The sequence below is a fragment of the Fundulus heteroclitus genome, chromosome 5 (assembly GCF_011125445.2).
Source record: "Fundulus heteroclitus isolate FHET01 chromosome 5, MU-UCD_Fhet_4.1, whole genome shotgun sequence".
Classification (NCBI taxonomy): domain Eukaryota; kingdom Metazoa; phylum Chordata; class Actinopteri; order Cyprinodontiformes; family Fundulidae; genus Fundulus; species Fundulus heteroclitus.
In genome coordinates, this window is record NC_046365.1 from 4,211,444 (window position 1) to 4,283,190 (window position 71,747).

General features: G+C 41.8%; 2 protein-coding genes and 1 long non-coding RNA gene across 5 annotated transcripts in view; 1 reads left to right on the forward strand and 2 right to left on the reverse strand.

Annotated features, from left to right (window-relative positions):
- Positions 1–7,400: 7,400 nt before the first annotated feature.
- On the reverse strand, positions 7,401–15,893 carry LOC118563028. Its single transcript, XR_004930972.1, has 3 exons — positions 15,699–15,893; positions 9,915–9,998; positions 7,401–8,089 (listed from the first exon to the last, which is right to left on the reverse strand). It is a non-coding gene; the product is annotated as an uncharacterized LOC118563028 (long non-coding RNA).
- A 3,325-nt stretch (positions 15,894–19,218) lies between these two features.
- Positions 19,219–55,676, forward strand: akt3b (v-akt murine thymoma viral oncogene homolog 3b). Of its 2 annotated transcripts, XM_021320166.2 has the most exons (15): positions 19,219–19,542; positions 26,743–26,991; positions 27,084–27,182; positions 39,213–39,338; positions 39,426–39,537; positions 41,747–41,891; positions 42,044–42,175; positions 42,403–42,468; positions 43,585–43,653; positions 44,857–44,979; positions 45,075–45,203; positions 46,055–46,269; positions 46,707–46,794; positions 47,159–47,261; positions 51,114–55,676. In XM_021320166.2, the coding sequence occupies exons 3-15, from the start codon at positions 27,137–27,139 to the stop codon at positions 51,197–51,199; spliced, it is 1,440 nt and encodes a 479-aa protein (XP_021175841.1). In that variant the 5' UTR covers positions 19,219–19,542; positions 26,743–26,991; positions 27,084–27,136; the 3' UTR covers positions 51,200–55,676. The 2 variants fall into 2 exon arrangements, with proteins under 2 accessions (XP_021175841.1, XP_035992638.1); XM_036136745.1 differs by having other exon boundaries at positions 26,743–27,182.
- Positions 55,677–62,548: 6,872 nt separating this feature from the next.
- The window catches only part of pus10 (pseudouridine synthase 10), a 12,930-nt gene continuing 3,731 nt past the window's right edge, over positions 62,549–71,747 (reverse strand). For both annotated transcript variants that reach the window (XM_036136746.1, XM_012869822.3), the window contains exons 7-18: positions 71,429–71,490; positions 71,133–71,178; positions 69,862–69,926; positions 69,686–69,771; positions 69,473–69,598; positions 66,708–66,764; positions 65,735–65,811; positions 65,228–65,283; positions 65,000–65,117; positions 63,673–63,815; positions 63,411–63,510; positions 62,549–63,279 (exon numbers count right to left, since the gene is read on the reverse strand). In XM_036136746.1, coding sequence (XP_035992639.1) covers positions 63,241–63,279; positions 63,411–63,510; positions 63,673–63,815; positions 65,000–65,117; positions 65,228–65,283; positions 65,735–65,811; positions 66,708–66,764; positions 69,473–69,598; positions 69,686–69,771; positions 69,862–69,926; positions 71,133–71,178; positions 71,429–71,490 — 975 coding nt within the window. In that variant the 3' untranslated portion in view covers positions 62,549–63,240. The remainder of the gene's footprint in view (positions 63,280–63,410; positions 63,511–63,672; positions 63,816–64,999; positions 65,118–65,227; positions 65,284–65,734; positions 65,812–66,707; positions 66,765–69,472; positions 69,599–69,685; positions 69,772–69,861; positions 69,927–71,132; positions 71,179–71,428; positions 71,491–71,747) is intronic.

Sequence of the window (71,747 nt, forward strand, 5' to 3'; positions counted from 1 at the left end):
CTGGTTTGTCTTTCAGTGTAGTCCAAAGCACCGTGCAACCGTTCTTTAAAAAGGTGCTCATCATTTCCCCTTTTTAGTTGCTTAGTGTCTTATTAACTCATGCCATGTACCAAAAAGATGTTTAACTGGAACTGAAGCTGTTACAGTAAGGAAAACCAGTTTTCATAGCAGTTCCTGTTATGATTTACTTGAAATGGAATGAATGTGCCAGCACCTTTTTCCTTCATCTGGTTTACACACACAATCACGCTGAATAGAAATGATCTGTGTTTATATGTGACAGTAGCTTTCTTATACTGCATTTTGCAAAGTTATCCTGTACATGTTGGAAGCGTAACTAGAAAAGTGAATATGTGTTAAGTTGCTGTATATCTTAGAGTAACTATTCTCTGCACTACTGGTATGTTAGCCAGCACAAGACATATCCTGGGATAACCTTGATGCAGCTTTCCCAGGTCCAGTCCCTTTCCTTAGGTGATTTAGTGTCAAGGTACTGTTGAATAAAAGCCCGATGTACCACAAAATAAAATGAAACGAGGCAGAAGAGAAATTACCTGGTTCAAACAATTTCTTGGAATTTTCAGGCTGACTGTTTTGAATTATTTACTTTTGAATTGTTTTGTGGGAGATGCTGATTCTCGCCTTATGTAAGCACAATGTGGGGGTACAGATCTGAGTGAATCTGAGGGACACGTCCATTGAGTTTGTTTGCCCTTTTTTTTCTTGTGACACACATTTGCAGCACAGATAAAATAAGAGATAGAATTTGAAAAATGTAAAGGGTCTCGAACCGGCCTTCACCAAATTTTTGAGACCCAACGATACAAGGCTGAGCCCAAGACTGTGACATCACATTCCAAGGCTGAAACCAAGACTGTTCTCGAGACCTCCATCCCTGCTGATGAGGCCGTGTTAATGTCAAAAGTCAATATCAAAGCACCTCCTCAGGGGCAGTCAGCTGTTTTGCTTTGCTCAAAAACGGTCTGATCAGAAAGTTGGTTGTCTTTCTATGTAATTTATATTCTCCAAACAGAGCATACTATCAAGTAAGCAGCCTTACGTATGCAGCAATATAAACTGTCATAGTTTTGGGTTTTGTTTTGGTTTAGTTTTTGGACTTTCCTTCATTTGCCTGTCAATCCTCTGTCGCCAGCCAGTTATCAGTTCAGTTCACCTCTCAATCACCTGCCAGCAATAAGCCAGTTAAGTTCACCTCGCAGCCACCAACCTTCCGTAAATCAGTTCCACCTCTTGCCAGTAATTAATGTTCAAGCCATCTATTTATACCTGCCTCAGTCTACCCTTCGGTGCCAGATCATTGCAAACCTCCGGTGAGTTCAATTTAGCGTTTTTCGGCTTGCCTGCCGGTTTACCAACCTGTTTCTGAGCTCTGACTCTACTCCCGGATTTTGCTCTGGACACTTCCACACTTCTGATCGCCTGGCTTGACCCTGGACTGGTTTTTGGATTGGACTCTGGTTATCCCTTCAGTCTTTTTGTCTGCTTCTGTCGTCCCGGTTTTTGACCGCCTGCCTGTAATGTAATGAACGGTCTCTTAGCATCACCTACGTCATCTGGCTGAATTCTGGGTCCTCCGTTTCAGTTTCATGACAATAAACCACATGAAATGGTTTATACCGTGATGCCATTGCACCTTATTACTCACCTTTAAGAATCAAACTTGTCTAATTTCTTAACATTTCCAACTCATTGGACATGGTATGATTATTTTGAAGCAGCATTATCTTCCTTTGGACCTAGAACCATTTTTTTTATCTGTGCTCCATCTCAACCTCTCTTCAAAGTCGACAAATTAATAATTTTCATGCAGAAGCCCTTTAAAAGTACATAGCCACGTTATTTGACTTTTTCTTAAATGTTTACGTCAGTAGCTCACTCTGGTTGAATACAAAGTTTTATGAAAGATTATCACATCCTGTTGGCATATTAATTGTTATTTTGGTGTTTTATGCTTTGGTTTTGCTCAATTATAAAGCCATTAAATAAAGCCATTGGTGTATATTTGTAATATCAACGGAAGTACGACTCTCCACTTCCAACGGTTTTTGGTATTTTTTGTCAGCATATAACGTGGCTGTATGCCGTTAATCCTGGAAAAAAATCAGAACTTTTTTGACAACAGACATGAAGTACACCACTCATCTCTCCCTGCCAATCTTCAACAATCCTTAAGTGGTCTGCGGGGGCAGGATGCTGTATCTTCCATTCTGGAAAGAAGCAGGTTTTCACACTTTCAGGAAGATACTAGATGATCAGGGTCAGTGGACATTATTAAAGTTCACAATCATTTGAGAACAGCAAACGTTTCAGTCAGTAAAAGCATGATCATAAAAAACTGCCAAAAGATCCAAGCTATTTTGTCGTTCCACTGTTACCTGATCATTGATAGGAGGAGACGACATCAGGAGATGCAGGTGATGCCCTTAATTTCATCCTTTCATTGAGCAACAAGAAAGTACAAATTCAAGAAATCAAAAACAGGATGTGGTACACTCAATTTATCTAATCATACAGGAACCAGTGGGTAGCGCTGTTTCAGCTCGAAGGTCCTGGGTTCAAGTCCAACCCTGTGTCTTTCTGCATGGAGTTTGCATGTTCTCCCTGTGCATGCGTGGGTTCTCTCCGGGTACTCCGGCTTCCTCCCACAGTCCAAAAACATGACTGTTAGGTTATTTGGCCTGTCTAAATTCTCCGTGGGTGTGAGTGTGTGCATGAACGGTTGTTTGTCCTGTTTGTCTCTGTGTTGCCCTGTGATAGACTGGTGACCTGTCCAGGTTGTACCCCAACTCTCGCCCATTGACAGCTGGAGATAGGCACCAGCACCCCTCGTGACCCCAACAGGGATATGCTTGACAGAAAATGGATGGATGGATGCTTCCAAATAAAATAGTTCAACAAATCAGGTCAAATCTACATGCTAAGTTCAATCATCATCAAGTATACTATACAGATTTTTTTATTTAGACAGGAGGATTTTTATGGGCATCATCCTGCACTAAATTAACAACGAAATGTACGGCAGAGATTGCACAATTAGTCTTTCAGACCCCCATACATTAGAACTTGTCTTTTTGCATGTTGTTTTCTCTTTTGTAAAAAGGATGACTGTGTTGCTCTTTTTTTGCTCACTGTATATAGTCGCACATATTTTTTATTGAATTTTCTTAATAAAAGTGTTTTTTAATATATTGGAGGATGTCATTGTGGAGAGGGATGTTTGGGTTTCTCTACTTGACCTGTTGCCACATAACTCGACCTTGGATAAGCGGAAAACAATTGGATGGATGGATTGTATCAGAGTACCGTAAATGCATCTGAATATGTATTTACAATATATTTTTCAGATTAATTTGTCCTGCTCCATCACATAAAATCTCAAATATAATTAAATTATGAGGAATAGTTAAAAGGATGAGAATACCTTGTAAGGCAGTGTGGACCAAATAATATGCCTCAGTCATTGTAATTTAAGTGTTTTTTCACCAATTAGAACCATAATTTCATAATAAAAAGATTATCACTGAACATGTCTGGGTTTTATCCATCTGTTGTGTTCATAAAGAGATTCCATTAAATATTAGCATTATAAAAATCAAATGTAAAGCAAATTATTTGTATTCATAATTAATAGCTTTTTATTCTACAAGTAATAAAGTAAACATTAAAAAGTTGAACACAGGCAGTTGTGCTTTTGCAATACACTAATAATGAAAATTCAATCATTATTTGCTCATTTTGTGCAGACCTGCCATTTTCACCAGCCACTGCAAGTTTTTCACAAATCTGATCAATCACCTTAGTGTTTGCCATATTACTGATAAATTTTCCAATCCCTTTAGCCCCTTACCTTATTTCCGTTCCTGTCGTTTCTCGTCAGCTGGACCTGTGAGATGCAAACATGTGACACTAAACGGTGACACAGGCCATCAAATGTTACTGCTAAAATATTGGCATGTCAGTTTCCCAAAGTATTGCAATAAACTGGTGAAAAGCTGTTCTGCCACACTTTCAACATCATGGTAGAATATTGACAGAAATGTGGTGACAGTGCTGTCACCACATGACAAGCACTTTTCATCCGCAAAACATTCTAGGAGAATGGCTGAAAAGTGAGTACCACAGACATGGCATGTTCTAAAGATGGAGGATGTGGCATACATGCTTGATATAGGTGCTGACAGAAACACAACATGTAACATGTAAACAAGACATGGTAATACATCTATATTTTAAAATTCAGAGAAATATACTTATCTAAGTCCTAAACTATATGCTGTGCAAAGCGGCTTTGCTGTTACGAGAAAGAAAATCTTAAATTTAAACAAGATATAAATGGGTTTAAATCAATTCTGCAAAAGAAAGAGCATACCAGGACATGGTCACATAACTTTATAAGGGCAATATATATCCATTTCTTTTTTAGATTTGTGAACACTGTTTCTACCTGCACTGCAATCAAATAAACCTTAGCTTTTCAAATAAAGCTTGAAGCTACTGGAAATCCCCTTTCCGGTAGCTTTTCATAACTTTACCTCACCCAAAGCCGTCAGACTGGTTTTAGATCACATTTTTCAAACTGATGCTGCTGATCTGCTCTAAACTTAGCCACACATTGTCCAATTCCTTTACACAAGAGCACAGAAACACACATTGATCCAAGAATCTTTTCTTTGTTAGAGAGGGTAATGGCAGATGATCTGCCCCTCTGGATGGCGTCACAGCTAACAGAATGCCAGAGTAGATGTACCTACTATGAAGAGAAAAAAACAGAGAACATAAAGTTAAGAGTTGAATTAACAACAAATAATGCAAAATAGGAGAGTAGTAGGAGAACTCAGTATAGTGTGAGAAAAATATCTTTATGTCCTCCAGCAGTCTAAGCCTGTAGCAGCATAACTAGGAGATTGCTCAGGATAAACTGAGCCATTCTAACTATAAGCTTTATCAAAAAAGAAAGTTTTGAGCCTAGTCTTAAAAGCAAAACTGGGAGTTGTTTCCACAGGAGAGGAGGCTGATAATTAAGGGCAGTAATCAAAGGAAATGCTTCCTTAAATAACTTGGTTGGGGTAGGGTCTAACATGCAGGCTGAAGATCTAGATGAAGCTAAGATTTTAGACAACTCAGAAAGCTCAACTTAGTCTAAACAGTTAAAATACTTTGTGTTCTGATCCTCGGCTGCAGAAGCTGGCTCCTTGGACGTGGAGTAACCTCTCTTTTGGGGAAGGAGCCTGAGCTTGTGCGCGAGGTCGAGAGGTTCCGACTAGAGATAGTCGGACTCACCTCGACGCACCTCCCTGGCTCTGGAACCAGTCTCCTTGAGAGGGGCTGGACATTCTCTGGAGTTGCCCCTGGTGAGAGGCGCCGAGCAGGGGTGGGCATACTTGTTGCCCCTCATCTCGGTGCCTGCACATTGGGGTTCACCCCGGTGAACGAGAGGGTGGCCTCCCTCCGCATTCGTGTGGGGGGACGGGTTCTGACTGTTGTTTGTGCTTATGCACCAAACAGCAGTTCAGATTACCCTCCCTTTTTGGAGTCCTTGGAAGGGGTACTGGAGAGTGCCCCTCCTGGGGACTCCCTCGTTTTGCTGGGGGACTTCAACGCTCACATGGGCAATGACAGTGGGACCTGGAGAGGCGTGGTTGGGAGGAATGGCCCACCTGATCTGAACTCGAGTGATGTTCTGTTGTTGGACTTCTGTGCTCGTCATGGATTGTCCATCACAAACACCATGTTCAAGCATAAGGGTGTCCACATGTGCTCTTGGCACCAGGACACCCTAGGCCGCAGTATGATGATCGACTTTGTTGTCGTTTCATCTGACCTGCGGCCGCATGTCTTGCACACCGATGCACGACGTCCCGTGTCGAGGTCAGCAGCACACCACCCCCACTGTAAACAAACTCCGCCCTTTGTCACCGATTCTGTTCATAACTTTTATGGACAGAATTTCTAGGCGCAGCCAAGGTGTTGAGGGGATCCGTTTTGGAGGGACTATGTTTCTTGGCTGGCCTGGGAACGCCTTGTGTTCCCCTGGAGGTGCTGGCCCAAGTGGCTGGGAAGACTGGACTTCCCCACTAAGGCTGCTACCCCCGCAACATGACCCCAGGTAAGCGGAAGATGGATGGATGGATGGATGGATGGATGGATGGATGGATGGATGGATGGATGGATGGATGGATGGATGGATGGCCACTCCACCAACTCCCTCCTTTGATGTGTAAGCCTGATGATTAACTACAGAAGATATCTTAGAGCTGTTGTTGCAAGTCAATCTAGTGAGATGATGTGAGTATGTGCTTTCAAAGCATGCAGTCAAGATTATAGAAACAAGGGCTTAGCAGTTGCACAGGATACTCAACAAATTTGTGTTGGGTATTTCCCCTTTACCCAGTAACAACCAACAGAACAATGTGTCATATTCCTCGTGCATCCACACATTCTTGTTTAAATGCATTCATTGCTTTAAAATACAAGCAATGTTGTGGTGCACAATTCTCAGCATCTCATGATTAGCTTCTGCCAATCAATGTATTTTGTAGATTAGACAGATGTTGGACAATAATCGCTTGGTGTTGTTCTTTCTTGAAACCCAGTTGTTGTCTTATCTTAACTAACTGACTGAACATATAGGGTTGGTTTGGAAACATTGCCCGGAGAAATCCTCTTGTCTCTTTAAAAAACAAAAAGAAAAGAAATGGCGGCAGGTTTTGGGTTACAGCAGTTGCATCCAAACAAAACACATGGCATCTGGAACAATGCCCTTGAGAGATCAACAGTGACGGTGGTTGGCGACAATGCATATTCGATGAACACCAAATACAGCCCATACACAACTCATACTGTCATCTTGTCTTTTTTTGTCTGTGTGACTCACAAAGCAGAAAGAGAAACTCGTTTGTCAGGATAATTTGCTGTATCACAAAAGAAAGACATCAACACCATAAGTCTTTACTGGAAGTGGAGATTAAAATAGTCAAAACCAGAAATGTCTCTGTTTGGTAAATTAAAAGAAAGTTTTATTACATAATGTTTATCTGATTAGCTTGTAGGTGCAATTTGTACATTGTATGTGGTTTCTTATGGAGATTTTAAACAACATTAAAGAGACAAAAACAATTTTTTGGCCTTTTTACTTTCTAGGCAAATTTCTTGGTCCTACATCCCTAAACAGTTACAGAGTACAAAAAAGGGGACCACAAACTGTGCTTTATACAGAATACAAGTTACACCTTATAATGGTTTTACAAAGTTTGTGGGCCAATGGGTAAATACAAAACTTTACACCTGTCATGCAGTGGGTTACAGTGGCAAAAAAGACCAAGTAAACAATGGACCAATTTGAACATAATTTAATTCAGATGTGAGGATATCTAAAGACAGACATTATTACCAGCAATTAAATGCAAAGCATAAATGTCACATGTGTGTTGAAAAAAAGTCCTGCAACACTGAAACAGCACCTTTTTATTTAGTTGATTGAAACACAGAACAACATTAAAGCATTATCAGCTCTCTTTATTGTGACATACCATTAACTTGCATATATTTGCACAATTAACCCAAATCTATCTCGAATAAATTAAAGCACAGTGATAAGAAAGGATACACTCTATATAATCACATTTTTAAGAGGAAACAACTTCACCTGCAGGCATTATTTCCTTCTGAGATGGACAATACAAAATATTGCTCCCTCTGGTGGTCATACGAGCACACTGCACATGCGCATAAAGGAAAGGAACATTTTGCAGAAATTTCCAGTTAATAGTTATGAGTTATGAACTAAATTTATCACGCTCACATAAAGCAAAAATAATCAAGGTAGGAATATATTCCTAAATTTTGTATTTTCTGAGGGTCCCATTCAGAGGGATAACATTACTATGATTTAGGAAAGAAAAGAGATTGCTATCCAAAGTGCTGCTGGTAAGTCGTCTGAAGGCAGCGGTGGTTCCGTGCTTCAGCATCGTGACGAAGGAGACTCAGAGTTCTCAGGGTTTGAATATCAAAACTTGGCTGAAGGTCTGGAGACTCAGGAGGCTGACGAAGAGAGTTGAATCTTTCGGTGCTTCATTAAAACATTGAAATACAGCAGAAGGAACGTTTTAGTTGGTGAAAGTTGAAATCATAGCAATAAATCCAGAGGGTAAGAAAAGCAGTTTGTAGCACCACTTCTGGTGACTTTAGTTCGTGTTGCCTCTATTCTTTTCATGTGTATCTAGCTTTTCATAGGACTAAGGTGTCTGAGACAGAAACTGATCATTACTTGAAATCCTCAACCTACTCCCTTAATACAGTGCCAACAAACCTTTAAATAGTTTAGCACCTGAAATATTGCAATAGTACATTTATCTCAGGTCATTCTTCATAGACACTAAAAACAGCAATAAAGAAAATCTTCTTCAACGAAACCTGGTCTTGATGCTCAAATGATTAGTAACTACAAGCCAATAACTAGTGTCGTACCTTTGGCTAGATCAAGAGAGAGAGAGATGGCTTTTTTTGGGGGGGGGGGGGGGGGGGGGGGATTTACTGTGTTTCTGAAATAAAAAAATACATCTTATGAGCAAATGGAAAAAAAGCAAACATTTTTGCCATCTGCAGTCGCTGAACTTTAAAGATTTTAAATAAAAGATGTCTAAACATTGATACACAGGATATCTGTCTTTGGACTGTTTGGATTGCAGTGCTGTATTTGATCGATCACGACACACTGATTCACTGAAGTAAAGGGTTGGTGGGAACTTCTGGTATTCCTGCTCAGATGCTATGGGCAGACCTCAACTACTTTGTTAGCTTCACATTTCTCCATCACCACATGGCTACAGTCACTGGTAGTCACCGTTTCAGTGTGTCCACAATATTAAAGCATGGATGGGCCATAATTTGCATCTTAAAACCAGCAGAGAAGTCTCTTGGTGTATACATTGAGTATAAATGATGATTAATTGGTCCCTGAAGCTAAAGCTAGTGGCTAGTCAAAGGGGTGCACACTAAAGCAGACCTCCCCTGCCTTAAAACAACTCCAATCTCAGAAACTTCATTGCGGTTTATGTAAGTCCTTTTTTATGAAAGTTTGCATTAGGCGACTAGTTAGTCGGAAGCCAATTTATTTATTTATTTATTTACGTCTAATTGGAGTTGGTGGTGTGCCATTAATGATCTTCCCTTGTGCAAAAGGTTGTCATCATTCTTTTAACTCAATACCAGTACTAAGAAAATACATTTAGTTTTGATCCTAGGCCAGCTGAGACCATTTCCTCTGCAGAACACGATTATTTTATATGGGCCACCACCAACAGATTTCTGTCACTAGAATGATATTACTGAATACATTTAGAGATATTCTTTCAGAAAGTGAATTCCAGAGCTGGGTCTATTAGATCAGGATAGGAAACATCAGTCTTTACTGTAGCTTTCCAGTAAAGATGTCATTTTAATCAGTTCCTACTTATTTGTCATAACATTCACTTATTGTGCTGCTTTTTACACATGTTCAAAAGAATGGGCATTTCATACATTTGCAGTTTTTACAATTTTTTGCCAATTTATAATGAAATGTGCTGTGCTAACTACATTTGTCTTTAAGTCCTTTCCTATAGTGCTACCATTAGGCAGATATTAACGTTGCACTCAGTTTTTTTATTCTAGCCCTATAAAAGTTACCTGAGATGGTTTTGTTCTGTATGCACTCTGTGCATACAAAATGACAATAAAGTTTGTCTAAGTCTAAGTTCTGTTATCTTGGGTATTTTTAAAACTAAACATTCTGAACTAAACTATATCAGTCCATCATGACTTATTTGGTTCCTTAGTGGTTCCAGTAAGAAAAATTAAAATGATTTTATATAAAGATTATATAATAAAGGAAAGATAAACCTTTATTGCCTTACCCACAGTCTTTAGAGTGTATGCTATAGACTCTTGCCAGCTGGCCTGGATACAGACCCTGTGCGTCTCTTCCCAGACGAGACATCCTTTAGAGAAAGAAAAAAGGTTTCAGCATAAAAAGGAAAGATTTGTTTCAAACAGGCCAGGATTTTTCTAGAGGTCCTCAGAAAATGTTCTTGATATTAGCTGTCGTTTTCAGCCTGGTCCTTTTGCCTCATTGGGTATAAAGACTATCGTCTGTTAAACTGGACAAAAGTGATGACCACGCAGGGCACACATCGGGTTCCTTGTTAGATCCATCTTTAGTTTGTTATGGCCTCATCAGTTTCATGGTCAGTATTTCATTCAGACTGTTGTAAATATGTGTGGATGACCTCCGAAGAGTGGCACAACTGTGTGAGACACATCCTCATGGTTTTGGACTGACATTTGACCAGCAGTATCAGGGATCTTCTGATCATTCTGAACTCCTGTGTGTATTCCACCAGGCAGTACTCTCTGGCAAGTGGCTGATTTCCACCAGTTATAGCCAGTCCTGTTAAAGAACAACTGAAACTAACGATGGGACACTGGCTGCCAGACCTCCAAACCTCATGTGACCTTCAGATTAGATCAAGAAAAGAGCTTAGAGCGTGCCATGGAATGGGTTTCCATGACCACAGCTGCATCCAAGCCTCGCCTCGCCTCGCCTCACCAGGTATAATGTAAAGAGTTGAATGCAGCTGTGCAGAACATGCAAAAACTTCACTATGGAGCAGTTAAAACGTGTTTTCTGGAGTAATGACTCATGCCTTACTGTCTGGCAATCCATGACCTAACCTGGGTTGGACAGTTGCCAGAAGAAGCACACTTGCCTGACTGCATTGTGTCAGGTGTAAAGTTGAGTGGACCTGTTTTTTCCAGGAATTAGCCTTTTAGTTCCAGAGAAATAAATTGTTAATGCTTCAGAGTACTAACTAGACTGTTTCTCACATCCATGTTTTTCAGAACAAGTTAGGAATGGTTCTTTCTTGTTGTGATGTGATGACTTTGCAGATGCATTGCAGTAGGAATGTTAAATATTCCCCAGAAACACCTTTCTAGATTTTGCAGAAAGCCTTCCTAGAAGGTGTGAAGCTGGTTGACATAATTTTAAACTCTATGAATCAAAAAAGGGATGTCACTGAAGTTCTAAACGCAGATGATTAAATACTTTTGGCAAGATAGCGACATTGTTCCAAAAATCGATGCATCCAATGACGTTGAATCAGGCAATTGTTTTCTTTTGTGACAGGGTATGTTTAATAGAAGTTCAAGGCAAATTTCTTATTTGTTGAGAAAAAAGAAAAGAAAATAGTTTCCAATTTTTCGGTCAGTCCTTCCTATGTATCATGCTACAAATCAAATTATAATAAGCATAAAACACAGTCTATGAAATGAAGATTTTTTTTTTATTATTTGTTTAAACTGTGATATAGAACATAATATATCAGAATACTTCAATATAGACATTACTGGAACAATACCAGTTGACTAAAGGTCCAGACAGGAGCTACTTTGCTGTCATCTAGTGCTGAATGTGTGAACTACATTTAGTTGGGATTTTACTGCAGCATTTCTTGCAAACTTTATAACAAAACCAGAGAACACTATTTAAACAAAAATACAATATCCATCCATTTTCTGACCCGCTTTATCCCTCATGGGGTTGCGGGGGTTGCTGGTGTCTATCTCCAGCATTCACTGGGCGAGAGGCGGGGTACACCCTGATAGGTCACCAGTCTGTCACAGGGCAACACAGAGACAAACAGGACAAACAACCATTCACGCACACACTCACACCTAAGGAGAATTTAGAGAGGCCAATTAACCTGACAGTCATGTTTTTGGACTGTGGGAGGAAGCCAGGGTACCCGGAGAGAACCCACGCATGCACAGGGAGAACATGCAAACTCCATGCAGAAAGACCTAGGGTTGGGCTTGAACCGAGGAAAATACAATATCAAATGGTATTAATACAAATTATAAAGGCAAAACTAAAATTGGAGTTTGAGAGTTTTCATATCAGTCCAAAATATTTTTGTACAACAAGATTTTTTATTTTATTTATTTTTTTGCATAAAATACACATGGCCATGTTTTTTTCCATCAAAAATGTTTTAACTGAAAAGTGATTATAAATAATTTCAGGCTCTTACGTTATTTATCTGGTATTTTTTTTTAAAGCAACCAGGTCCATTTCCAGTTAATAGTTTAAAAAATGGACAAAATATCGAGGCTTTCAAGACAACATCACTTAAAGGAATATTTGCTATTGTTTTGTTGGTTGTTTTCTTCATGTAAGGACAGTGATAATCAGTACAAATTATACTTTGATCAAAGTTTGGAGTAGAGTGATTGTGACTTTGAGGCAAGTTTGAAAGAAAACCTGCATCATCAAGACGTTTCAACAAAGAAGAACCCATCCAGAGGGCCTGCTCATTTTGTTCATCTTCAACAGGGATTATTGAGAAACATCTGGGCAAGCAGGACCAGACTTTAACAGGAGTAGCTTGCAGAACCAGACTTGACTTGAAGCCGCAGGAATAATCAGATTTGAAGCCGCCGAGGTGTTCCTAATGTGAGCAGGCAGAACAAATCGCAGTATCCAACAGGAACCCTGTTTCCAGGCGGTGCACACAAACGTTAGCAAGCAGACTAGCCAGGGCAGGGCGAGGACTGGTCCCAGGGAACACATGCAAAACCAAGAGAGGTCGCTGGAGCAAACAACACATGCATGCAGAGAAACAAGCCGAGACATCCTGGCAGGGAGTGGTAGGATGAGGCCGGCATATGTAAACAGTGACAGGTGAGCAGCTGTACTTAGTGGTGGCAGCAGGTGGAACCAATAAAGGCGGCTGGTGGCTGAGATGAGGGGAGCTTAGAGTGGAATACATCAGTCCATCCTGACATCTCCACAGATAATGTTACTGAATTTAAGTTTGATTATACAGATATTTAGTGTCTTTTTTCCAATCTAAAGACTTAACACAAATTCATTTCTCTCTCTTCTAACCATTTCTGTCTCTGTAGAATGTAAGCTCCTTTAGCTTTGGAAATATACTTCCCAGATTTTGTTTTAACTGGTTTAATCTATTTGTTTGCTCTTTAGATACATTTTCTGGTAGGCGGCTGTTTAATTGAATAATGTGTTTTATTACCTTTGATTCCATTATCCTTTTTCTAATCCTATTTCAGACCAAGGTGCCATTAACATTTTCCTAAGTTCATATGTTAATAGCTCCCAATTTTTATTTAATACTTTTTGACTGCAAACCCAATCCTGACCCTTTATTGTTGTTCTTTTAATGCTTTTTTTCCACAGCTAAAAGTGAATTGTTGAGTTTCCAGTAAGCTGTGATTTGATTTCCTGTATCATAATTGGCTTTAATTCTTTCCATGAGAATAAGTTTGTGGTTCAACAGAGGAGCTGGTGGAATATCAGAGTTAATTTAGTCAGTTATTAAACGAGATACCAGCCAGAAATCTATTCTCTATGGGCCTGTTTTGTTTTGCCACGTAAAATCAACTTTGGAACTACTTCTTTGCCTCCATCAGTCAAACCAAAAGTTAATTTGAAATTTTCTAAAAAATTGTAATTCAAGTAGTGAGAACCTTTGGAGGAACCCTGACCATTACATCAATATAAGCAGAATGGAAGACCCCTCCTTTTATGATATTCATATTATGATATATTCCCACTGAAGTTGTTTCCTCCTGATTGAATAGAAACTTGGGCTGGCCACAATTCATCGCCCATGAGATTTCCTGAATTTTTTTATCATTTGAAATTGAGTGTCTTGAATAACTCAAGAATCAGCTTTAAATTGTTTAGCATATAAAAAAAGCTACCTTTGTTTCAATGTTGTCTTTTAACCCTAAATCATAGACTAAAATAACTGCCACTGAAAGCTGTAGCTTTAATCCTTAAAAATCAATCTACAAAAAACAACGAACAATGAACAAGCTCTCAAAAGAAAAATGACATTTATTTATAAATGGAGCTTGATGAATATTCCATTGTCACGGCTTAACTGTTCACTGGGACTCTTTGAAGATATCTAATCAGTAGACAGTACATGTTCTTTCCTCTTTACCGTGTCAAGAAAAAGGCCCTGGGACGATGCAGAGGGCCACTTTGCCTTCTTCACCAGGCCCACAGCATGGTTCTCCTCACTCTGTCCTCTGGGGAGAAGTCCTCGTTGAATCACAACGTGTTTGCTTTCAGAAAGGATGACTATTTGTGTGCCTTCCACATCGAATCCCTGTACTGCCATGTAGAACTGAACGGTTACTCCTCTGGGACGTCCCGTAGCTGTAGCACCACCCGGCTGGTGTGATCTCTCCATGACATCTGGAAGTTTCTCTTTGCTTTCAGGCGCTGTCTTCTGGCAGACAGAAATAACTTTGTCACAAACTTCTCCTTCTTCTTGGCTTCATCAAGAAAACTGCAGATCCCATCCTCTTTAAAAAAAAAAAAAGGTTAAAAAAATAAAACAACTATATCTATTCTGAAGCTGAAGTCCAGTTGTTTTAATTTTATCCTTTTTTTTGGATCGATCATGACCTGGATGACTGAGAATCTCCAACATCCCATCTTCTTTTATAACAGGATAATTAAAACAGCTTGTTTTCCATTTGCAGTATCTTTTCTTCTGTCTTCCTAACTCTTGTGTTGTTTCTCACCATCTTTGCTCGAACTTCTTTCACCTCTTCTTGGAGAAATTCCACAGAATCCTTACAGTCCTCTGTACTGGTTTACAGCCCATCTGCTCTCTCATTATCCGTCATCTTTATTCATAAAGATAAAGATAATATTTTCAGCAAAATCTGCCAAAATCTTCACACACCTGATACCTTCTCAGAGCTTTCAGAACGATGCATTTCAAGTATGGTGATCATTTGTTTTGCCTGCATCTCAGCAGGTGTACTATCAGTGCTGATGGATTTGCGTTCACCACTTGCAGCCATTAGACTGGAGTTTCAGCAGTTTTCCTCCTTTTTCTTCTTTTTTCTGTCCTCTCACCTCGCCGTCTTCCTCGGCTACCTAGTTTTACATTATCAAGCTGTGCCTGAAACACTGTGATGATGAACATACAGAAGCTGACAGGGCATTCAGAACAAATGCCCCAACCACCTCAGCTGGTTCCCCTCAATGTGGAGGAGCAGCGGCTCAACTCTGAGCCCCTCCCAGATGGCCGAGCTCCTCACCCTATCTCTAAAGAGGTTTGGATTGCATATATAAAAAGCAACATAGTGATACTCAATTGAATTAAATTTTTTTCATTAGAAAAAAAATATTTGAAGAAATAATTCTACCAGACCCTGCTGGAAGGTGAGACTGAATCAGAAATATTCCTGGCCTGTTCACTGAGAAGCCGGCAGGAAAGCAGTTTGCTGTTTCTTCTCGTTCACCAGTTCCTGCGCACTTCATGTAGTTCTAAACGTTCTTGTCTTTGAGAGTGCTGAGATATTTTCTCTAGTTGTAGTTTGTATAAATAAGCGCTCCTGTTTGCTCAGAAGAGCTATTTTAAGAGCAGATCAGCCCTTGCATTTAGGTTCAGAATTAGAAAGACACAACATGCAGTTTGCTTATGTTTTACAGAAATAACTGCATAAATCCCTTCAGTTTTTGAAATGGCATGGAAAGCCAACATCCTCCGTCCTCCTTCCTATCCCACAGAAACGGTTGGTATGTCCCATCCTTTCAAAATGTCAATTGACAAGAATGAGGGTGAAAGGGAGAAATCATTTTAAGCAATGCTTACTTTTTTGTTGAAAATACTGTCCAGTCAGGTTCTTTGGGGTCCTGAGACTCTCTGAATTCATGCAGCCTGAGAGCAATGCCAGAGCCAGCCATCTCTGACCAGCTGATGTCAGATCAATGCCAGATCCGAGATTCCAGACCAATACGACTGCAGCTCACTCTAGATATATTTCTGGGGAGCAACAGACAGACTTAGAAAACACTGTGAATCCACCTTTCCACACTCTTTGGCATCACATTCTGTGTGTGTGTGTGTGTGTGTGTGTGTGTGTGTGTGTGTGTGTGCACTTGTACTTGCAGCTGAGTGAGAACATACTGTATGTGTTGTATTTTATTACCAACGTGAGGACAGTGATGTAAGGTGAGGACCGTTTTTCAGTCCTCACTTTTTTGGCACAAGCGATTAGGTTTAGGACTAAGGTGTGAAGGTTTAGGTTGGGGTTAGGCTGAGCTGAACAGTAAATCTGTGTCTAGATGTCTTTATATGAAATATTTCTGGTGCCTCTTGGCAAGGTCTCCCTCAAAAATAGATTTTATCTCGAGGGACTTCCAGGTAAATTAAAGGTTAAATAAAAAAAATAAAAATGTACTAGTAATAGTTAGGTTCAGGGTTAGGTGTTAGTTTTAAAGGAATTGTTGGATTTACGCCTATATGCAATTACTACAATCAACAGGCGTCAATAGAAAGTCCTAATATGGGTTTAAATTAAATGCTAATTTTGCTATATGTATTTCATATTGCTGTAAAGTCTAAAAAAAATTAATAAATGCATATTTTGATTTTTACTTATCTCCTTTGTATTGTGTAAAAAAGACATTCAGGTTTAAAATGTGCCAAACCTTTTTTAAACTCTGTATTAAAGTAAATCGGTTTGTGTATAATTGACGGTTCTGTCTGCTAAAATATCTGATAATACAACATGCATACAGGCAGCCATGTCAGTCTTGATGCTGACAGTTGTGCCCGGTGTCCAGCTTTTCAACACAGACTATGCAGAATCGAGAAGAAGCCAAGTTTATTCACTTGTGCCAATAAATTGAACAATAACTGAATTATTTTAGATTTGCTATTTGGAAACCTACAGAACAGATTTAAGAGCAGGCAAATGTTTTTTAATACAAGTGCGAGTCGGAGTCAAGGGCTCGTAGGAGGCCCCCTGCAAGCTGAAGGGGTTCTAATGGGCAGGTTAGTTCTGTGTATGGGTTGGAAACCGCTCTCTACGTGGGGAACATGTCACTTTTCCCACACAAAATAAATCAAGATGAAGTCTTTCTGTTTTAATAGTGGAGGGCTTACCTGCAAACGTAAACGTCACCTCTTCTCTTCTCTTCTCTTCCCCTCTCGTCTGTTCTCTTCTTCACTGAAGAAACCCTACACTCAGCAGAGCAAGCTGACACTGGTAACAGCACCCTGTCCCTTGCAGACAGGTAGGCTATAATGTGATTCACTGAATGCCTGGTTGGGCTGTGTTTTAACTGGAGGTCACGCTGATACTGTCGTGCAGTGTGGATGCTGCTTAGTTTTCTTATTAAATTTGAGTTATTTAGTTGAAAAGCAAAGCCCAAATTTATATTTAATTAACTATACCAAAAAGGTTTAGTGTAATTACCGATCAAACGTTGACTTTGCTCAGATGGAGACTACACTTCTTCAGTAAGTTCTCCTCATATTGTCTCTTTCGATCGCCGACCTTGGCACTCCTGAGCCCAAAATGTTATTTCACAGACTGTAATTGATTAATGCAAAGCAGCAACAGCATCACTCCCACAGCCAGACTGGGATGAGGACCCTCAAACAAAAACAGCCATTCATAAGGGAGGCTGGGGAGGAAAGGCGGGAGGCGTTGGGTGGGTGCTTTCTGGGGGGGTGGCTATACATTTAGTCAAATCTATACAAGTGATTTTTAAGATGGGAGGTTTGAAGTGCCTTTTGTATGTGAACCAAGCTGATTTGAGACATCAGTAGATCAGTGCAACAATAAAATTATAGGAAAGCATATAACTGAACCAGTTCAAAAAAAAAAAAAAAAAAAAAAAAGAAAACCTGCTGGGACTGGGAGACAGAGAGAGAGAGAGACAACAAAAGCTGGGGACCAACAAAAGCCCCAGATGCCATGAGGAGACAGATGGTGCCTTCACGTGTTCTCTGTAAAATTAGATACCGTGGGATAGCTGTTAGGAACCGTTCAGATGTGGTTGGAGGCTGTCTTTAAGAGATGCAAAGTTTATTTTACTGAACGCTCTAAGGGCTTCCAACCATTTTCATGTAACATATAACAACAATGCCACACCAAGGATCTATTTACCTGCCTATATCATATAAGCAACTGCAGCACAGTAAATAGCAAGAAGCTGCAAACGTTATTAACTACGACCATATTCAATGATTTAAAATATTATTGAAAAGTAAATTTATTTCAGTAACTCAATTCACTTAGTGAAACACATTATATAGAATAATTACACACAGACGGGTGTTTTCAAGCCTTTATTTCTCTTAAGTATGATGATTTTCCGCTTACAACTGATGAAGACAAGACATTGGTGATTAGAATATTACATCAGACCTATTAAAAACCTTCTAAAACAGATAGGCAGGCTTAATGAAAAGCATGTTTAACACCTGTTTAAAGGTTGTTTTTTACATTTTTATTCAGATATTTGATTGTTTTTGCTTTTTTATTTTAAAAAATGTGAATGAATGTATGATGACCCTAATCTGTCACAGCGAAATAAAAGAAGAGAAAATCTAGTTTCACTATCTTAAGCTGCAGATCTACAGTGATTTGCAAGCAAACTCATTTCCTTGGTGCTCTGTGACGTTACAACTACAATCAAAAACAGTACATAATTGTTTAGTGGAAGGAAAATGATACATGCTTTTTAAATTTATTTTAAATGAAATTTGAAAAGTGTGGCGTGCATGTTTTCCTTCCCCGTGGGTCACTAAAACTATCTTCTGTAAATGGCCTACAGTTGCAAAGCTTTTGCGGGTGTGCCTGTACCAGCTTTGCACATCGAGACTCTACTTGCCCATCCTGTTAGGGCAGGTTTATGCTAGTGTCCATCTCTTCTGATTGTGTTTGTTTCTGTATGTTGAATTTCAGAATTACTCCATAAGCCTTTCTTTTGTCTTTACTAATTTTCTCTGACCTTCATAGAACGGCTGGATTTATACTGAAATTGAAACACAGTAATTATGTGACTTATCAAGACAAGTGGTTGGAGGCTTATACAAGCCACAGAATGTGTTTTTTTTTTTTGTTTTTGTTTTTTTTTTTTTTTTTTTTTTTTTGCAAAAATAACTATGTACTCCTTATACCGTGGACTTTAAAAAAATTTCCTTTGTACTGGTCTGTGACATTAAAATAAAACGGTGGCAAAATAGTGTCTTCAATGTTCGTAGCACATGCGGCTGTTTCTAAATATCAAGCTACCATTGTGACCACTTTGGTCCCCTCGCTTCTAATTTGGAGCTGAAACCGAGGACTAATTGCAAAGACTCCAGCCCAGCCCTGTTCTGGAGCGGCTTGGGTCGCCGGCTGGGGTAAAGTCTCGAATCTCCGACGGCATTTGAAGGCAGCGGGAGTCCTCCCAGTCGAATCTGGCTGAACGTGACGTGCCGAGTCGGAGCCCAGGAGGAGCGAGGTTTCCTGGCGGAGCAGCGGGAGCCGAGCGGTTCTGGCAGTCTGTGGCGCAAACCTCCTTCTCTTCAGCACAACGCCGGTGGCTATGGCTCCATCGCTGTCCTCCTGAAGGGACGTTACTCCGTCGGATGCTTCACTAACCACCGAGGAGGGAAGGAGGAGGAGGAGGGGGCATCCCTGTCGGGCTTCGACTACCAGGTGAAATAATTAAGCGGCTTCAGTGTAACGCGTTGGGGGTTTAGAGCGGAATGGTTGGTTGGAACGAGGAGGGCAGCTGGAGGGGACGAGGCGGGGACGGGGGTCGTCGCTTGTTGGGGTTGGAGCCGCGGGCTTTTGGAGCCCAGGTCACCGTGCTACAGCTAGCTGCGGCTGGCGGAGCCCTGGGCTCCGGCTCCGGCTCCGGCTCCGTCTGGGAAGGATGCCTCGCCGGGATGCTGCTGCAGGAAGGAGGGACGCTCAGCGGCACCGTCCGTCTGGCCTCGGCCCATCTCTGTGATGAACGACACCTCCAGCCTCCACATCCTCTCTTCAGCACCCCCTCCTCCCTCCCCCACCGCACCCTTAAAAACACAACGTGTCGTCTTCAGCCCGCGAATCAATAAATAATACCGGCGGCGCCGTTTAATCGCGGCGATGGAAAAACACCAGGACCGAAACGGAACCTCCGCCCGCCTTAGGTTGACAGTTAGCCAGTCTGCTTAGCTAGCCTGGCTCCCAGCTATCTAGCCGGCTAGCGTTAGCCCCCCCGCCCCCCACCCCCACCCCCCCAGCTAGCATCCCCGGCTAGTCTGCATCCTCCATCCGAGCCATCGCACGTCGCCCCGGCTCGCGTCGGGGTTCCCCGGTGCCGGGTCCGCCCGCCGCCCGTCTCCTCGCCGCCATCATTCCCGGGTCTCCTCGCCGCCATCATTCCCGGGTCGCGGCACCGAGCCGCCGCCGCGGACTCGGTGCCGTGTGGCCCGTGGAAATGTAGAGGAGCACGCAGAGCGGATGTTGTTATGTAACGGATAATGACACCACACGCCCTTGAAACAAAAGCTGTTGTTTGGGGATCTGCGCGAGGTGCGGGGCCCCGGTGGCGGCCGGTGGACCCGTGAAGGGGGGGGGGGGGGGGGCTGCTTGTGGTACCGGCGGGCTGTGGCTCTGAGCAGCCTCCAGAGAGACACAACGGCCCTTCCTGTCTGCCTGTCAGCCATTGTTTTTGTTGTCATGGGGGTGGATGGTGGTGGGGGGGGGGATCACGTTTTTTCTCTCCTTCTTCCCCCCAGCCCTGGCTCTTGCCACCGGCGCATGGTTGCTGTGGCCCTGCAGCCCACCAGCATGGCCGGGGGTCCCGTCCTGTCACAGCACCTTTAAGTTCAGGGTCCGAGCAGAGGTGCATCAAACACCTATGGCCCCACTGGGAGGGTGGGGTGGGGGGGGGGGGGACTTTTCTGGGCAGGTCTCATTAAAAGGGGAAACGTGTCAACAGAGGCTGCTGCCATGACAACGGAGGGTTTCTGAACCAGAACCGGGAGAAGACATTTTAAGGGTCATGGGTCTTTGCGTGGCATTTTAGGTGCATAGGAGGACTGAAGGAAGGTTTGGACCCACGTGGCCGTAGTCTGTTGGGTGATGGCTTACTGGGAGGAGGTGGTGGCTCCACCTGGACACATTTTAGCCCACCGCACCTAACAGGCAGGGGCTACAGCTCCTCTGCTGTTTACCTCTTGAACTTCCTCACGTTTTGACACCACCGCAGACTTCAACGTGTTTTTATGTGGATTTTCTGTAAAGCTGAAAGGATGCTTTCGAAGATTTGTTTTTCAAATCCGTAAAGCATTTGTATATAGATTTGTTTACCCTGTTATTTACCTCGGAGGTTGCCTGATTAGCCAATGGAGTCCACCTGAGTGGTTAGTCATAGCATGAATCCAGCTGTTGTGTGAAGGCCGTGGAACAAGGTGGTCAGGTCTGATGAGACTAAAGCTGAACTTTTTATCCTACATGTGAAACCTGAAATGTAGCAGCAGCTTAACACTGCGCGTCGCCCTGAACACGTCATCCTCAAGCTAAAGTAGGGCGGAGGCAGCATCATGCTGTGGGGGATGGCTTTCTTCAGCAGGAACAGGGTGGGGCTAGATCCAAGCGACGACAGGAAGGAAAGCTGTTAGATGCTGCACAAGCCCTGAGCCTGGAGCAGAGGTGTACCCTCTGGTTAGACGGAGACCCTGAACACACAGCCAGAGCTGCCAGAGTGGGATAAACTGAAGCATCTTCATGTTGAAATGGCCCAGAGCTCAGGCCTGAATCCTGCTGAGAGTCTGTGGCCAGGCTGCCAGCACGGTGGTCAAAGCTGTAGGTCTCTACATGTTTGTAAAGACAGACATGTCCCAAATGCTGGATTTGTTTGTCCTGATGAATTAAAGAAACGGTCATTTTGTGTTAGTTGTCACGTGACGGACTGTGAGGAAGCTCTACGGCGTGGATGCTGTCGCCGGGACCTGCTGTGCTCTGCAGACGTCTGCTGGTTCTAGACGAACGCTCTCCTAAAAGCATCTTCTGTTATTCTCTCTGGTGTTGTCTCCTCCGTTTACACCGGGGCTGTGTGGGGTTCAGCTTATCACCTGCTGGTGACGACGTATGGATCTTCATCATGTTGACTTCAGACTAATGCATCGGCGAGGCGTGAACCCAAATTACTGGGGAGATGTCGCCGCAGATGCACGATTCATAGCAAACTGTTGAATAAAATTAGACCTGCGCATAATGATATGATAACTGAATATAGGGGGGGGGGGTAAGCAGACAGGGAGGTACCTGAAGTGTCTGAGGAAGGAAAATGAATTGTGGGAAGGAGCAGGGAGCCGTTAGGCCGCTGTGCTGCTTATACCTATTTGGCCCGGCTGTCACAGCGCTGGTGAGAGTCAAGTGTGACGTACATTTCAGCACCTGTACCGACCCGCTAGGGTCCCCCAGGCATCTGCAGTGCCGGCCACATTTATGGCCATACTGTGCGCTCTGAGAGCGACGGAGACGGTCTGATCCAAAGGGTGGCGCCAAACACACAACAGGGAAAGAAAACAACCGAAGGGGCAGAAGAAAAAAATGGCAGAAACTACAGAGTGGTGAGATCTAATGTTTTCACCAGGTGGATGAATCAAATCAGGAAACACCGATACCGCACTGACATCATGGTGAGAAATAGCTTTATTCTATCTATGCGCCCCCCCAACACACACAACCCCACTGAGGTGGTGGATGCAGTGACCAGTGGTTCCACACAGCTAAACAGAACAAAAAAAAAAAAAAAACGAATACTGGGGCAATCCCAGCTGCCCACGGACACGCAGAGGTACGTTCAGGCCTTACACAGGAAATTAATACAAACGGCAGTGAATGTGCAACACATTGGTTGGGGGAAAAAAAAGGAATATTGTTATGTTTCTGAAGAATAGGGCCGCACAATGTCCAGAGAACATGTAACTGCTGTTGCTGGATATTGCGATGAAGACATCAGTTATGATTAACTTTCATTTTCCTGGCATTCTTTTTCTTTAACACAATGTCCCGGCCGCTCTTTGTCACCCAGCCACTGAAATGTGCAGCGAGGGCAATAAAAATCCATACAGCAGGGCCGATGCAATACTGCCGTGGAGAATTTACATGCAAGGCACTCCAAAGGTAACGTCCCACCAAAGGTTTTCATGCAAGCAGTCTTTTGAGATCCGAGTAGTCGTTGGCAATGCTGAGTCCGATACTTCATTAAAGATGGATGCCACGTATGGGCTTGAAAGTAAGTTAAGAGTTCAGAATAAGAACACCCCGCTTTTCTTCAGCTGCAGGCTATGCTAAACTCAGGCTGTGGTTTCTTTTATCCGTTGACAGTGGCAGGTAACCAAACTTTCTGCAGGGCAGCCTTGATATGCCGCTCTAACACAGGTCAGCTCTTAAGAGAGCTCCTATAATGTTCCTACAACAGTTGTACAGGAACAGGCGTAGCTTCGTTAGTCTCTAAACATATCCAGGACCTGAGCTACAATCTTAAACTCATGTCTTGCTCCTGCTGACATTGTCATTTTGCTGTTATGTTTACCTAAATGTCATGTTTTGGTACGACAACTGCGTTCTGAACAGGATTCGGTGGCGTTTCAGTTTATCGTGTGCCGACAAAACTTGGAGAAACGGTTGCTTTCTTACTTCACCGGCTTGGCGCCTTGCTATGGACGTTGTAGAGTTTTAATTTCTACACTGCTCTCCTCCCAGCACAGGGAGCTACCGGGGCAGGACACATGACTCAGACTGGGAGCTGCAGCAGCCAACACAGTCTCTCTTTTACTGTCAACGCCACTGCAGGGTGCAGGGCCTATAATACAGGTCGGCTGACCGTGGCTGGGATTGTTGAAACCAGGCAGCTGCGTTGTCTTACTGGGGGTGTGGCTGCCAAAATGACAATAAGACTGCACAGGTTCAGGAACCCTTGTGATTGTGATGCTTACCTGAATGCCTCTTCTGATGAAGTCATTTTTGCCTTTGCACTTGTTTTATTTCACCACAGTGCCGCCATCACTACAAATATACGTCAATATGTGTATTAACGGCAGCGAAGCCCTTCCAAACAGGCCAGATATTTTAACAGGATGCAGAATTTGCATGCATGGCACTACAAAATCTTGCATGACAAGGGAGATGCATCAAAACAATCGCCTTGGTGACTGCAAAGGCAGTTGTCTGGATATACTGTGTTTTTTTTTTTTTTTTAGCTCTAGAGCAGGAGTTTCCCAAAGTGGGGGTTGCAAGACGTTTTTGACGCTGACGGAGCGTCTTAATAAAATGTAGCATTTTCTTGTTTGCGAGTGAAATCGATATCAGAGTATAACTTTACAAGGTGCTTTATTTTAGTGCAGGGGGATGGCTGCACTATTTTGTAAGAATTCTTACAGAAATATCACTTTATTCTTGTAATTTTACTACTTTATTCTCTTTTTTTATTGTCATTGTTTAAAAAGGCCTTATCCAATGCTTAAGTTCCCAATTGTTCATGTTATTTTCTTCCTTATGAACATTTTGATTATAGAGTTCTTTGAAAAACTAATGTCTTTAGTGTCTTCTGCTAAACACAGCAGGAGGTATAAAATGCATTCACACGTTATGTTACACTGACCTGTCTCAACAAGAAAGCTGATCCCTTGTTTCCCATTGCTTCTGGATAAATGTCCCCCTTCTATTCTATTAAATTGTTTTGGTGCATCTCCCTTGTCATAAAACCGGTGGGAGCCTTGTGGAGCGGACTTTTTAAAACCTTCAGTCCTGTTAAACGGTGTGTTGATTAAACAGGGAGTCGCATCTCAGCCACAGTTGGCTGAAGATGGAGATGTTGGAGTTATTGGAAGTACAAAAGGAGCCTCTCCACTTTGACTGGTACCAGGTTATGCATGTTGATGAACATGCAGGTTATGCATGTTGATGCACTGCTCCATCAACAATCCCTTGCTGATAATAGAACCCAGAAGTGACTGTCCACGCTGCTTATCTCATCCTGGTCGTATCTCCAAATGCAGCCCCGCAGGGTGGAGGATGCAGTCTAGGAAATATGTGTCCTCCGTGAGGAAAAAACGCCAAACCGAGCATTAATGAAAACCTGGAGATGGCTTTTCATTCACATTAGTAGACCTGCTATCGCTGCCTAACACTGTTGATGGAGGTAAAAGTTGCATAGATTGAGGTTGCTGAGTGTATCGATGTGCTCGAGCAGCTCTGATTATGACTCTGCTGGGAGAACCTGCAGAGGACTACAGTCCTAAAGAAGTATACACCTTGCTTGTGCTTGCTGCACAAATCAACAGCCTCAAAGTTCCCAAGTTTACCCTACTTCTAGTGAACTCTGACCAGACGGAGGAGTCGGAGCTGATGAGGTGGACTGATGCAGTCTTAACCAAGGCGCCATCAGGCTGGCGGCAGCATAACAACGTAATCGTCTCTTGAGAACATTGTCTGTTTGAGCTAAAAAAGGCCTCTCTGACTAGCTTTCTACCACTCTGAGGCTTTGTTCACTTTTTTTTCCCCAAACTAAAGGCAACATACCATCTTCCTTCTACAGGTTAATGACCCATGCCTTCTCATGGTGCACCCTGAATCCACGTGTTCCCCCGATGAGCTGTGCAAACGCACTGGTCCTTCACTGCAATGTAGGAGAGATATAGTTCATCAGACCAGCCCACCTTCCTCCTTTGCTCTGTGGTCCAGTTCTGATCCTTGCTGGCCCATTGTTGGTGCTGGACAGGGGTCAGGTGGGCACCCTGAGTGGTCTGCTGGCAGGCAGCCCCGCAGGTAACCAGTGTAACGCCTGTGTCCTGACACCAGAGCTCACGGACCGCCGTTTGCTGCCCATGGGCATCAGTCAGCCTTGGATGCTGTTGAGTTGTAGTTCTGTAGATGCTCAGACCCTATTGTCTAGCCGTCACACTTGTCAAACTTGTTCAAATCCTTAAATATTTCCTGCTTCTAGCTCGTCAACTTTCAAAGACAAAATATCCACTTGCTGCCTAATAACTTAACTGTAAGCCCCTGCTGATGGATGCGACGATGTAGATCATCAGTGTTTGTTTTCACTTCGTTGGTCCATGGTCATAATGTTATGCCTAATTGGTGTATGATGACATACTTTAAAGCTATTAGATGTTTAAAGATTTGATCTGTTTAAGCAAAACCAGTTTTCTTTTAAAAGGTTGGGCAACATGGAGAGGTGAGATGTAAAGGACACCCTTGACCCTACCCTTTCTAATTAGATGCTACATTTTTGTACTGATTTTTACAATTTTGGTATCAAGGAAAACCAAAGTGAGAATGGGCTGATGAAGCTTGATAAGTAAAGCAAAAAACAAGCATGGTGAGAGAAGGGAGATACACTGAAAGGTGAAAGTTTGGGATGTAAAGACAGAAGCAAGGGGTTAGGTAAGGGGAAAGCGGGGGTACGACAAAAAGGAAATGTGAAACAGAAAATGTAAACCTAAGAGAGCACGGATGAGCAGAGATTGAAAGCTGACGCTGAAACGCTTTTTGTTCTTTTGACACTGAAACTTTTGGCGAGGTGAGTAGGAAGATGAGACGACGAACGGCTGAGTGCTGAAGGAAAGCGCAAGGATGGAGAGGTGAATTATAGAAGGAGACAGAGAGTGAGATCAGAAGGTGTTAAAAGTCTGAATGGGACTAGCAGGGGAGCCGTTAGAGAGGGAAGCAAAGAGAAGGTAAAGGTCTAAAGGACTGAAGGAGCCAGGAAGTGTGCTACAGCTCTAAACAATGAATGCTTGCCCACTTTATTTGCTGTATGGAGGAAACTATCCGCTGACCTGCTCTGATTTTTTTTCTTTTTCCCCCCTCCCTTCCCTCCACCCCTTCTCTGCCGCTGTTTCCTTCCAGGCTGACTCACCCCAGGAGTGCCTGAACACTTACAGAGAAGTTTCAGAGAACACAAGTAAGGAACACTGTGAAACACGGCTCAAGAAGGAAGGTGGGGGGAAAAGAACGAGGCGCTGGGGAGAGACACAGACGACTGCAAGTGAAAGTGGAGTGGCGTCCGTGCTGTGACGAGGGGACGAGAAAGTGACAGCTGGAGTCAGAGAGAGACAAACGTTTGTTACAAGGAAACGCCGCCGCCCAGCAAGCAAGGTGAGCAAAGTGCTGATCCATCGGAAGGTCAAGCGGACCTCTAAGTTCAGGGAAAACCAGGCGTACCACTACCCCTCCGACTGCTGTCTCAGAACTGTCACCACACTGGGAGAACTGGGAGAACGGGTGTTGAGGAGAAGCCACCATGAGCGACCAGAACGTCGTCAAGGAAGGCTGGGTCCAGAAAAGAGGTCAGACTGGTTTCATTATTTTCAGATTTGCTCTTTCTTCCTCAAAAAACCAAATCAGTGTAGTTTGTTGTTGTGATGTTTAGTTGAGCTATCAGCTGGCTGAAGGGGGGGCACCGATCAGGATAATTCCCTAAAACTGCAGCACCGCTGATGTGCCACACTCAGAACTACATCCAGTTTTCCCTGAGACCCACAGCATCACAATTACCTCCAGAAAATACTGGGTCAATTAATTATATTGAAAAGGCATTAGCCAGCCCCATTCACTGGATGGCTTGTTCCATTATTTCTGTAAACGCACCGTAATATATTTTTTCAGTCTACCACGTACGCAGTACTGCTGCCCCAAATACTCATTAGAGCACCAAATGTGGATTAAGACGGTGCTGAAAATAGTCCTACCAGATGCATTTCATTGTTTTTACATAACCTTTGATTAAAACTGTGATCCATTTTTGTCTTTTTAAAATCAACCCATTTAAGATTTTCTCACATTTTTAGCTTTATTTATTTATTTATTTTTTTCTTCAGTCGGGCTTTAACAGATGTTAATTTTTGTATTCAAATTAGGAACTGGGTAATCTAACGGAGCACTTTGATTTAGACTTTTAGTCGGCATGTTGGTCAGTCAGAATAGTCTTCAGGTTCATCGGCTGTTTACCACAAGGAACTCAAGCCAGAAGAAATTTTACTAAAGGGATTGAGAGGAGGAATCCAGAGACGGGTTTATTTTAAGCCAGGAAGTTGTCTTTATATAGAGACCAGCACACCATTTAAAACCTCTGAACTTATTGAGAAATGCTTACTAAAGAATAGGAGTGTTACAAGTTAATATTAAAATGCCACGATATTTCGTAAGGAAGTCCATTCTACAAAGGTTTGCAAAGTGCTGTTCAGTACTGACAGAAGTACTTTGAATGATTAAAATAAATCTAGGCTATTAGACTCAACAGCTGGCTGACAACACTCTGTGACATTTAAGACTGTCCCACTGCTTTTAAATCATTGCTATGGCACCATTTTGTCTGGAGAAAGAACAGAAATATTGACAGAGAAGGTGCAACTGATTTGTAGGCATGTTAAGAAAATACTACTGTACGCCTTGACTGGCTACAACGCCAACGTTGACGTCTGAGTCATAGCTTTCCTTCAGCACCTAAACAATGGGCTCTTTCCCAGGGCGTTTGCACACCTATAGTTCATTTGCCTTGCCAGGAATATTTGACGGGTTTGTTGACTTGTAACTTTTTCCCGATGGTTCAGTTTCTGTTCACACAGGCAAGACCCCAAGCAAACCAAACACCGCCACTAGAACCACCAAAGAACATTCAGTCTGGTCATTGGTCAGATGTACCTGAGGCAGGAGTATCAAATGTAAATACAGGAATCAGACGCCGCTTTCCAAGCTCGTCAAAACTACTAATAGAATGTAGTCCTCTTGTTAGATAATTATGCCTGAAATGGTGCCACAAATATACTGAATGATTTTGAGAAGATGTCTTGAAAGCTTCATGGGGCTTTATGCTTCACGACAAAAGCGAGTCTTTGATCCCTCTGCAGCATCCCACAATGCATCGCAAACCTGGCTGCAGGAAGGCATTTGGCACAAGCTTGCAGCAAGCACTTTGTAGTTGTGTTGGATCGAGGTCGGAAAACATTCACACTTGAAATTAGCCACTCTAGAGTTTGTTTGGAACCGTACCAAGACCACCTCCTCCAAACAGTTTTAGTACGACTGTATGGGTCCGCACCCTGGTGTGATTGCTGTGTTGACATTGACACAAAAGACCCAGATTTTGTTTTGAATGGACTAGACACTTCAGGTGTGAAAACCTTTTTTTAGCTTGTTTTGTTTGTTGTTGTTGTTTTGCTATCTTTTAGGGAATCTGGTCTCCGTTTGATCATCTCTAAATCCAAAACCCCTTTCACACAAAAGTCCCAGTAATTTACTGGGACCACATCCCTGGGTCGAACAAGAATTGGCACCTTATTAGTCCCAGTAAATTACCTTGTCAGCTCTTTTCACACTTAACCTGGCAACGGTGGAATGAATGTACCTAATATCACCTGCAGGTGGCAGTAATGCAAGGAGCTATAAGTAAGATATTTACTGTAAAATGAACCTAAATCATTCTCATTTGTCACCTGGGAAGTAACATTCCCAATAAACAATCGGCCCTCTCCATCAACAGTGTCCTTATCACATTTTTCTCTTTTCAAACCTAGATGTACGGTCCAGGACTACTTTGGTTCAGAGATTTTACCCCATGTTTACTTCCTGGTTCCTCAGCCAATCATATGAGATTTCCCAGGGTTCCCAACATAGACCACAGCATTTGGTATTTTATTGGGGCAAAAGAGCAGCAGCCTGCTAACATGGAAGCCAGCAAGAGAAGTGGACCAGAAATAGAACAGAATACAACATCACATACCTATCCTGTGGAAGTAAAAATTCACAACAGCAACACACCGTTTTAAAACGGCATATTAGCTTATTGTAATTGCCGATTTGAGCCACAAGGTGTCAGTATTATTGTAGCTCCTTTAACTGATCTCCAAAGAAGAATTTCATCCGGAAATTACGTTCGTCAAATAACTAATTAGCCACAACAAACAATGGCTCCAGGACCGGTGTTTTTAACTGGTTTATGAAAAGTACAGAAGAAATACAATTTCAGTACATTTCTCGCCCAGAGAAGTGACATGCAGACATCAGGGGGAGAGCTAAACGAACACTACAAACGTTTTGCGTAATCACACAATGCGTGCCTTACCCAGGAATGTTAATGACTTTATTCACACCAGAGTGGTCCCAGTAAATTACAGGGTATGAGGGATCTTGACCTGATAAATTACCGGCCCTGTTTTACCCAGTAGATCATCCTTGATTTTATTCATACAGAACTCTGACCCAGTAAATTACCAGTGAATTACTGGGTAAGGGAAGTGTGAAATGGGCTAAAATCTAAAGTACTGATGACAGGTCTGGTCATGGTTCACATTTCGTACATGAGGTCCCCAGTTTTTTGGAACTGTCTCACACTGAGTTTAACAACAACTTTTTTTAAATGTAGTAAAAAGCCACGTTTTTGCATTTGTCAAGTTTTTTTTTCTTTTGTGCTGCACTCTGTAATCTAAGTTTGAAATAGGTGACTATAAATACATAATATATAATACATAGTATCTAATGTCTATGGGTGAGAGAGCAGGAACAAAGCTGACAAATCCATGTTCTTTGGACTGAATGGTTAGATTGGTAGAGTTTTTACGAGCACACAGCTCCCACAGAGAAGGATTTTTTTAACCTCCTGTTTGTGAATACATAATGCATTAACTACTTTCAGGATGGAAGGACGACTTTACCCAGTAAAACAAAAAGTGTAAACGGGATTACCAACTATTGCTTTAATGGGAAAAAATCCAAACCTACATGACCCTGTGTGAAAACGTTAACTGGTTTATTACACCTGAGTTTGCCTACTCTAGCCACACCCAGGCCTAATTACTGCCACACCTGTTCTCAATCAAGAAATCACTTAAGACCCGCCTGACAAAGTAAAGTACACCAAAAGATCCTCAGAAGCTAAAGTAATTAGCTATGTTTACAAGAATAAAATTTCACGATCATATTAAAATGTATTCGGATTAAATAGTCTCATACTACCGTCTTAGATGGGCTCACAATCAATTAATTACATCATAATGTGCGTGTATATGCACCTGTCTTTATTCAGAATAGAACCACTCTGACATGAGCAGTTATCAAATTTCCCTAAAAAAAAAAAAAAAAAACCGAAACAGAAGTAATTCCATATTTGCTAAACAAGAAAAATAGTAAACAAAGCATTATTATACAAGTTTGTCTTCTGATGACCCAGGATGGACTTGCCCGATGTTCTAATTACTGTTGAAACTTTACTGAGTAAGCAACAATTTTGAGCTATTTTATTTTTTCAAACACGAAGGTTGTATCTGGAGCCTCGACAGTTTTGCTTCCCAATGTATTTCCGCCACTCTCCAAGTCGGAAATACGTCACGATTACGTCGGGCGCACATGCGCACTCGGGTCCGTTTGCCACATTCGAAATAACTTGAACCTGAAAAGCGTTTATATGCACGTTGGTCAGATTATCAATCGCCATAAACCACCCCTCTCATTAGGAATACAATTTAATTCTAATTGAGCTTAATCCGATCTCAGCGAACCACAGTGAGAGCCATTATCCACAAATGGTCAACATGGAACAGTGGTGAACCAAAATCACATCATGAGCGTAGCGAGGACTAATCCAAGATTTCACAAAAGACCCCACAACAACATGCAAAGGACTGCAGGCCTCACTTGCCTCCCTTAAGGTCAGAGTTTATGCCTCCACCATCAGAAAGAGACGGAACAAAAATGGCCTGTAAGGTTAGAGGTCCAAGACGAAAACCACTGCTGACCAACAAAAATATTGAGGCTTGCCTCTATTCTCCAGAACACATCTTAATGATCCCCAAGACTTTCTTTGAACACAGCACCCCTCGCGACTCCACAAGGGATAGATGTGTTAGAAGATGAATGGATGTGTGCCTTTATAGTCCGCATTTTAAGAGTTGCCAATTCAAATCTATTACCGTATTTTTCGAAGAGAAACTTTGTTTAAAAGGGTTTGGAACACAAGCTGAAGTTTTTGAAGGCCCATCCAGTTCCTCGTAGAAAACAACAGATAAGTTTAAGATCTTCCTTTTTTAAATTTCACAAAATACCATTAATCCGCATTATTAGTACTTATTTATGTCACATGAACACTATTGGTGCATTGTCTAAAGATTGTGGCATGAACACGCTTTGTTTAAACAACGGTAACGAGTAGGTTAACAAAAGTAGCTGCTAGCAAGCTTTTTAGCGTTAGCAGCTAACAGAACATCAGGGAACTTATTTAAAGGGACTCATTTACTAATATTTCAGTGTACAGAGTGGATTTGAAAACACAAATGTTCAAGTCCCATCAGGTGTTTAAAACCCTCATGGAAATCAATTTTATCATAACCTTAACACACAATTCAAAAGCACCAGGTTCAAAAAAGCTAGCAGGTAGCTTGGTGGCCTGTTAGCACCAGCTTCATTTATAGCTTAAAACACAGTGACAAATAAACATTACCCAAATTGTTTCAAATCAGACTAACTTCCTCTATTGCTCTCTGCCAAACCCGATCTTTTAATGTGACCTATTCTGGTGACGGGGGGGCGGGCATCCTGTGGCGTTGAGTTAGCAAGTCAGGACCAGGCCGGCGGCTGCGAGGGGTTGTTGCTCTCGTTTGTAACCGCTGCAGGAGGGCTTTTGCACAGCTTGGCAACGTGACGGAGCGAGCAGCTCTCCTCACTTTGGAACTGCTCAGAGGAAGGGGAATGCCCATTCTCTCAGTCTCTGGCTCAGCTCTGTTTCTGCTGCAACTCCTGCAAAGAGAGAGAAAGATCACAGGCAGCTTGTTACTGTTGCCGCCTGCTTCGTTGTCAATTTAGTAGGAAATAGACTCAACTCAGCTTGGGAAGTTGGGGCTTCAGCTGTGACACTCCTCCCTTCCAGGGCTGTCATAAAAGGGGTTACTCCTGAAGTCTGACACACAGGGTTGTGACGATGTGTCTTCCATCCAATGTTCATATTTTCCTTGGCTTTGAGGCATAACATAGTGCTGGGAATGTTTTTCAGAAGCACTGAAGGCCACCCAGACTATGACCTACTTGAGAGTTGTTTTTTTTTCTGTTTAAAGCAGTGTTGGGGATAAAAAGCACATGATTGTTGTTTGTTGAAAACATCAACTCCTGTCACGAAAGATGTGTTTTGTATTTGTCTCACTGTGGACTCGGCCTCAGCCACTCTGTCAGTGTAAAGAACAGCACCTCGAAACAATGGCTGTTTACCTGACAGAGGGCCGGCACAGAAGGCAACCACTGAGCTGCCAGAGTTTATTTCCCACACTGCTCTGTGTTTGTGTAAGGGTGCCCATTCCAGTTCATTCATTGGAAGGTTTCTTTTTTTTTTCTTCTGAGCTCATAGCTGTTGGTGTGGAGGCAGGAGGAAGTTTCTCTGTGGCGCTATGAGCCTACAGAGGATGACCTAATGCTTAAGTTCCTTCCTCTCTGGCCTCTCTACAAGTCCCTCAATTGTTTTTGCACCTCTGTGTGTTGTTGTAGTTTAGACTTAACACCTGTCAAAGATTGCCCACACTTGTTTAATAAAAAAAATGATGTAGAAATGGAATCTTTAATCTAAGTATTGTTAAAAAAAAAAAGTTAGCAACATGCTTGGTATTTTTCAAGATCTTTGTTTTTCTTTTGCTGCTTTTCAGTATGAACTGGAATTTTAACTTGACTGAAAAGGTCCCAGAGGTTAGAGAGCGCCCACACGATCTCAGAAAGACCTCTGACAGTGGTCAGAGTGCAGGAGAGACTCAGAAATACAGCTAAGATGGGGAAATAAAAGTGCTGCAATGAACTGTAGAACAGATTTGTCAAATAAAATTAATATTGAATTACTAATTCAAGTCCATTAATCCAACTATAGTTCAGGAACAGAATGTTTACAATATTTTGACCAGCTGTAGGCTAGCTAGACCATTTAATAACTGTGTTATAATATGTGTCACTGTAATATTTTTACTGGCATATCTAGTCTCTATTATGGGCAAACAGTTCTCCTGAACAGCGTGCAATATCTGAGCAAGGTATACAGGGCAGGTCAGAAGACAGGAAGCTACAGCAGCATCCTCTCTGTGAACTGTGAATGTCATTGTAAATAACCGTTTGGGGAAATCCCTGACTCTTTAGATTATATCAAAACAATGTGCTTAGATACAGTATCAAAGCTGTACACACTGAAAAATGCCATGATTATTTAAAGACTGACTGCAAACAACTATCTCATAATGGCCGTCTGGCCTGTTCCCAACATTGTCACTAGTCTATAACAGGGAATGGGAGCGGAGGACTGAATCAGGGAACTCTGATATAGATAATTTCAAATTAAGATGATCAGGATCCAGAATTGCTACTTAGACTCAGATTAAGACATCCCCAGTGTTTTATTATTTTAACTGGAGGTTTTCGAATGGAATAGAATCAAATTAAAATGTATTGTCACCCAATGGGGAAGTCCAGATGTGACTGGAAAAAAACGCGTAGACAGGATAGACCACATGTACACATTAGGTTAAATAATATATGTGAAAAGCTAATTCAAAGTTAAAACAAAGCTGTTTTAAAAAAGTCTGGTTGTTCTACATTTAGGGAGCAAGAACCTCTGTCTGGAGGGAAGAAGCTAGAACTCACGAGATGCATGTCATCTTTTAAAACAGAAGAGGCTATCCGCTGTACCTGCCTGATGTACAGGGATGCAACTAATTGTTGGGATTCTCCAATCAGTCTAGACGAAAAGTTTAACAATCTGCTGCAGAGAGCTCCTTTCTTTCAGGGTTGCATGACCAAACCATGACACTAAAGAAAAAGATTAAACCGATTTTGATAAAAACACAATAAAACATGGTCATTATGGTTTGCTCAACGTTAAATGGTTGAGTTTCTTTAAGCAGAAAAGACGCTATTGGGCCTTCTTTCACACACAGTTCACTTCATAGTTTAATTTTTCATCTAATATAGTCCCACGGTATTTCTATATTTGCACTCTTTCAATGTGTTGACCTTTTAATCGAAATTACTTTGCGCTTGTGAGGTTTCCTCCTAAAATTAATGATCATATCTTTTTTATTACTAGTGTTAAGGTGGAGGTAAGACTCCTCACACCATTGGACAAAGTCGTCGGACACTGGGCCATGGCTGCTTTCACTTTCTTTAAGAAGGCTAACAATAACAGACTCATCTGTATACTTGATCATTCAAGTATCAAGTACTAAAATCCAACCAGCCAGGTTATTGCTTAAGGCAAACTGTTCAGAGCCTTTTGGTTAAAATGTGAGGTTGAATTGTATTAAAAGCTGTGGAAAAATCCATGCAGACAAATTACGTAACAATGTGAGAAAACTATGCATGATTGTGCAAGCAAACACCTCAGAAGCTAAAAACCCGTCCAAATGGACGTTAAGATAAGATAGTCTTTATTGATCTCACAATGGAGAAATTCACTCGTCACATCGGCTCATACAAGAAGGTGCAGAGTAGGGAAGGTGCATTCAGTTATATACAGTAAATCGAATGTAATAGCAGATATCAGAAATCTGATCAAGAGCCATGGAACCTTTAGCATGTTTGTAAATACTTATTGAGTCTGTTGTGAACAGCAAAGATGTGTAATGGCAGTCTAAAGCCATCCTTTGAGCATCTATGGTGCAGCAGTCTGTCGCTGAATGAGCTCTCCAGCTCTGCAGCAGCTCCAGGCATGGGGTGGGAGACAATGTCCATCAATGATGTGATTTTTCTTAGTCTTTTTGTCTCTCACCACCTGCACTGGGTCCAAAGGGCATCCCAGGACAGAGTTGGTCCTCCTAATGAGTTTATCCAGCCACTTCCTCTCAGCTATAGATAACTTCCTGCCCCAACAAACCACACCATAGAAGATGGCTGATGCCACCACAGAGTCAAAGAAGGTCTTCAGAAGCACCCCCTGCACTCCAAAAGACCTCAGCCTCCTCAGCATGTAGAGTCTGCTCTGGCTCTTCCTGTATAGAGCATCAGTGTTGTGACTCCTGTCCAGTTTATTGTTCAGGTGAACACCCAGGTACCTATAAGAGTCCACTATCTCCACATCAGTTCCCTGTATGTTCACCTGTGTCAGAGATGTGGGTCTGTGCCAGTGAAAGTCCTCCACCAGCTACTATGTTTTCCCTGCATTTAGTATGAGATGGTTCTGCTGGCACCAGTCAACAAAGCTCTGGATCCATTGCCTGTACTCTGCCATAGTCCGTCTCATCACAGATGAGGACGAGTCAGAGTCCTCAGAACGTCTGAAGGTGGCAGCCTGGTGAGCTGATGAAGTCTGCGGTGTAGAGGGTGAACAGAAGTGGTGCCAGCACAGTGCCCTGTGGTGCTGCAGATCAACCTGTCAGAGACACAACTCCATGTCCTCACATACTGTAGTCCATTAGTGAAGTAGTCCAGTATCCACTGGGGCAGGTGGTGGTCCACTCCGGACCGCTCCAGCTTGTCCTTCAGGAGTCATGGTTGTGTGGCATCATCCACCCCGATGCCAGGCTGGTAGGCTAACTGCAGCGGATCCAAGGAAGATCCTCTTTGGTCTAATGCAAGGCGTTGAGAAAGACGGGGTGGTGGAGGAGTGCTGATTCATGGATCTGAAGAAGAGTGGGTGGATGATGTTTAGTTGTGGTTAGAAGAACAGGCCGTCGTCCAGGATGAGAGTGTCTGCAGCATGTTCGCTGGGTTAGGGGAGTACTGATTCAGCTTTTTCACCCAGCTTAAGTCACCTACAGCCTGGGCGTTCTGCTTGTGACCTGGATTTGATTAGGATTTTCTAAATGCAATACCATTTAGCCGTATTTCTGCACATCTTTGGCAATTCCACACAGGTGTTTGAGGGAACTTTTCAATACCTTTTCTGGGCACTTTAAAGACAAAGAGCTCCTCCCCCATGGTGGCTTTAGTTCTAAAGCTGTCTGATTAGTTTCTGTGCTGCTGAAAATGGTCTTGTCCCAATCACTTTGTTTATCTGAAGCCTTGTGAGTCATTTTATGTGCAAGAACAGATTTGATTTGATTGATAGATGCTGATGCACTTCACTTGCTGATAACTGACGCATCAGGTTGGATAGCTGTGATGCAGGCATGGCTGTGCAAGAAGTCAGCATCTCCAGGGCGTATTACAGTTGTCCAACTTTTCTATTTTAATTTTGTCCTAAACTGCTGAGTCAGATAAGCAGGGCATCGACACCTCTTGGTTGATGACTAGCTATCAGTGTTGTGCGGATAGTTGTATTTAAGAATCACAGTTTTTGCACCGAAGCAGATTTAAAGATGAGCTTGGCAATTAGGATCAAACTATAGTTCAAGGAAGGAGCTGTGTTCTTGAAAAAAAAAAATACTTCCCCCAGTGTCCAAAAATCATTGCTGAAGTTTTCTCTAGAAAACTGAAGACTTTGTGGCAGATTTCTGATCTCTGGTTTTTGTAATGCTTTATTCTGCTAATATTTCTCTTTAAGCACCATAATATGAGGAGATATAGGAACTGCATTGAATCTTTTTTTCTAACCTGCCTACAGTGAAGGGTCATTAATTATTTATTTAGAAGAGAGATGACATCACACATGTTGGTGGAAAAGCAGACGGTGTAAAACAGGGTTTTACAATTATTTTAAAACAGAAAGAAAATGGGCTTTAGCAACTTGTATTGATGAGCTCAGCAAGCATGCTTAAAACAGAATTCCTTAAAAAATGTAGACCCTCACATTAGTGTGAGTTTTCTAAAGGCTGCCAGCAATAAATCCAGTATTTTGATGACAGAGGCTAATGCGGCCGTGGCTTTCTGTTAGCTGCTCAGAGTCTCGCTCTCTTACAGCCTGAGTGACCCGCAGACTTGTCTTGATGTGTCGTACACATCACCGCTCACTTAGATAGCTCCTTACACCTGGCTGTGCGCTTGGTTTGGCTTGGTTTCAAACACCTCACTGAAATAACTGACTTTCACTCTCCTTCATCAAGAAGCAGCCTCCACAGCAACGAGTGGAGGCTGTGACGGGTTGTGATTGGTATGACGCAAACACCCATTGGAATCAGAGGGTCTTTGAGTTTCCTCCTGCTACCAGTCAGATTCCGGTTCATAGACGTTTTCCCGGGGCAGTCCTGCTGTTTCAAAGGTCCAGTGAGCCATGATTCTTCAGACTCCCTGAAGGTTAAAAATGTTTTGTGGATGCCTGCCTGTAACCACCCAGCTCAGCTAACGTGTGTTTATGTGGAAAGGTAGCGGCTCTACTCAGAGCTTCCCCCCCAAAGACAGAGACTCTCATCTCCTGCAACTTCACAGCACCAGTGGTGAGGTTCTGTTGTTATGACCGGTTCAATTGTAACCCGGTACCTGGCAGTTCAGGGGTATCAGGACGGTCTCAGGGAAGCATGTGTTATGAGAACTTAAAGGTGAATGTCGGGACAGCGGTATGACTAAGTAGAAATAAACACAAAATTGGAACATGTCACTGTCTTTCTGCTTCTTGTCTCAACAAAGTTTATTGAAAGAATTTACCTCTAACCAGCGTCTGCCGTTTTAGTAATGAAACTAATTTGGAGTTTCTTAATGGCTTGGCCACCTTACCACTTTTTTAACTCTTAAAAGATCTTTCTGCAGCCTTAAAGAACAAATACGGGTGTAGAGAGCTGTTCTTCACCATATACATACTGCATACTGATATCGCAATAACAATAAATGTGTAAATATATTGTCATTTTTAGAGATGGATGGATTTATAAAAAAATTTGCATTGATTTAACGGTAAAGCTTAGCTGTGTGCACCAATAACTTACTACTTGTATGACATCAGTTCTGGTGTCTTTCTATGGGTGTGGTGGTAAATATCACACAAAATGCTCATTAGCTGAGGGTTAGGGTTAAGTAGAGGGGTTTAAGTGGAACTTAATTCATCAGAAGAAAAGAATAATCTGCAATCTGCAGAATTTCAGAAGAAAGCTACCAGGCCTTTACAGTCTATACTAGTTTCTGGACTTTCTGATTCCTGTTCTCTTTTACCGACTACAGCAAATAAAAATTGTGCTACAAGATCCTCCACGAAATTCTGAATCCGGCAGAAAATGAAAATGGTTATAATCATCCTTGTTTTTACATCAAAGCAGCATAGATCCATAACCTTTGTTAGATTTGTGTTTAAGATCAAAACAAAGGGATTCAAATAACGTGTTTGATTAATGATTTTAAGCATTACATAAAATGTTTATTTAATTAATTAAATGTCTTTTTAGTCTATTCTCTCAATCCTACCAGTATGAAATGATTTCAATAATTCTAAAATCTTAGACCAGGTTACAGACCAGCTGATACTATTGGGAACGTAACAGGTTTGTTCCTCCCTGCAGGCGAATACATCAAGAACTGGCGACCACGTTACTTTCTGCTCAAGACAGACGGCTCCTTCATCGGGTACAAGGACAAACCCCAGGACTCGGACCTGGCCTATCCGCTCAACAACTTCTCTGTAGCAAGTAAGGCCTAAGCCCACCGCCCCACCTCTCATCCTCTGCATAACGACAGCTGTGTAATATGGCGTATCTTCCTTTGGGGACTTTCAGAATGTCAGCTGATGAAGACAGAACGACCCAAACCAAACACCTTCATCATCCGCTGTCTGCAGTGGACCACCGTCATCGAGAGGACTTTTCACGTCGACACTCCTGATGAGAGGTTAGCCTTTCTCTTCCCTTCCAGTCAGAACCAGCCGCGTCGAACTCCTTTCTGACCTTCATCCACTTCATTATAGGACAAAACGTGTCAGATTCATGTTTAAACTACAGCTACATGGGGAATGTCCGTAATAAGCAACAGAAGCGCTTGGAGTTTACAAAATGTTGCTGCAGTCAGCTAGAAGCTACTACAGCAGATAGTCTTCACATATTTAATTACCATAAAAAATAGTTTACTGCTTAGTGGGAACTGATTTCCAACTTGAATTAGATGTCTTTGGCTTTAGGAGAAACCCGTCAACAGCTTCCTCAGTTTTGCTTTCTGACAAAATGTTTAGAACATCTTCTCCCGTATTCATAAAATAAGAGATCAAACCACTCAATTTGTTTGACTTTTTTTGTTTTTTTCTTAGTATGATCATGGAAGCCTGGTTCACACAGCAGGATTTTAAGATTGTTGGGTGATTTTACACCACATGTGACCATACAAAATCATTGATAAAACAAGTTTGTTCGTGTGGAGTCCGGCCAGACGGCGAGGTCAACACACCACACACTAACGTATTTCACTCGGGAACATTTGGGTGTTAGACGAGGAATCTAGTAAAACCTCTCAAGATTAAACCTGAACGACGAGGAAGAATAATTGCGATAGTTTGTGGACTAATTTTAACAGAGAAAATGCATTAGAAAGGCGTTGGTTAAAGGAGTGGAGACAGCATCAACAGGGCTCTACGTTTGCTGCACTATGATATAAAGTACTGTTGTGTGTTTTCTTTCTCCACGTTTCCCTCACGTCGCTTTCTGATTGGCTACACGTCACATTCAACAAGCTGCCTGCTCGTTTCTCCTTAGAGAACACCTCACACGCTAGCATATTGGGCCTAGACAATCCAGCATGTTGGATATCCCTGATTTGAGGTCAGAGCAGCCCTGATGTCACACCTGGCGACAGCGCCGCCTCCAGAAATGTTTATATAGGGGTGACCAGATGGAGCCACTTAAACTCTTGGGGTCGCACTGAAACTAAAAGCTGTAATTTCAGGATTTTATTCTACTGTCAGAAAGACTTAAGTAAACGCCTACTAATATCTTTTTGTTTTTAATGGTTTTCTGAATTTTTAATGTTCCTAATGATCTAATATCAGTACAGTTAACATTTTGAGTAGAACAACGATTCCTCTTTATTCTGTAATTTAGAATATTTAGAATAAGTTGTGCATTAGTTAATTTTTTGGAAAACAAAGCAGTTACTAGGTGAAAGTAGACACTGGCAGATACAAATAAAAGCGTGATAGGAGGTCAGTAAGAGCGGATGCATCGCTGGCTGTGCATAATGGGATGCAACGCTAAACTGATGCTACTACAATTTACACTGGCCAGTGGTGTGGCCAGGACATGGCATGAGGGGGGGCATGGCCACCCCTGGCCACCCCTCTGGTGGTGCCCCTGCCATGTGTTAACACATCAAACACGGCAGGAACATCTTTTGAGATTGTTTTAAAAACCATCACCGGGCCTGTCGGAAGGGGAAGATCGGGGCTCACATCGGACAGTTTATTTTGCCGTGTCAAGCAGGCTTTAGCTCCATCATACAGATTATTTCTATTGATTTAAGTCACTGACCAAATTACATCTAAAACAGCAGAAATGAAATGGTTCCTCCAAGAGCAGCGGCAGCCAGCGTGCGTGACGACCTGGTAGTCCAGCTTCAAGTCTTCAACATGTTGGATTATGTTAGAAAATCCCGGTCCGACTAAATGAAAATGGTAGAGGGATAAGGTCGCTACAGATGCCAAAAACAAAAGATTAGATTGTTCAGGTCTGACAGGTCGATCATTAGTCAGCCTAAAATTGTTCAATGTTGCTGAACTGATTATTTTCGGTGGATCGAGAACTTACTATAAATTGGTGCCACAAATGAAAGGGATTATTATGGCAATAAATCCTTTAAGTGATGCTAACTGCACAGAAAGGAAAATATAAAGCAAACAGACGTGTTGGGCTGGCTTCCAACTTCTTAAAGGATCTGTTATAAATCAATAAACATTGTGCACATCTTGTCTTGCTACGGTATGTTTAGCGATAAAAGACTTAGCTGACTGATTTAATACAGTTATGAGGGTATTTTGGGCGATGATGTCTTCGTTTTTTTGTAACCTTGATATGTAGAGGTTTTCTTTATTTGAACCTTTCGCTGCCGGCACTAGGGACGAGTGGGCCGAGGCCATTCAGATGGTAGCAGAGTCGCTGGCTAAGCAGGAGGAGGAAGGCATCCTGTCCAGCCCCACTTCCCAGATTGAGAACGTTAATGAGGAGGAGATGGACACCTCCATTAGCCACTACAAACGAAAGGTATGCAAGCATTTGCTGATTTTTATGTCCACAGCTGACTAACAGAAGAGGCCTCAGGAATGTCAAAGCTGGTCTGATGGACCAGCATCTGTCTGTGTACTGATACATAAACCATTGTTCTGATCACATTTGCCTGATTCTCTCTTGTCCAGACAATGAATGACTTTGACTATCTGAAGCTTCTGGGTAAAGGCACGTTTGGAAAAGTCATTCTGGTGAGGGAGAAGGCAAGCGGCACCTACTATGCCATGAAGATCCTGAAGAAGGAAGTCATTATAGCCAAGGTCTCCGTCCCAATTATCAACATGATTTGATTGAATAGGAAAAACTGTTATTTATTCTTGGACAGAGCCACCATCACTCCTTTATGTTTTCTATTTTATGCAAATAGCTCCTAAACTGCAGCTTTCAGCTTCTGCTCATTTGTAATGTTATCTTATTGGCTGTGTATTCAGGTCTGAGTTTCTTTGTCTAGCAACTCATCACTTCTGTTGAATCTTTCTTATCCCAGGATGAAGTTGCTCATACGCTCACAGAAAGTAGAGTATTGAAAAACACTCGGCATCCGTTCCTCACAGTAAGTATGACTGACAATTCCATGAAATATCAAACACGTCAAGCTGGATTACGTCAGCTTAGCTTTATTAGGCTTGGTTCAAAGAAGCTAAGAGGGAAAGTGACCTTGAGACAAAGAGTGGAGTCTGCATCAAAATGGCCTTACATGTTATGAACATATTCTGCACGAGACTGGAGCAAAGTTATTTTTGCTGATACATCTTTTTACTGATTTACTAAAACCTCTACAAAGTCATTTAGACATTGAACCATATATTTTAAGGGAGGGTTCCTGATGCCGTCCATGTGTGGTGTGTGCTGCCTCTCATCCAAGGCAGTGCCTTCTAGCTCTGCCCAAGGTTGCTACCAGGAAAAAAGTGAAATTAAAACAATCCAAGAACCTAAGAACGTCTTCCAGCAATCCAGGCACAAACTGCTGCTGATCCGTGGATCTTCTTTCATGTTGGGGCACCGTTTCACAAGGCAGAATTAAACCTTCTAAGGAAGCTTAAAGATTAACGTTGTGAGATTTTAGACCTGCAGCCAAGTCTCTTCCCAGGGCATAACCCTATGAAGAATCTATGATTTCTAAAAAGCAGCTGCAGAAGCCAACAAACTGATCATCTCTTAGCACTAATAGGGACAACAATGGGTCACCATCAATTAGGAGTTGGTCCAGAAGTTGATCCACCTTCTAAATGAATTGCAAAAGTAATGAAGGAGGATTAACAGTGTTGACGTATAATTGGCTAATATTGACCTTTGGAACAAATGAAATGTTTATTTGAGTTGTGTTTTTTTTTTATGTATCCGTCCATGTACCGTTGAAACATTAGGGGCAATTGTGGCTCAGGGGTTAGGGTAGTCCTCTTGTGATACGAGTTGTGGGTTCAATTCCAGCTTCCTCTTGTGACATGTTGATGTGCTTCTGGCTGCAGATCGTTGTGTGTTTGAATGTGACTGGGTGAATGTGGCTGAAGCAAAGAGTTTGAGGGGTTGGTATTGCCAGGAAGGTACTATATTATAAATTCAGTCCATAACAAAATTAAAGACACGCAAGACTTCAGACACATTGTAATGACTGTAAGTGGATGCGCTCTTTTCAGATGTACTTCCTGTTTTGTCCACTGTCTTACAGTCTTTAAAGTACTCATTCCAGACCAAGGACCGGCTTTGCTTTGTAATGGAATACGTCAATGGAGGAGAGGTAATGTGCTGCCAAAATACTGAGAGGCTCATTGCTGTTTTTAAGTGTTTACCTAGTTTATCTACTGATTTAAGATAGATGGTGAAGGTCAAAAGCCTCCAATCACACCATCAGAAATCTTATCCAAAACTAGGAGAGTGCTTTATAAATAAAGTTGCCTTGCCTAGGAGGCAGAAACTAGCAAGAGCAATTGATTTGCAGACGTTGCACATGCATTCAGGGTAGTTTCAGTATAACAATGACTGGCTATATACCTGACCTTTGAACTTAAAGAAAAATTATATTAACATGTTTGACCTAATGATATCTGATTTTAATGGTATATTCATATGTTTTTGAATAAACATTTAATATGTTGCTACATGTCTGTCTTCAAGCCTATCACCACTTTTTCAAGAGTCCATAACTGAACCAATTATTTGCATCTCTGCAAATATTTAAGTATTAATCAAATCAGTTTATCCGCCTGCCTATTGTACAATATTACATGTTGATGCCATGTGCTAAAGACGTTTATAAAAAGAAAAATCTTTAGTCTGTAGGCATTTAAAAAGTCTAGTCCTGAGATGGCCATTTAAAAATATCTAGGTGTTGAGACATTTGTGAGTATTTCTGTATTTTAGTTACTTTTTTGTTTATAATTGTTATTTTCCTCAGCAGGATGTCCTTTTCAGGTTGACATTTTACAGAATTGTTTAGCAGATCAGTGCAGGTTTAGCTCTGTTTGGGGCTGAAAACAAAAGGCAATACAAAACGTTTAAGCCCGGCCACTGCTTTCTCAAGTAATCTAAATTTACCTTTATTAATAATAAACAATTTTTAACATTTGTGGTGTGTTGAGTGGGGAGTCAGGATTTGCTAAGCATGGCATGAATAGAATAGAAATATCCTTAATTGTCTCACAGTGAGGTGTATCAGTAGCAAAGTTAGAAGGCAAAGGCACCAGAAAATCACAGCTACACAAAGAAACTTCTTCAGAACGCCTTCTAAACAAGAGATTAAGTTAAAAATAAATCTAGAAAGATTTATTTATAGAAGCGTTCAGGTTTTTCTGTTCCTCAGTTTATAGAGTATCTCCATGACCTCAGAAGCCTGTGATGACTTAATGAATGGTTCAAGCCCCCATAAGATGTCCAAACGCGTTTTTTTTTCTGTCTGTGTGTGTGAACGTGTGCTTGTTTTTTTTGTTTGTTTTTTTTGCAGCTGTTTTTCCACTTGTCAAGAGAGAGAGTGTTTTCAGAGGACCGCACTCGTTTTTATGGCGCCGAGATAGTTTCTGCTTTAGACTACCTTCATTCTGCCAAGATCGTCTATCGTGATCTCAAGGTAAAGTGTTCAAAGACAAACGTGCAAAAAACATTCTGAGATGGAAAAGCAACACAAAGCCTCATGCTATTTTTGTCCTGTTCTCTGCCCATCAGCTGGAAAACCTCATGTTAGACAAAGATGGCCACATCAAGATCACTGATTTTGGCCTGTGTAAAGAAGGCATTACCGACACTGCAACTATGAAGACCTTCTGTGGAACACCGGAGTACCTTGCTCCTGAGGTCAGAGCTCCCAAAGACACATGAATACTGGTTTACCCACTGTCTACTCAAAATAAAGAGAGATCTACCCAGAATATCAATGCAGGCTTTCTGTCCTTGTTGACCCGGGCAGATAGATGATCCACACCGGGAGAACAGCAGATCTCCCCACTATCCATTTCTTAAAACAAACATCTTTGTTGCTTTACTTCTACTCACGATCTGACCAATTTTTTTTCTTTATCCGCTGTGTGCTTTAACAAGAAGCCAAAGTATGATTTGTGTCTCTAATAAGATCTCAAACCTTGTGAGTTGAGAGCATATTGACTGTTGTAGCAGTAGTACATGTAGAATATAGAAGCAATGTTGCACCCTATGGGGGATCGCTGATAAATGTAATAATTGATCAAATATGTACAAGCTTTGAATGCTTACAAGGACGCAAGGAACAGTAATAGAGATTTAGGTTGTTTTCTACTCACACATCCTTGTTAAAACATATTTTGTATTGCCTTGGGTATGGCTGTCAGAGACGGTAAACTGTCTTCAGACAGAGAAGCAAAGGTAGAGGAGAGATTCATGTCATCAGCAAACGGTGTAATCCTGGACATTTTGCTAGAAACGGATCTGTAACCTGGATATAGTAGTATTTTCTTAAGTTTCTGACCAAGTTTTTTTTTTTTTTTTTCCTGGCAGAACTCTTTACCTTTTCTACGCGTGATTGTATAAGCTGGGTTGTTCCCAGGCTGATCCACCAGATTTACCCTTTCTGTGCTCTATACATTTGTGCGGATGTGCTCCGTAATTTGTGCTGCAACACTGTAATAGCCCTTAGGGGATTGATAATGTTTGAGTTCTTCGTTTCTCCTCAGGTTCTGGAGGACAATGACTACGGGCGAGCGGTGGACTGGTGGGGCTTGGGCGTAGTTACGTATGAAATGATGTGCGGCCGACTTCCGTTCTACAACCAAGACCACGAGAAGCTGTTTGAGCTCATCCTGATGGAAGAGATCAAGTTTCCACGGACACTGTCCGCTGACGCCAAGTCGCTGCTGTCAGGGCTGCTGATCAAGGACCCCAACAAACGGTACGCACACTCAAAAGCCCAGCCTCAGGTTGTCTGCGATGTTTTTTTTAGCTAAAGGCCAAAAAATTCAGAAACACAGAGGCTTTTCCCAGTTAGTTGCTGGTATAGCTGAAAACTAGCAGTGCTGACCTGTGTGTCGCAGGTCATACATCCAGGTCACACACCAAGAAGCTTACATGATTTAATTCACCACTTTATTTCTTTACTATAACAGAATAGACTTGATAGAAAGCGACAGGGTGCTTCTGTTAACTTTCCCTCTCTCCTCATCCGTGAGGCGTTTCTGTCCCAGGATGTAATCTGCAGCTCCACAGAGCGAACCGGCTCACCCTGACCAGTTATTTTGGGATCAGTAGCAGGTTCCAGTGATGGATATAGGAACACATTTGATTTGTCTGACACGGAGATCTTCTTCTTCTCCCTGCGTTGGCTGACAGGCTGGGCGGCGGGCCGGATGACGCTAAGGAGATTATGAGGCACAGCTTCTTCGGCACAATCGATTGGCAGGACGTGTACGACAAGAAGGTGAACGCGGCGTTTATCCGCCCAACGTCATCTTAACTTGAGAAGGAGCTTACGCAACATTTCAGTGCTATTTTTGGTATTCGGGTTACCATATTTCCCAAAATTAGTCTGACTGGTTGCAGACTAAAATAGATGTGAAAGGAGACAAAGTGATCTAATCCTTGTGTTTTTTCTAAACATTTTTGCCTGCTGTTCTTTGTCTGAGGTTTCTGTCCATCAGTTTCGCTGTAGAGAATATGATAAAATAGCTTTTTACAGAAATTGATGCTGTAGGACTTGGTAATGAACACCACGTCAGATTTTCCCTCACACAGGGCTTCATCCTAAGTGGATCTACTGGTCAACTCACTTCTTTCTATTCCAGCTGGTTCCTCCCTTCCAGCCGCAGGTCTCCTCAGAGACGGACACGCGCTACTTTGATGAAGAGTTCACAGCACAGACCATCACCATAACTCCACCAGAAAAATGTAAGCGCTTCCAAAATATATCCTGTTATATAGCAGAAAGTGTTTGTTCACAGGTGCCATTAAAGTTTAGTTTTTCCCCTGAGTGCCACCTGCCTTCGTCCGCGGCTCTAAAATAAGCGTTGTCGTCTTCTGGAAAATATCCAGGGGATTTAAAATAAACTTGGCTTGTAGTGCACCAAATTTGAGCAAATTAGAAATAGTCGTATATGAACATTTTAAGAAAGCTGACTTTTACTAATTGGATAATGAAATATTTAAGTTTAGATGAGGGTTAGAAATATTTATTATCAATGTCTGCATATCTGGTTGTTGTTGTCTGTAAAAACTGTTATATTGAAGCACACAGCCTGTAATCTAATGCTTGGTCCCATTGGATCTCATATCTATGAAGTGTGTCACATCCACCTGAGCCTTATTTCATTGATTTTAATGAAATAAGTGAAAATGGAGTCATCAGCACAAACTGAAGACGTGTTGGACACTGGGCTCTGCATTGCTCAGGAAGCCTTAACTTCCTAAATAAAAAATTGTTTTTAATTTCAAATTTGAGAGCAGGTAGAATGCATCATTAATATTTCTAGAAGCTGGATGGTCCAATTCTTTTCCTAACAATATTTCAATCAAGAGTAACAGTAGAACTATGGACCAAATAGATTGTGATGATGATCACAGTGAATCACACGATCGCCCATTTTAACAATTGTTTCACAGGAGGATTTTTTAACTCATTATTTCTGCAGATCAGGTTGATACAGCAGCCTCTGGTGGCCAAAAGAAGTACACAGTTTAGCATGAATGAAAAGTATTGGCTCACCTGCCTTGGCTCAGATGTAAACCTCCCATTCCTAATCAGTTGGTTCGTCCTTTGCAGCTAGAACAGCTTCAGCTCTTCTAGGAAGGCTGAACGTTCTGGAGTGTGTTTATGGGAATTTTTTGGGAACCATTTTTCCAGAAGCTCAGTTGTGTGGTCAGACACTGATGTTGGACGAGAAGGTCTGGCTCTCTGTCCCCGCTCCAATTCCTCCCAAAGGTGTTCCATCAGGTTGAGGTCAGGACTCAAGGTCATCTGCCCCTGACTCTCTGCTCCATGTCTTTATGGACCTTGCTTTGTGCACCGATGCTCAGCCATGTTGGAAGAGGGAGGAGCCCACCCATGTTCCCACAAAGGTGGCAGCATGAGGATTTCCATCTCCTGCTCTGCTGAAGCTTTCAGAGTCTATTTGACTGAACTAACCCCCCCCCAAAAAAAAAAAAAACTTCACACTTGGCACAATGCAGTCAGACCAGCACTGTTCTCCTGGCAACCAGTAATCCCAGACTCATCCATCAGATTTCCAGATGGAGAAGGGTTATTCCTCACTCCAGAGACTGAGGGGCACAGTTAAACCCAAATTTAAGCCCAAAATTATTCATGTTCATGACAGATTGACACTATTTTCCTTAAATCAAGTAGTTTTTCCAACAGAGACAGGATTCTCCCTGGAGATAATAAAACTAAATAAAATCAGAATCAATTTTGGGGGACAAAACTCAAATCACGATCTGTTTTTGATTTAAAATGTATCTGCTCAGCAATTACAAAAAGGGTGTGAAATTCATTTTTCAGTTTTTGCAGCGCTCCAAAAAACATTCTTGTTCCAGTGAGGAGAAGCCTGTTGGTTCAAAGCTCACTTCAAAGGCTTGACAGTATAACTCTACAAGCTTGGCACACCTGCTGGGCTATTTTCCCCCATTCTTCCCAGCAGATCCTCTCAGGCTTTGTCCGGTTGGACTTGCCCAATTTGGGTCTTTCTGGAGAATGAGCTGTGGGTGGACCGCTCAGGGACATCCACAGGCTTTATCCTGGCTGCGTGCGTTACGTTAATCTCCTGTTGGAAGATGAATGGTTCCCCTAGTCTGAGGTCCAGAGCCCTCTGAAGCAGGTTTACCTGAAGAATCTCTCAATGTTCTGGTGCTGGCATCCTACACGGCTCACTGCAGAACAGCTGCCCAGTTCTTGCAACGAAACGCCATCCCCACATCCTTGTGCTGCCACCACCATGCTTGAGGGTGGGGATAATGTTAGCCAGGTAATGATCAGTGTCTGTTTACCTCCAGACGGGTTGGTGTTCAGGCTAAAAAATGAAGTTTTGGTTTAATCAGACCAGAGAGTTTTGTTTCTCCTGGTCTAACAAGCTCTTAAGGCAGGGGTGTCAAACATACGGCCCGCGGGCCGGATTCGGCCCGCCGAACAATTTAGTCCGGCCCTGTGGCTAAATGCATTATCATTATAATTTTTTTTTTTTTTTTCTCCCCCAGTGTCTTGTCTGGCAATGTGGCAATAAGATGCCACAAAGAGCTAATCAGATCTGACTTTCACAAGTGGACAAGATAAAAGGAAGAGAATGATAAAACAATTATTGAAAAAAACATGTACTTTGTTTAATTGAAAATATGCAGTTCCTATATTGTCCACGAGGGGCTGTGTTTTAATTAGCAGATTAAGCTTCAGGTGTGGAAAAATTCAAATAATTTCTTAATTTTTATCTGTTTGATGTATTTAGTCATGCAGAACAGTGTTTTTAAGTTCCAAAAAATGTGAATAAATGTTTTTCAACATTGTATAATCACTGTGATCAGTTCTTATGCATAATGCACAAGTAAATGTTTAACTGAGTAAAGGTATTGTTGAAATTGCACATACTTTTCTTAAAAACGCTGAGGTTATTAATAATATATTGTGTAAAAGTGAAATTAACTTAATATAAAAATCAACAAGTCCACTTTTATTAGTTCTATTTAATCTTGCAATGAGTTTACTCGTGTGGCCCTCTTGAGATCAGATTAAGCTGAATGCGGCCCCTCAACCAAAATGAGTTTGACACCCCTGCCTTAAGGTATGCTTTGGCAACATTCAAGTGAGCTGCAACGTCCATCTGGCCACCTCATTGGTGGAGTGAATAAGCAATGGCTGACATTTTGGATGGCTCTGCAGTTTCTCCAAGGATGTAAATCTGCCCCAGTGGCCATTAGTCACCTCCCTGACCAAGGCCCTTATTACTCAGTTTTGTTGGGCAGCCAGATCTAGGGAAGGGTTCTGGTGGTCCTGGTGACTACAGGACTTTTTGAAGCATCTCAATGATCAGTGGAGCTCAGTTTTGGATGTCATAGCTAGGGGTGTGAATACTTTCACATATTGTATTTAAGTGTTTATTTTTTTATATATATTTAACAAATTATCTGCTTAAAAAAAAAAGTTTTCACCTTGTCCTCACAGGCTAGTGTTGTGGATGACTGTCCTTACCTTGCTGCTGAAGCTGACGGTCACGTCGGCCTTCTGGGTGGCGGTGGAGCCTTTACCTGACTCCGCCAGATAGATTTGCTCCGCATATCCATCTGGAAACCTTCCGTTGAAGTAATTTTGGGAAGGGGCGAAAATACTGGTTAGCTGATTGGCCTATGTTGGTGATAGACGGGCCAAATGAACCAATCAGATTCGTCCTCGCTCTGTTACGAGCGACGACGAAAACACAACCACAAGCCAAGCTACTCTTACTGCTGCAGGTAAAGCCTCGTTAGCTCAGCAAAGAAATACTCTGTAATTCCGATAAAATTTGCTCGATAGCCACGCTAACACTAGTTTCATCGGCTGAAGCCGCCATGTTCTTTAGACTGAACTGACGCGCTTCCCGTTGCGTCACACCTCAACCCGCCTCAAAGCCAACGCTGATTGGACGTTCGTTTGGTGAACGGCTCCAAATTTTCTTTAACGGAGAGTAGCCAGACTGATCTGCGAGTGAAACCTTTAAAGCTCGCAAGATCAGGATGGTCTCACGAGGCTAGGAAACCCTGACCCTGATGTTTGTTTTTCAGATGACGAGGACGGGATGGACGCAGCAGACAACGAGCGACGGCCTCATTTCCCACAATTCTCCTACTCAGCCAGCGGGCGGGAGTGAGCGCTTCGTCCCAGTCAGCCACTATCGTCCCCATTCGTGGCCATTTTGAGGAAAACACGTAGCCATTCTAGGAAAAAAAAAAAAAATACCAGTCTCCCCTCTTTTTCTCCTTGTCTGCCTCGTCACAGATGGGGGGGGGAAGTCTTTTAGGGACTTTAAAAGAGGTTTTTTGCACAGTGGGATAGACTCAAGCTGGTCTCCCCACACTAAAAAAAAAGTCTCCTACATTTTCAGCGCTATTTACTGCAGAAGGCAATGTTTTTGTTATTTATTTTTTTTCTCTCCATCAGTATTAAGTTGTTGAACCCATGATCTTTGCGATTTATCTTTTTTTTTTTTTTTGTTCGTTCGTTTGTCGTTCCTGCCCTTTTTTTTGTTCTTCTTTTGACGTTTTTGCACTTGGTTTGGAAGAGCCGTTTTAGGGAACAAAAAACCAAAAATGTTGCCTTATGTGTGCAGATGTTTTGTATCATGCAGACAGGGTGGGTTTTGTTGTTGTCCGCGTTTCTTTTGGGAGAGGGCAGCCGGATTCTGGGTCCTGAGGGGTCGCCCTTACTGCATGGCTAGCGGTTTCACTCATTTGAAGGAAAAAAAAAAAAAGAAAAAAAAAATCTTTCTCATACATTTGTCATGGTGGCACACATTCCTAATGCCATGCCAATGAAAATCAGCTAAAAGGTGAAAGAAGAGTAGAGAAAATAATAAGAACGGACGAGTCTGTACCATTTCCTTCATCGCTGCAGTGTCCCTACTTTTTTTTAACGCATAAGATCTACTTAACGGTTCCTTTTTCTGAAACACTAAACTGCCGCACAGCTCACTCAGGCGCTACAGAGCACAAGCAGGTTCACACTCAGCTACGCACTCCAGCTCTGCACAGCCAGTCTCTCTCTCTCTCCGCTACTCGCCACCTCTCCTCCTCTTCTGTTCGCTCATCTTTGCTGTAGGACAAGGGGAATGATCCTTCCCACAGGGAAATGTAGTTTAAGGTATGTGTGTACTGTATGTATGTGGGACGCATATGCTGTTATGGCGCACAGACACACACTCACCACACACACACACACACACACACACACACCACAAACACAGGCGTTTTCTGTTTGGGGTCAGACTGGCGTTAACTCCAGGATAAATCCGACTCGGCGTTTTTGTGAGACGCGGGCGCAGGGTGCCAGGCTCACCAGCAGGGGGAGTTCAGCTGGTACTGCAGATTTCACAGGGATCGTTCATTTGAAATTTGGTTTCACTCCCTCCGTCTAAAGGCAAATCTTTGTTAAAGATGCTCAAAACAGTGTCAGGATTGAGTCTTAAGCTTCTGTATTTATTATCGTTGAACTCAGTTTAAATTAATTGTATGTGGAAAAGCTGGAGTGGAGCTGTGAGGCAATGCCTTCCTAACCACAGCAACCTGACCGTGTCACATGTTATCTCTGGCTCACACAGTTGGTCAAATCTGTTCCCAGGTCCTTACTTTAATATATCCTCTCCCCGTGGGAAAGAAAATATGTTAAAAAAAAAAACAGAATAAAGTGGAGTTGTTGGCATGTAGCTGCTGTTTCTCATTTCGATGCCTCTCGCCTAGTCCCTTGTTGTTCCAGCTCTGATCAGCTCGTGTTACCAAGTTCAGCTCTGTTCTCCTGAACATGCCTGGATATGCAGGAAACTTTTCTTACTGTTTCATAAGATCTCAGTACTCTTCTTACCCTGAGCCGAAAAGTCAATCAGAATGGAAATGTTAGCTTTAAGGTTCATGTTTGTGGGAATATTTAAGGTAGTCACCTAAACAGGATTAGATTAGCTGCATACAGCTGGAAAAAACTCCAGACCACCCTGACTTTGTCTCTGGCCGCCCACTTCAACAATTTAAAATTTTGGGGTTTTGAAACCAGAGCTTTTAAAATGATGCCTAGCATGTCCACCTGCCGCGTTGTAGATTTGGACCAGAGAGCTTCCCAGCTTTCTCCAGCAGACCTTTATAGGTTGGAGACAAAAAAGCATTCATTCCCTGATCCCCTGAAGCTGCAGACTTTGTTAAAGTAAAAAATAATATCCTTATTATTGCGGCATCATTTCTCTATGAAAAATGTAGGAAATTCATCTTTTCATCTGAAAACATTAACTCTGTGGAGGGGAAAAGATCTAATGTAAAAAAAATGTTTTTAACCAAATGACTTGGGCCACATTTATAAGCCACTCTAAGAAGCCCTTGTAGAATAAACATAGCGGCAGCATTTTTATCTCCAGGTTGATCAGAGTTTCTAGAAACTTCTAAGTAGTACTCCAGCACTTGTTTTGTTGTGGTGTGAACACGAGGGGACATGGAGGCCCGTTTCTTTTAGCTGCTGTCCACTGGGCTGGATAAGGAGCCATGTTTGTTCTTACACCACACACAGCGAGTGGGCTGGTAAGAGGGATGAAGATCGCTCACCATCAGAGATGTGTGGCATCTTCAGGTCTCCATGGCAACATCTAAACAGTTGTGAGTTGCGCTAGAAAAACCCAGTCTTCTCTGTCCTCAAAATCAGGTAAATGTAGAGTTTTCTAAACGCCGCTGGACTTTAACTAGGATGGTCAAACGGGACTGAGGTCGAGCTTTTTGGCAATAAACGCTCTAGCTGGGTTTACCGCGAGACAGGATGAATACCTGGAATAACACTTCATGTCCACTGTTAAGTACGGTGGAGGATCTGTGATGCTGTGGGTTCCTGGTCCAGAAGGTCTGGGAACCGTGCGCGGCATCATGAACTTTTTCAAATACCAGTAGATTTAAAGAGAAATCCCAATCCTTGGGTCATTCAGCAGCAAAAATGATTCAAATCAACAGCAGTGGGTGGAAGACGAAGCCAGTCTTCTTCCCTCCTGGGTCCAGACGTGAATCCTGTGGACCTGTGGGGTGAGCGGAGTAGAGCATCAGAGAGGACCAGGACTCTGGAGGATGTAGAGATGAAAGGTGTTTAAGTGCTTCAGAAGCAAGGGGTGGTTGTTGCAAGCATTAGCAGCAGGAGTCCCTGGAACGGTGACCAATTCTTTAGTTCAACACAATTATGTTCAATCATCTTTTTTCTCCCCGCCACAAAATAAATGTAGTCGAATTAAAGGGAGGGTTTTTAATGCTACAGTGTGAGATTGTTTCCATGTTTGCCTGTGTGCCAGCAGATTTTCTGTCCCCATCACTGAAAACGCATCGCATCCGATTTACTCCTGGAGAATACCACTAACACAAAACTCAAGGTTCCTGCACAGCTCAAAACACTGAATATAAGTTGTTGAAGAGATTTAATAGAGCGGGGAAGTACAGTGTGACTAAAGCATAGCGTCTGGGGGGAAAAAAAAGAAAGCTGGTATGTTTGGAGGGTTTTCTGCAGGAACTGTGAGCTGACCGCTGTGAAGCTCACCACACAGCATGTCAGAGTTCAGTTTTAATCAAGAGGATTCATATTTATCTACAAATACCACACAGAGACTGATGTTAATATAAAGCATAGGTGTAAAGAAAGTAAAATCTATCACGCAGATGCAACAGGGGGGTCCTGGTCCGTCTGTGCTGCCAGTATTATGAGAGAGTTTATTTACACACATGTACAAATCTGTACCGAATCTGTATCCATGAATCACATATAACAAGAAAACTGAGCCGTGAGACACTCAAACATGAAGACTGTGATGACTGCCAGAAAAATGTCTCCAAACTTCTTGATGTACATATGCAATGCCTTTTTTTTCTTTCTTTTTCTTTTTTTCCTGTTTTTTTTTTGTTTGTTTTTTTTGTCCTTACAGACAAGGTGAATAATGCAACGACTGAAAAACTACTTTTAGGAAATAAAAATTAAGGACCGTGTTTAACCACTAATTTTTATTTTTATTTTTTAAATAAATGAATTTACTTCCTATCATACACGGGTGATGTTTCCATGGAGACAAACCCCACCGCCTTCCTCTCATCATCACGGTCCCTGAAAACGACCGACTCCTGAACCCCTTGAGGACATCGCTGGACCCCTGGAGTCTGCACTGAACTGTCAGCTTCTCTTTTCTTTCACCATCTCTGGAAAAAAAAAAATGCTAGACGTGGGACCATTGCTAGCTTCTTTTTTTTTGTTTGTTTTTTCTTCTTTGGAAAAAAAAAAAACAATGACGGTTTGATCAGGTTGTTGCGAACTCACCGATCCTCGATCCCTTCTCTCCCATTTTTTTTGTACCGTAGTGTTTGTTTTATTTATATTTGTCATTCTACACAGTGTTATCTTGTATGTTGTAAAAAAAAAAGAAAAAAAAAAAGAAAAACAGGCACGTCTTGAAAGTTTCTGAAAGGTGATGACGGATTAACTGAAGTCTTATTTTATTTGGTTTCTTTTTTTTTTGGGGATCATTTGCTTGTTTGTTTTCTTACCAAAACATTAGAGCAAGAACCCAGTAGTGGACTTGCATTGCCGTGTTAGTATTTATTTTGAATTAAATTAAAAGAAATACGTTTCAGGGTTGTCTTTTTTTTTTTTCTTTTTTTTTTGCAGTTGTGACTTTTTATGTTATTTTGGGCCTTCAGAATAAAAAAATGCATCTTCAGTGTACAAAAAAAGTTAGATTTGATTTGTTGTTTTTCCCCATTAGACCATTAAAATTAAATGTAGGCGGAAAAGTATCCATGCCCCCTTTGAGATGTGAATCTTTTAACATCCTCTTAGAGAAATGAAACCCTTCAAATCAACATGCAGTGCACAATAGATGTGCAGAGGGGTGAGGGTAGATCAGTCAGACAAGGTTGGATATGAAGCATTGATTGAAAAGAAGACCACAGAGACAGTTCACTGCTGCTTAGGAGGATGCTAGGGTTGAAGATGGAGGCTGAGAATCCTGTGTGTAACACTAGAGTAATGACTAAACGCATGGAAGTACAAGGAATGATATGGTCAGGGTGGTGGTTAGCAACCTGGTCCCAGCAGCAGTGCTTTTTTTTTTCTAGGTATCCTTCTTACCCAACAGTGCAAACATGCATGCTATGATATTCAGTTAACTACTATTTAACTGCCCACACTGGACTTTCAATCCACACAGAGAATCAGACTGAACTCAATGTGGTAACTGTGTTGTTCCAGTATGCAACTAAAGTATGTAATGCAGGACCTGAAGGTACTCACACTCTGACTGGAATCAAACATCTGTCCAGACACTCAAGGCCAAAAGGCTTGTGAAATAGCCTCAGACACCCAGCTTCATTAACCAGTAAGATTGATTAATGTTCTGGGATATATTATTGGTTTCCCACAGTCAATACTTTCAATAACCCCCTTTTGCCAACAGGACACCCCTCCTATAGCGTTTCAGAAGGTGAGCTTCCTCTGAAGGGTGGACTTAGTCTGAAAGATAGAACGAGGAGCTCAATGTAGAGCAACTGCTTCTCCACATCATAAGAGGTCAGTTGGGATGGTTTGGACATCAGGATGCCCCCTGGGCGCCTCTCTTTGGGAGATTTCCAGGTATATCCCACTGGGAGAAGACCCAGAACCTGCTGGAAGGACTATGAACACCCTGGGATCCCACAGAATGAGCTGGAGGATGTCGCCGTGGAGACGCATATCTGGGTTTCTCTCCTGGATCTGTTGCCCCTTTGACCTGATCTCAGATAAGCGGAAGACGATTGATGGATGGAAACACACAGTTGTCACCAGTAAAATTCAACTAGATTTGTTTTTAAGATGCCCTGTTATGTAAAAGAGCTGACAATGCCATACACTCTAACAAGGTTCCTTTTCAGGGGCGCAGATAGCTTTCTAAAACGGGGGGGGGGTGGGGGGGGCGCAATATGTCAACAAATGACTTCAACACAATTGAGTTTTTTTTTTTTTTTTATTTTGGGTTCAACTAGTACTCAAGTCGCTACTTTTGCAAACCATTTGCCTACAGGCAAATGGTTTGCACTAAAAAAGCCGTTGTAGAACAATTTGGAATCATAGGTAAACTGGAAAAGCTCCTTTTCATGTTTGCAGGCATTTTCCAAGACCCAGACAGATTATTTTGTGCCCAATCAGCAAATCCAATGGGAAGTGGTCACACAATGCCCTGGCAATAATTAGGAATCCTTCAAAAAAAAAAAAAAAAATCCTGCCAAATCCAGATGGTGCTCAATGTCAACTATATATAATCAATCATAAACCAAAACATCATGCCTTATTCAAAATACATTTTATTTAAATATTTGTGTATGAACACAGAAATAGAAACAACATATTAACAATAAAAATAAGTATGGATACTATAAATGAAACTTAGCTTTTAATGACATGTATAGTTATTTTAGGAATTCCCTATAGTTCTGCCTAACAAATGACTTTTTAGAAGTAGACTAAATGAAGGACCCACATACATCTCTCCTCCTGTCATTACCCTGAATATATTACTGGGCAATTTCTTGTCTGTCAAGGCTCTCCTGGGCAATATGGCACACAGCAATCCCACTGAGTCTTTTTTGAGTCATGGTGGATCGCAACCATGTTTTTAGTCTGCATAGTCCATTAAAACTGTGCTCTGCCTCAGCAGATGATGTAGGCACCACCAGCAACAACCTCACCAGTGTCTCTACCGGATCAAACAGACCGTGGACCTCAGGGGCGATTGTTTCTCAGCATGTACAGCATACGCAGTTGTGTTTATCTTACTTGTTTTGAACCATGGCCATTTGGACCTTCAAGTCTTCCTCTTGCAGTTCAGGATATTTGTGAACTGCTGCATCATTTGTGATGAGAGTCAGAAGTGAGTTCTCCAGTTCTTTAATTGTTTGAATCACTGGTTGCAAAAACCCATCTGTGACGTGTGCATTTACTGTGTCTAGGATGCGGTTGAACTCTACACTGTAAAAATCCAGAGCTGATCCAGGTGTGTATGGGGGAGCCTCCTTAGAATGTCTTTTTGGGGGCCTATGTGTGCGAGGTGGAACAATGAGCTCTAGAGACAGACTGCCACACCTGTCCTCAGCCTCCTTAAAAATCACCTCAAAGTCTTCTGTGTTTCTTTTTGATTTCAGGCCGTCTTGGACCAAGGAGACTGCAGAGAGCATGCTTTCCATTGTCTCAGTCTTTTTTCAAGAGATATGTTTAGAAGCTCTGGATGACTTGTAGCCATCTCATCTAGTGCACTTAGCATCCCATTTTGGCTGAGAACAACGCGGATAGCAGGTGAGCATACAGTCCACAAAGGCCTGATGGACACCTGAGTGAAGTTGCCCCCCCCCCCCCCCCCACCCTCTTCAAATCAGACAAAATTGGTGCCAAACGTTTGTGCTACATTTGTGCTGGTTTGTGCAGCAAAAATTTTCATTTGTGCTGCTTTGGTTTTAAGAAGATATTAATGAAAAGGTAAAGGTCAAAAGGTCAACCAGCCCCCCCCCACACACACACACACACACACACACACACCTTCATCAAATCAAAATTGGTGTCAAACGTTTGTGCTGGTTTGTGCAGCAAAAGTTTTCGTTTGTTGATTCACACCAATTTCACTTGATTTGAAGAAGGTGGGGGGGCTGGTTGACCTTTGATTACCTCTAAAAACATTTGTTTATATCTAAAATGATAGCGGCCAGCACAAACGAAAATTTTTGCTGCACAAACGTAGCACAAACGTTTGGCACCAATTTTGTCTGATTTGAAGAGGGTGGGGGGGGGGGCAACTTCACTCAGGTCTGATGGACAGGGCATGCGCTTCTCTTTCAGTAGCAGCAATAGCCTTAAACTAGCCTTTCACCCTACCAGACCACAAAATGTGCTAATGTCATGTATCCAGTCAAGTGCATTTTGCACAACACATGAGGCTGAGCGAGCTTGTTGTGTAACTAAATTGATACAGTGTGTTCCACAGTGATTGTACAGTGCTAGTTGTGCTGGCTGACTAACAACCTGTGCACCTGAGTACTTTCTAGCCATATTAGAAGCTCCACCTCGGTATAGAATGGTAAATGGCTTGTACTTGTATAGCGCTTTATCAAGTCTGACGACCCCAAAGCGCTTTACACTACAGTCATTTACCCATTCACACAAATATTCACATCTTGATATTGTCAAATTCAGCCTCAACAGAATGTCCAAAATGATCCTAGCAAGGTTTTCCCCTGTTGTAGAAGCTTCATACAACCCAATGAATTATTCATGCACAAGCAAATCAGTGTCAACATAACATAGTCACAGCGCCTCCTGTGCAGCACAACCTTCATATATGATTTGATTACCCTACATGTTCCTAACCAAGCTGTTCACTCTCAGACTGCAGTCTGCTGGTGGTTCCTAGAGTCTCTAAAAGTAGAAAGGGAGGCAGATCCTTTAGTTATGAGGCTCCCCTTCTGAGGGACCAACTCCCAATTTGCTATTGGCTGCAGGACATCAGGGTCTATTTTCTCACTCTGCTGAGTTCTTCTCCAATTTGCTTTTTTTTTCAGCTTTTCACTTTCTGTTCTCTCTCTTTTTTTCATTCGTAGTAGGTACACCTGGTCTGACGTTCTGTTAGCTGTGACATCATCCAGAGAACAATTTGGAATCATAGGTAAACTGGAAAAGGTCTTTTTCATGTTTGCATGGATCACCCGCTATTACTATATCACGTAGAAAGGATTCCTGGATCAATGTGTGCTTCTGTGCTTTTTTGTCTCTCTTGTTGTGTCTCTGCTCTGTCTTCTGTAACCCCCAGTCGGTCGAGGCAGATGACCGTTCATACTGAGCCCGGTTCTGCTGGAGGTTCTCCTCCCTGTTAAAGGGGAGTTTTCCTCTCCACTGTCGCTTCATACTTGTTCAGTATGAGAGATTGCTGCAAAGCCATGGACAATGCAGACGACTCTTCCTGTGGCTCTACGTACACTTTTTCCATCAGTGAATGCTGCTTGTCTGCTGGGTTTCCTTAGATAGGAAACGTACTAACTAATCTGTATGATTTGATTGAATTTGACTTTGTAAAGAAGAATTGGAATCACCTGCTCTCACTGTCATAGACACAGGTGCAGCAACCAATTCTGACTTTTAATTTGATTTTCTCATGATTTTAATTCTGGCCTTGAAGGACCTGTGTGGGGGACGGATCGGGGTCACTATAAATCTTTGGGGATCATGTCCACCCTGACCCTGGTGGCATCTGCGCTCATGTCTTTGACAGAGAAACAAGCCGACAGCACCACATATCCTCCACCATGGGCATGAGGTGCTTTTACACATTCATCCTGCATTGTCATTTTTTGTGAAGAATCAACAAATGGGACATAATCTTGAAGTGGAACGAAATTTATTGGATATTTCAAACTTTTTTAACAAATAAAAAACTGGAAAATTGGGCGTGCAAAATTACTCAGCCTCCTTGAGTTACTACTTTGTAGCACCACCTTTTGCTGCGATTACAGCTGCAAGTCCCTTATATGTCTCTATCAGTTTTGCAAGTTTTTGACTGTTCCTCCATGCAAAACAGCTCAAGTTAAGCGAGGTTGGATGGAGAGCGTTTTGTGAACATCAGTTTTCAGTTCTTTCCACAGATTCTCGATTGGATTCAGCTCTGGACTTTGACTTGGCCATTCTAACACCTGGATATGTTTATTTGTGAACCATTACACTGTAAATTTTGCTTTATGTTTTGGATCATTGTCTTGTTGGAAGATAAATCTCCGTCCCAGTCTCAGGTCTTTTGCAGACTCCAACAGGTTTTCTTCCACCATGGTCCTGTATTTGGCTCCAACCATCTTCCCCACCCCTGCTGTAGAAAAGCAGGCCCAAACCATGATGCTGCCATCATCCCCACAGTGGGGATGGTGTGTTCAGGGTGATGAGCTGTGTTGCTTTTAGGCTAAACACAACGTTTGGCATTGTTGCCACAAACTTTGATTTTTTGGTTTCATCTGACCAGAGCACTATCTTCCACATGTTCAATGTGTCTCCCAGGTGGCTAGTGGCAAACTTTAAACCAGACTTTTTATGGATATCTTTAAGAAATGGCTTTCTCCTTGCCATTCTGCCATAAAGGCCAGATTTGTGCAGTATACGACTGATTGTTGTCCTATGGACAGAGTCTCCCTCCTCAGTTGTAGATCTCTGCAGTTCATCCAGATTGATCATAGGCCTCTTGGCTGCATCCCTGATCAGTCTTCTCCTTGTATGAGCTGAAAGTTTAGAGGGACGGCCAGTTCTTCATAGATTTGCAGTGGTCTGATACTCCTTCCATTTCAATATTATCGCTTGCACAGTGCTCCTTGAGATCTTTAAAGCTTAGGAAATCTTTTTGTATCCAAATCCGGCTTTAAACTTCTCCTGGTGTGTTTCCTGTTCTTCATGATGCTCTCAGCACTTTACACGGACCTCTGAGACTATCACAGAGCAGGTGCATTTATACGGAGACTTGATTCCACACAGGTGGATTTTATTTATCATCATGTCATTTAGGTCAACACTGGATCATTCTGAGATCCTCACTGAACATCTGGAGAGAGTTTGCTGCACTGAAAGTAAAGGGGCCCGATTCATTTTGCATGCCCCACTTTTCAGATTTTTATTTCTGAAAAAGTTTAAAATATCACATAGATTTTGTTCCACTTGTGTCCTACTTGTTGATTCTTCACAAAAAAATGTGTTTTATATATTTATGTTTGAAGCCTGAAATGTGGCAAAAGGTTGAAAAGTTCACAGGGGCTGAATACTTTATTTTATATTTTTTAATAGACAGATAGACAGACAGACACACACAGTAGGTACGGAAAGTATTCAGACCTCTGTGTCATTGCAGCCATTTGCTGAAATTAAAAATGTTCATTTTATTTCTAATTAATGTACACTCAGCACCCCATCTTGACAGAAAAAAGAAATGTAGACATTTTTGCTAATTTATTAAAAAAGAAAGACTGAAATATCACATGGTCATAAATTATTCAAGATAATTTGATCTCGTTCTATATTCTTTAAGATTAACTTTGGTTCTCTAATTTGGATCTGCAGTGAACCAGGATTCACTGGATCATTCTGATGATGGTTTTCAACTATTTTTTATTGGTTCTTTTGTTATTTTGTGTGTACATAGTTCCTTATCTTTAATTTCTTTTTAATCTCAATTTTGCTTAGTTGTTCAGTTAAGTTTCACTAGACCAATAGAGAGGATTTGTTCACTTTCAACTATTGCCCTAATATCAGCTGCTTGAGCTGATATTCACCAGACAATAACTAACAGACCGAGAGTTGAACCTAAAACCATGCGTAATGGCACCACACAGGAAAGGGGGGTTTGATTAAATCAACTGTACAAATAATTGTGCAGCAGTTGATTAAAACAATTATATCTAATAATAACATTGGATTTTTTCCACCACTGAGTAAATGTGTTCAGATGAAATGATGCTGCTACATTAGAAGATTTATTTTTTCAATTTCTTAATTTTTAATTAATCTTTTTGGAAATTTGTACAATGAATGCAAACAAATGCTGATGTGGATATATCCACCTCTGAATGGGGTTTGGCAAAAAAATATGCTGACTTTACCTTTTGCTCTCAGGTTAAAAGGCCTCAACGCCTCTTACATCCTACACTCAGATCCTTTAAATACTTCAGCTTGACTTTTTAACAGAGACACAAAATCAAATAAAAACAGCCCTCATTATGATAAAAAAAAATACCTTCAAAAACAGGCTGGCTGGTTAGAAAGCAAAAGTAAATGAAAACATTGACAGTCTAAAAGTGTCCCCGTCTCTGTTCAACCAGCGTATAAACCTTTGATGCATCTTCAAGCGGCCATAGCTACAAAAATTGCCTAATTTAAATGTTTCCCAAAAGAACCAGTTAGGGCTGTTAAACATATCAGGCAATTTAACTGAAGATACAGTCACAGGTGACGTCCACTCAAACAAAAAAGCTGAACCAGACTTTAAAACAGGCAGAACATAGTCTGCCAGGAGGACTCCAGACTCTCCAGCCTCCCAGCAGCGCTTAGAAGGATCCGTTCAGTGCCGAGCTCTCACAGAACCAGTCCGCTGAAAGCTGCACCCTCTGAGGACACGATAAGGCCCGTCGTGGAGTGGGAGGGCATCTTTCACTCAGGTATGGGCGGAGGCCAGTCCACATCCACAGACTGATGGAGGAAACACCAGTTAGATTCACCATTTAGGCATCACAGTACATCCTTCCTGGTTTTATCTTAACAACCCGTTTGTAAACTTCGTTATTTCCATGAGAATTATTACGCATGCTGCGTTCCCCCACCTCCACGTCCAGCTCCAGGATGTCCGCATCGGTCTTCAGCAGCTCACACACGTTCGGCTTGGTGCGGCCAAAGTCTCCATGGACGAACTCCTTGATGTAGCTGTTTGCTGGACGTTAAGGAGGTTTTAGTCTCAACTTAGAACTCCACAGCTGCAGAAAGACCTACTTCTAAAGGGAGGTGCATTAGAAATGTGCTTGTGACAGTCTCTGTCAGCTCTGTTACTAGACTTTTAGAAAAGGTGGAGAGGTGAGGTGAGGATACGTTCCAGCCTGCGTTTTCAGTCCAAGGTAGAAATGATGAGAGTCCACAAAGCGGACGTTCATGCTGTGGACGACCCTCTGCCGGATGGCCAATGCCCGTCGGTGCAAAACCCTCAGAGGAGTCTTCTGGTCCAGAGTCAGTTCCTGGCAACACAGACAGTCTAAAATCCTGGCTTCTGGATTGACTGGGCTTAGGCTGTCACCTTATTAATGGTATAATTTGGAATTTTTAAAGACGCACCACTTCCTACCTCCATTTTACATGTAAAACTAATTTGTGGAAATAAACTATTGTTAACGTAACAGCAGTTTTATTGTTCATAAACAAAAAAAAACATTGTTAGCATAAATTGCTCTGATGATGACTCCAAAGTTGAGGTTGTTTTAAGTTGGCAGAAGTCCACTATGGTCTCGGGCCATCTCTGATTAGCTGGGTTTAATCTAAATTAAGTCGCTAAAAGAGTAATCTACTGCAGGGTTGATATTCTCCGCTAATAAACCTTTAACATAACCTTAATCCAAACTTTTCTGATCCATTCCTTTAAGATATTTTAGCCCGCACAGGTCAACAAGACAACCGAGGGTCTATGAAAATCTATTTATTCTATATAGGTTTATTTAACAAAGAGAGGAACAGGTCTGAAAATATAACTAAGTGTATAAAACAGGACAACAGTGGGTTAACTCTGTGTGTCTCTTTAAAGTGTAACTCACCCCAAAAGCAACTTCTTTTAGTAGATAAACTATAAACCGGGATAAAGTGCTACTTTACTGTTACTGTGCAATTTTTTTTAAAGCTCTGCACTATTTGTGTTAAAACCGTCTCAGTGCTGCCCTCCTGCAGTAGAGCGGTGGCTTTTGCAGATGAATTTTCCTATTGGTTCAACTCTAGATGCTTTCATCACCACAGCCCCATGTCTGGGAGGTGAAAAATCCTTCATCTTAAAAGACAGATCTGTGGCAAAACCACCAGATGTCGCCCTGGTCACTCCAACAGGTCACTTTCCCTCACCCTGACCGCTGCAGCAACGAGCACTGCTTAACCCTACCGCTCATCCTCATCTCTTGGAATCGCCCATTTTGATGGAATTTTGTAAAATGTGTCTGGGGGCGGGGTTATCCTTTTACATCAGAGTGAGTTACACTTTAAGTTATACCACTCATATGTAACTTTAAGTATTCTTTCGTTATTCCGTAGAGAAGTGACAGCACTTTGAAGCACATGTTGAATATGAAACATAAAACTGCAGTCTTGATGTGGTAAACCCTGCATACATCAGCTCCTAAACAAGGCCTGAAAGACAAACTGAGCTGTGAGCCGTACTCACCTTGATGTCATTAATAAAGCTAATGTCTTCCTTCTCGATAGCCCTCTGAGTCCAGACGAGCGCCGTGTAGGTCTTTGTCTTTTCTTCTTCCCCCTCCTTCATCCGGCTCATGGCCTCTCTGCAGTTTACAGCAAACAGAACAGAAGAAAGCACGGTTCGCTTCAACTCTCATACTGAGGACATTTAAAGTCCAGTGGAAAATAAGAGTAACGGTATCAATTGGCTCACCTGCTCACGATCTGCAGGTCTCTCACTCTGACTTTATCTGAGGACTTGTTTATAGTCTAAAATCAGATCAACGGTATAAGTAAGTAAACCATGAGCCAACTTCCCTAAAAAACAAAGGAATTGTTTCTTAGAAGTGTTAAAATCAACAATTAAGACTGAAAATACCAAAGCTAACCCACAGTAGAGCTTGTGACAGTTAGCAAAACTGCAATAATTATGTAATTATTTGATATTAAGTGACTTTCAACATTTGGAAACATGCGCAGATAAGCAGCTGCTTGTTAGAAAGTGACTAATAATCCCCTCCAAGTCAGAAGGACAGGCTGGGTGTACACGTCTTGACTGTTTAAGATCAGACGTAAAAGGTTAATACTGTACATACTTTCAGCAGGATTTTCTTACTCTGTATCATCTCGACCAGGTAGATGCTATAAAGCCTGCCTGACCACTTAAAAAAGGTAAAGCAGCATAATTTTCTGTACAATGCAACTATCTGACATTCAGCACCTCCTGAAGCTGCTTTATCTCCGCTCTGCCGAACCGAGATCTGTGTGGATTCAGCAGCTCCATGGCAAATGGACGTCCTGCCAAAGAAAAAGACACCCACATTAATAAAAGCTAGAAACAAAATGCTGAAGAAATGATGATGGGGTTCTCCTATTGGTGTTTAACAGCTAACACCATTTGTATAGCTTTAGTCGTGGTCTTCGTAATACTGTAAGGACTTGAAAAAGACAACTAACAACGAGCTAACGATGGCTCATGGATCAATGTTGGTCTTTTGACCCATGAGGGCAACTTTTTAATCTATCCAATGAAAGACTTTTATTTTGAAGCTCATCCGATAGCTTTGTTTAGTAAGGCCAACATAAACCTGCTATCATCACTGGTTTAGATACATGAGAAATTTACAATCCACTCGTTTAACAATGAAGATTATGTAAAGCTTAGATATTTCATTTTGGAAAAAAAAAAAGTTGGACTTCATTTTGAAAGGGCAATCATATGAGAGTTCCCAGGGTTCCCAAAGCAGACTGCAGCATTTGGTATTTTATCTTGGCAAAAGAGCAGCAGCCTACTAACATGGAAGCCAGTAAGACAAGCAGACCAGAAATAGAACAGAATACATCATATACCTATCCTGAGGAAGTAAAAATTCAGAACTGCAACACAACTTTTAAAAATGGCATATCAGATTGTTGCGATTGGCAAGCTGTTGTACCCATTTGAGCAACAAGGTGTCAGTATTATAGCTCCTTTAAACCTACTATGGCAATCTAACCTATCCTGTTAAATGTTGAGGGTTTTATTTTGAGGAGGATAATAAATCCCATGCTGACATTATTCCAAAGAGAACAGAATAAATAAATGAACAAATATTTAAGTAGACAGGATCTCAGTTCAGTAGCCTAATTGTAGCCTAATTGGAACTCTCTAAATGCTCCTCTGGTAGAAGTCATTAAATCAAACGGTTTCTCACCATTTCCGAGAGTTCGGACATCCACGTCCTCTCTGCCCGAGGAGGAGAAATTAAACCCTGCCACAAACAGAAAAGCACTTGGTTATTTTTCACCCACACTATTTTAGTTTTAATTGTCATGTGTTTTGCAAGAGTGGATGTTTAAACTTATTGGTGAATGAAACTCCACTAAGACCACAGGATTCGACTTTCTGCTGGCTAGGTTTCTCAGGGATGCTGCTGCTGAGATCATCACTTCCTTTGTCACTTTAACCCTCAACCCGGCTATAACAACAGGTAGAGCTCAGAGACTTTAAAGGGGACATGTCATGCTTTTAAATACTTCTTTTTGACACTAAAATCATTCAGTTGGAGTCTATATAAAGTGGAACTGCAATTCTTTGGTCTGAATTCCTCGTTAATTTACCCCCACATTTTCCCTTTTTACCCCTGTTCTGAGGTGTGTCTGACAATAACTTGCTTTGGTGCTGTCTCTTTAAATCTAAAGGAGGCCCTTCATATCCTTACTCTCCAGGTCGCAGAGCGTTCCACTCCCCCGTTTGGCCATTCTTGTATCATGCTGGCGGACGGGGTAATGAACAACTGAAGAATTTCACTTATTTACTTGTTGCTTCGGCATCATAAATATGTGACGCGCCACGGCAAAAGTAGGAACAAGTCGGCAGAACACAAATAGAGAAAACAGAGAAAAAAACGAATTTCTGAGAAAACTGATTTTTTTTTCGTTTTATTGCAAAATGTGCTAGTTGAAGTTACGAAGAAAGCAGTGAATGCTTTAAATGTTTAGGAGGTTTTAAAATGGTAAAGTGTGTTTAAAATGGGCCTGTTTCAGCTTAAATCGCAGCCAGCAGCATCTGCATGTTGGGGCGGGGAAACCTGCAGCTCATTTGTATCCTGCCTTTGTGATGTTCCACGCAGGCTTTTGCTACGCCTGTCGGCCAATAAGCTGCACGCTTGCAGAAAACACATGGCTAATTATGCACCTGCTTAACAATGTTTAGAAAAAGAAACTTTTAGGCATGTTGTCTCACTAATCTTCTCTGCAAAGTGCCAACATTTGACATGGTGACATCGTCTTGAATTCTTTTTTGATTTCCACAAGCTTGACACCATTAGAAAGCTTACAGATCCTTTCAGGATGTGTAAATGACACAAACTGACCCCGGGGAGACCTGTTCCTGGTTTAGCCGTGGCCGGCCACATATTACTGGATAAGACATCACATGACCACTGCATGACATACAGGTGCCATTGCAATGCTTTGAGTCAGGACTGCTGCAGCAGCAAAAGCAGTGTGAGAAGTACACAAATCTGGCTCCTTTTAAAGGATAATAAAGTTATACAATTAGAACGACATGTTGCTTTGACAGTTTTACTTTAATCTAATTGACATGAAAAGTCATTTGCAAAAAAAGTCTACACAAATTAAGTGTACACAGGTATGCTATGAAAAGTAGTAGACTTTAAAATACTAAAACTAAACATTTTATCTAGTTATAGAAAGACCGAATAAAATAATATAATACAAGGATTTTAATATTGATATATAGTCATTTATTTGTGGTGTTTACAAAGGATACACACAATATAAATTCCTGAATAATGTAACATTAAATATTTTTAGACTATGCTAGTGTTTTGGCTTTTTACCACTAGTGTTTAACTCTTACCTATTCATTGACAGCAGGCCAGTGTTTTTTTTTTTTAAATCTTTTATCCTAACCTGCAGGCCGGGACATGGGAAACATCAGGCAATGTTCTCCATTTATGTTTAAGGAGAGTAAATATTTCCATGTATCATAACATCAGTGATTTTCTCAGCTTTAATTTAAGCCACATTTAATAAATATCAGATAAAAAAATAGGGAAGCTACAGCCATTCTTGTGACTGATTTATGCTCATCAGGCATCAAAGCAGCCGGGTTTTGTTGACATGACTTAATGCATAGCAATGGGGCCTGTGTGCGCACATCAATGTCTATAGTGACTAATCGGCAATCCATTCATATATATAATCAATGTTCAGTATCCTTCAGCTTAGACTATAAATTCGCACCGAAATATAAAAATGGAGGATTTGTTAAACTGGTAAGCCAGAAGTCCATGACGTTTGTTACTGCTCTGCAGTAAATAATGTGAAGTAATTGTTCAAAAAACCCAAAGAAAACAGAGAAAACTGAACGGTTTGAAAAATGTGACCCAAAAAGAATATAAACACATCCACGCAGCACCTGGATATGCACCTGGATCTGCATTTCTCTTAGAGTATCCGAGTACACAACAAAATGTATTAAGGGCTAAAAATGTGAATTTTGCATATGGTACTTTTAAGAAACCAAATGTGAGAACTTTATTTTGAAGCCCTAAAATATGACTCAAATAATCACAGTGCAGTTGCAATTTTAAATGTTCTGTCTAGAGTTAAGAAAATATTAACATAGGAACAGAATAATGATTCTATAATAATGTTGTCTGAGTGCCAATCAGGCTTTTGGAGGAGATTTGGTCAACGGACCTAACCAATGAGTAATAAAGAGCAAAGCAATGAAGGTTCTGTAGTATGATCATGCTGGACCAACAAAATGCCTTTGATATGGTACTCCATAGAATCTTATTACAAAGCTGCAGGCCATGGGTTTTAAAAATGGGTTCCTTCCTAACTTGAAATGAGAACAGAAGTTAAAGGTGATGACTCCAGCAAACATGTAGAACACTGATCTTTGACAACATCCTGTGGTGAGCTTTGGGTCTGAGCGTGAACTCACCATCGGCTCTGAAGGCAGACAAGATGGGTGCTGCGATCAGCTCCTCCACAGAGGACTCCATCCTCCTCTCCCCATCGATCACCCAGGGAGTCTGAGGCAGGCTGCGGCAGAACTTGTTGTACCTCCCTGAACACGAGGGAACACGCACTTTGTTCTCCAGAGCAGAAAGTGAGTAGAAAATGTAAAAGGAAGGTTCCTCTCATCTTGCTTTACCTGCTATGAAAACAGACACGTGCAGACACTTGATGTCCTGAAGGGTGCAGCTGCAGCTCGGCTCTACTGGTGGACAAGGGTACATTCTAGGAAAAATAACACAAATATAAAAAGCTTAGATGTAGAGGTTACAAAAAAAAAGCTTCCTAGAGACAACTTATTTCAGAGTTGCTTACTGTAAAAACCTCGCGTCCGATATTTTTTCCAGAGCTTTGACCACGGCCATGCGGGTGAACACCGACTACAGAGGAAAGGAAAAGCATGGTAGATGAAGACGTACCAAGCACAGAATTAGAGTTCCTTCAAATGAAAATACAGTGCTTCATAAAAGTATTCACCCCCCTCAGCTTTTTACACCATTTGTTCCATTCCAGCCTGTTATTTAAATGGTTTTAATCTTGTTAGATATGATGAATCTGCACTAAAGAGTCTAAGTAGGTAGAGGGACATGAGGAAAAATGTACAATAATAAGTAGAATAAAAAATAAATAGAATTGAAAATCTGCAATTCAAAATTGCCATATCAATATGTACGTGGTCAACTGCCTGAATTTATGGAGGAAGGTTCTCTGGTCAAATGTGAGGATGTTTTTCAGCAGCAGGGACTGGGAACCTGGTCCAGGTTGAAGGAAAGATGGGCCGATGGTAGAAAGATGGCAGAATCTGTCAGTCTGCCTGTTATCATAGACTGGGACAGAGGCTCACCTTCCAGCAGGACAATGACCTGACCTGTGGCATCTCTGCCAGGCCCCACCAGATGTCGCTGTGGAGCTCTATGTTCACAATAATCATGTCTTTCTTTATAGAGTAATATTATTAAAAAGGCTGATTCCCTTACCAATAGAATTGTGTTATAAACTTCTTTGTTTATATATCCAAGTCTGCCAGAATACTGACAATCTCAGCAGGCTAAATCCTCTAGAGCCGCCTTGGTATTGGGGCCAGCCCACCAACGTTTGTTTAAATAATGAACACCTGAAATCGCAGCGTACATGCCCAACATGCTGTCAGTAGACAGCCGTGGGCCACAAATCCTACGGCCTCAAGCTTGGATTGTCCGATCAAAATACTGGAATTGCACGTGTTATGTTTAAATTCTGCCAGGTAGTGCGCGAAAATCTAGTGTTTGTTGTCCTTGCTGGCTCATTGTTGAGTTTTTGTGTCCCACTTAACTCATGTCACAGACCCCACTGGACCTGACGCATACTGCTAAAGCAACACTCCACTGGTTGAAGAAGAAACATTCATTGTGGGGGAATGGCCTAGTCAAAGTCCAGACCTCAATCCAATCTGTGGGGGGGGGGGGGGGGGATAGTTTGTAGCTGAACATAATCAAGTTTTCTGTTATTTTGCTCCATTTGTTGTTTGCTTTCCCCCGACAAAACTTGAAAGTTGTAGTTGTGTTTTGTAAAGATGGTTGTGAGGCGACAAAAAATAAAGAAATTACCTGTTTGTTCTTGGTGGCTTTGAAGCAGTCAGGACAGGATTTGGCTCTAGACGATTTAAAGAACAAAGCAGGAAAATTGGAATTCAGCAATGACAGCTATTTTGTTTTAGAAACGTGGGTTTAGGTTTAGACTGATCATCATTTTGTCTCTGCTCAAACAAAATGAACCCCACTGAGACACATCTTAGCCTTGTTACTGCTGGTCATTTCTAAGGATGCGTCTCAGGAACTCTGCTACTCATTCTTACTCTCTGCAGGAGGAATGTAAAGGATGTTGGAACTAGCTGAGGACTCACAGGAAGTGGCAGTCAGATTCTGTTTCTGGGTGAGTGAACTCCATACCGACCTCAAACGGGCTCTGAAACAAAAGAGAAGACCGATGTTGTTATGAACAGAGGGATAATTTTACAGTGGATAATTACCTCTTCATACCCAATATTCTCTGCTTACTTCTTTCTATGGTTATTTCAGGTAAACAACGGTATCAGTCTTCCTGGATCAATACTTAGACCCATCTTTCACTCTTTAATTTCAGCTACAAATCCTTTGGGAGGGATGTCCCAGTCAGCTTGTGACATGTAAAGAAGGAAGCCTGGTGCCCATTGGTCTTTGTGT

Bases quoted from the DNA above. Each gene is read 5' to 3' on its own strand.
- akt3b (XM_036136745.1), top strand. From the start codon at position 27,137: ATGAGCGACCAGAACGTCGTCAAGGAAGGCTGGGTCCAGAAAAGAG. The intron at 46,795-47,158 runs GTGAACGCGGCG...TTTCTATTCCAG, and splicing joins AGGACGTGTACGACAAGAAG to CTGGTTCCTCCCTTCCAGCC. The intron at 47,262-51,113 runs GTAAGCGCTTCC...TTTGTTTTTCAG, and splicing joins CATAACTCCACCAGAAAAAT to ATGACGAGGACGGGATGGAC.